This window comes from Paroedura picta, chromosome 3 (genome assembly GCF_049243985.1).
Source record: "Paroedura picta isolate Pp20150507F chromosome 3, Ppicta_v3.0, whole genome shotgun sequence".
Lineage (NCBI taxonomy): Eukaryota > Metazoa > Chordata > Lepidosauria > Squamata > Gekkonidae > Paroedura > Paroedura picta.
In genome coordinates, this window is record NC_135371.1 from 113235772 (window position 1) to 113307860 (window position 72089).

The following is a 72089-nucleotide window of genomic DNA, read 5'->3' on the forward strand; positions in this document are numbered from 1 at the left end:
GAGCTATGGAAAGCCCATGTTAATCAAACACAGGAAATTCCGCAGCTTCCTGGTTACGCCGGGCGGCAGCAGGGGCTGGGGTGGCCCGGTGCTGTGCATAATTGACAGTGCCAGGCCTTTCAGCCTGCGCAGCCCCGACCCATTGTGTCCCTGAAGGAACACTGCACGCCCCTGCAGGCTCTGCCCCACCAGAGCATGTGGAGGGGGTCTGGCCCCCCACTCCCCCCCTGGCCCATCCCACCTACCCTCCCGGCTGCTGCCGCTTACCTTGGCCACTGTCGCCTCCTGGCCCCGGCTCCACGGGTAATGGCGGGGCATCAAGGAGATTGATTCAGTATTGAACTCACCACTATTGGGAGTGTGGAGTTCAGGGTCATATCAATCTTGGGCATATTATTCAACACTCAAAATGATGAAATTCATGTAATCATTGTGGGTCCACAGAAATGCCACTGTTTCGATGGTACTATCAAGAAGGCCCTTTCTTGGGTTAGTGCCTGTTTAGCCACATAAAGTTTGGGCAAATTGACTTGTTTGCACTGAAAATAATAAGGATTGGCATTCTTTCAGTGTTGTGATTGATTATTGGTAGGAATGGCCATGTGATCCATAAGTGCAAAACTGTGTACTTATCCTTATTTTGTTCACATTTGCCCACTTTTCCAGCATGTTCAGATCTTGCTGAATTCTTATCATCTGGGGTGTTTGCTACTACTCTCAATTGGTGTCATATGCAAATTTAATATGGAGTCCCTCCACCCCCTCATCCATCTATCCTACAAAAGTCTAACATGCACATTTGGCTATGAACATCCTTGCCTCCCCATCTCAAAAGGAATTCTAAGAGGACATGGTCACTCCCTCCTAGGGTCCCCACCTCCTTCACCTCATCCACCTAGTCTTCCTATTAAGTTGAGTATGGCCAAGCCACTTCCACTATTTGTTGGCCAGGCAGGTCAGAATGTTGTATGACTCTGGACATTTAGCAGAGTTTGTTTCTCAGCATATATAATTGAAATTGAAGTCACCCATAATTGCAAGGTCCTGTTGCCTGGATATCCAATAAGGCTGCTCAAGGCAGGCAGAATCCATGTCCTCACTCTCGTCAGGCAGTCTGTAGCAGACACTAACAACTATACCCTCTGTTTCTCCCTCCCTTATCTTCACTCAGATACTTTTCACTGGAGTGCCACTCTCCTCTAGTATTTCTTGACAGGAAAGCCCTTTCCTCACACTCAGTGCCACCCCACCTCCTCTTTGACCTTTTTCTGGGTGCCATTTTTTATGAATGATTTCCAGTCACAAAGACGATCTAGGCTTGTAACTAGAAAATCCCTATATTATTCAGGAAAAAAATATGTTTTTAATTAGAGGAATATTGGACAGTAGGAACCTACTGCTTATCACGTGTGCAAAGCCAACTAAAAGGCCAGGAATTATACCCTTTCTTCTTCCTTTATTAACAGTAGAAAAGGCAAGGATAGACAAGCCACTAGTTATACATTTCAAATATAATGGTAGAAGAAGGTTGGTTGACCCCTTTGTCTGCATTATTCATATATTGTTGCCTGGGGTCATTTGTAAATGTGTCTGATGCTGAATCCAGGAGTTGCTATTCCTACTTGTGTAAAGACAGCATGGCTAACCATGTGGCAGTGGTGTAGGGACCCTAGTGAGGTTTTTACAATGGCCCAGGTAATCTGCTTGTGTACGCAATGGGTCCATTGCCTATATTTATGTAAAGCCATAAGTAATGAATATTTGAAGCCAGGAAAAGATCTGTGGCTAGGTTTAGTTCCTGTCCCAGAAAGAGAAACAAGTATTAACATTCATGCAGAGAGTTTCATTATACTTACTTTGTGTAAATTTGGATGGTAGCTTGTGGTGTCGTCTTTAGCAAGTACTCATTGTCTACATTTTATTGTTTTTAAAGATGTCTTCCCATTCATTTCAGACTTCCCAGCCCTTTGGAGCCTCAACATCTAAGAAGCATTACAGTTTAAATGGAATCTTGAACTTCTCCGCAGACAGCTAGTAGGCGACCAAGTGAGCAAGAAAGGAAGAGAAATTGCTGGCACTTCTTGGCCTTCACTTTTAGAGCTTAATAGAAAGCAAAAAAAAAAAAAAAAAACAAGTGGGGGTGCTGTATAGTGTTGCCTGTCTTCCTCTGACACAAAGTGACTGGTTCTGTGGCAGTACAATGAAAATTGTTCTACTTCAAGGAACTGATGAACAGAGGGGCAGAAGATGGCAAAGATGGATGTGACCCTTGGACCCTCCCAGCTGCCCTGACTACAGAGCCCTGGGAAACACTTTGGTTTTCAGACAACAAAATATGATCTTTTGAAAAACTCCGAAATACTTCTTAACCTACATAATGTCACCACAACAGAGCAGATGCAATGGCAGAGCCATATGTTAACTAAGCTGTACCATTCACAGTTGTATAAATAGCTGGAAAAAATAGGAGTCTAAATGGAGAGAGAAATGTGAAGCATCTTATTTATGACTGACTGATATGCTCATGTCTGTTGCATATAAGCAAATACAAGGTACCCTATATACTCGCGTGTAAGCCTAGTTTTTCAGCACCTTTTTTCACACTGAAAAAGCTCTCCTCGACTTATACACAGGTATATATGTTGACAGGTTGACTGAGGGACTCTGGTTTTTTTTCCCTTTTGCCTTCACTTCTTCCTCTTCTAAATCACTTCTTCCAAATTATTCTTTTGGTTTCTGTGGGTGAAAAGCGGGGTACAAAAACCAGCAGCTATTCATCCTCTTTGACTTTTCTGTATTTGTTTTTTTTTGGGGGGGGAGACTGGATGGGAGAGCCTGTGATGATGGAGCATTTCCCACCCTCCGCTTATATGCAATTAAATATGTTTGCCCAGATTTTGTGGTAAAATTAGGTGCCTCGGCTTATATGCAGGTTGGCTTATATGTGAGTATATACGGTATTTTCCTTGACTCTTTATCATTCCTAAAGGTACAGGATATCACATAGGCAACAGCTCTTCAGTAAAGGAGTCACAATTGAAGAAGAGCTGTTGCCTATGTGATATCCTGTACCTGTAATACTGGTGATATTATATGATGTTATATTAAGACTATAATTGCAACCACTGAAGAAGCACTAGAAAGCAGGATTGAATACCTGGGTTGCAAAATTATTCAGGATTGCATTTAATAAATTTCAAGAAGACACAACTTTTTGCCTTTTGGTTTCGTTTGCTTTGGTTGTATTTCTGCAAAAACCAACAGTGTTTCTTCATATGGTCTGTATCATTCCTGTTGTAATCATCAAGAAACAAGGCCATTTTGGAAGAAAAATTATTGCCACAGACTATTAACTAGCACCACTCAGAAATTCATGAAGGTGCAGTGGTTGCCAGGCTAAGCTTGGCAACCACTGCACCTTCATGAATTTCTGAGGGGTGCAGGATCGATAGGGGATAGTAAGCACCATTTAAAAACAAACAAACACAGTTTCTATCAATTTCTAGGGCTACAACCCCTTGCTTCCATGTTTTCCCTGGAAGTGACATAATCATGCTCACAATGCCACTGAGGGTTGTTTTTTTTTCTCCTGAAAACTAAATGGAATGCTAATATTGCATTATGTGCTCTTTACAAACATTTTTTTAGAAATCCCAGAAGCACAGGAAGCTTTGTAGCGTGAACTGTCCATAATAGCCTCTTCAGACACATCTTCTGTGTTGCCTTCTTCCCTAGACATAAATGCATTTCACCTAAGAACAAACCTAAGAACATAATTAGATATGTTCTTTAACAGTAATTTCAAAGTTTTTGGTTTAACTTGCCAGACAGCAAGGTCAGTTGGATCAATTTCTACCTCAGGACATAAAAAAACAAAAGACAAGAATACCCTGTTATATAACTCTCTGATGATTGCATGCTGTATTCTTTTTGCAGTTACTGGTGATGCTTTACTGAGAAAATGACAGAGCTCCTATCTAGGCTGCTAGATTTCTCATGGAAAAGGACAATACAAGTTCCTACTCTTAATGCCCCATTTCTTTTGTAAGCAATGCCAAAGCTTAGAATACAAACTAACTCTGCTGCCAGTTAGAGTCTTTCTAATAACTATATACAATCAAGCCAAGACATCCCTAGTTCAGATGATAGAGTATGTGATAAGGCTATAGCTCTCTAGCCTTCTACCATATATACATATAGAATTGAAACACCATATAACAGGCACTTTATGCAAATTGCAATTGGGGTAAACCTCTCCTTCTCCAACTGAAAGCATGGGAGGAAGGAAGAGCTTCAGTTCAAAACTGTAGCCATGCAAATATTCCCCCCTGCCCCCCATTCTTACTTCTGGCCACAGCTGCCACCTGTTTATCCAGCAGTAGGTCTAAACCCAACAACACCCCCAAACTATGGATTTGGTGAATGCAACCCCATCCAGAATGCCCAGTGCTTTAAATCCCAGGTCAGATCTTTCACTCACCAGCAGCACTTCCATCTTGGCTAGAAGTGTAAGAAAGGATGTCAGTCCCTGAGGATTCTTTGGAATTATAGCTCATTTCCAGGTGACATAGGTCAGCTCTCTTAGAGAAAATCATCTCCAGGCAACATATCAGGCCCAAATCCCATCCACTTCCAGCTCTATCCTCATAGTCCCCTGATATTCCCAACCCACAGCTGATAACCCTAGGGCCTAAGTGCAAGTTAGACCTATGCCTAAACCTTTGGATGACTTCACTCAGCAGTTTCAGGCAGATTTAAAGTGGCATAAGGGATCAGATGGAGCATTGTGGGACCCCACAGATAAAATGTCAAGAGAATCAAAACATCAGGTACAAGCAGCACACCTGGCATATATAATTAATTTAGTTACTCATAATTCTGCATAATTTCAAGTATGGTAATGTGTATAAAATAGTGGATTAAATAATGCAATACCTATTTCCATTCTTCACTTACAAACTGCTGAATTCATTATTAGGGACCCTTTGACATTACTGCATCTTAACTGCATTCACCTTCTTTGTGGTCACTGATTTATATGTATATTAAATAAAATCTGTGGAACACAGAGGGGAGGTAACGGTTAAACTTAACATGATTCTTTCAGCAGTATAATACTAAATGAAAGTGGGGGAGGGGGATCTTGGGCATCATCATTTCATTCTGTAGAAGTCTAAGCATGAACTAATTTGGTGTAGCTGAAACCCAATTTATTTTGCTCTTCATTGAAATCTTGCACCAGATTGTGCTGTGTGGATCTTTGTGTGCATGGAGGTCACTGCAGGCTATGTCAATCACTATGTTACTGCATAAGGCAAGCACAGTATGCATTTATATATAACAGTAATATGTAAGAAGAATAGGAAAGAACATTTATGGGCATATATCTCTTGGCATCATTTAACTCCAAAATAAAAGAAGTTATGTAATCTGATTTTTTAAATTCAATTTTATATGCTTAATGATTCTGTAGTGGTTAAGAGCAGTGGGTGCTAATCTGGGGAAGCATGTTTGGTTCCCCACTCCTCCGCATGCAGCCAACTGGGTGACCTTGGTTCAGTCCCACTTCTCTTTGGATTGTTTTTACAGAGCTCTCTCAGTCCCAACTTTTCTCATAGGGTGTCTATTGTGGGAAGAGGAAGGGAAAGGTGTTTGTAATCCACTTTGGGTAGTGAAAAGTGAGATATAAAAACCCAGCTCTTCTTTTTCTCTTTTTCATTAGGTTGCCCTAATCATAGCTGACATAGCTGTAGTTGCCAGCTTATACAGATTTACAAATTCTGGGAAATTGAAAATAGGAGCAATGAATGTTTTAAATTCTGATACATACACATATGCACACACATACACACACACATAAAGGTAAAGGTATCCCCTGTGCAAGCACCAAGTCATGTCTGACCCTTGGGGTGACAACCTCTAGCGTTTTCATGGCAGACTCAATATGGGGTGGTTTGCCAGTGCCTTCCCCAGTCATTACCGTTTACCCCCCAGCAAGCTGGGTACTCATTTTACTGACCTCGGAAGGATGGAAGGCTGAGTCAAACTTGAGCCGGCTGCTAGAATTGAACACCCAGCCTCATGGGCAGAGCTTTCAGACTTCATGTCTGCTGCCTTACCACTCTGCGCCACACACATATATATGTGCAAAAAAGGCTATAAATCACACTCACACAAGAGAGCATATTGAATTATAGATTTGACACACTTCACACTAAAATAAATACATTAGCTATTTATTAAAATAAATATACCCATATGGAAAATAGACCTGTTGTGGCGCAGAGTGGTAAGGCAGCAGACATGCAGTCTGAAGCTGTGCCCATGAGGCTGGGAGTTTGATCCTTCCCTATACTTCTGTTTTTGGAGAAGTGTTAAGGTTCATTTTGATGGTTAAACTTTGTATTTGTATTTTGCTGGTTTGCTATTGTCACATCTGGCAGGACAGCATAGGGGGAGTCAGGTTTTGGGGGGGAGATCAGGCCTGCATCCAGGACTCCCAGGATTGAGGCAGTGTAGAGTGAGTGGGGCTTGACCCTTGAGGGCAGGTCAGGGACTTCCTTTACCAGGTGGCCCAAGGTGGACTAATGGAGGTGTGCGCCCCCAGAGGTACCTTGGGTGAGTCACTTCCCAGAAAAAGGGGATCCTAGTGGCAAAGGAGCCTGTACTCCCGGCTAGGAGATAGGATGGAACTCCTTCACAGGCCATTAGGATCTAAGTAGTCGGGAGTGGTCGGCTGACCACTCCAATACACTCCTTGGTGTAATAAAAAACAGTGACTGGGTTATGCCAAACCACACAAAAGGTGTATGAGTCATCTTTGGGACCATAATACATGACAGCCTGTCAACAGGAACTGCAGTTGCTAGCAGTAGGCTTCAGAAGGGCAGACATCACCAGCCAAGCAACAGACTATGTTAACTAAGGCAAGTGAAAGTGAAGTTTGGAAGTGGGGATTCAAAAGGGAACAATGCCTGAGAGTCCACCCTCAAAAGTGGCCATTTCTGCGTGGGGAGCTGATCTTTATAGTCTGGAGATGAACTGTAATTTCAGGAGATCTCGAGGCCCCACCTGGAATTTGGCTACCCCTGGGTTGGAAATATTCCATGAAAGTGGGGCCTCAAAAATGTAGTGCCCTTGGACTATTTCAGGTCAAGAAAACATTGTAGAAAAGAGGTAAGGTTGCCAGACAGATGTAAGTTCATGTTCTGGAATTCTACAGACGCAGGGAGTTGCAGGGGCATCTCCTTCCCTGAAAGTCCCATGGCCTCTCCCCTTTTCTGGGTTCCTTTCTCCTTCTGGCCCACCTATCAACCAACCTTTATCTGCCCCTTCCCACTTTCAGCTTTCCCTCCTTCCATTCTTTGGGCAGCCTTTACCAAGAAATGGCCAATTTACATGATGGAAAACAGAAAAGAAGGTATCATATTTCATGTTTAAACAGTGAAAAATATCCTTCATGAAAAGCATTGCCTTGAAATGTGTCAAATATTTCTGAGCAAGATAGATCAATTTTGAATAATTTCCATTCTCGTTTATTTCCCCAATGACATAAGTTTTGATCAGACAAATATTTGTTGAGGCAAATCTTCTTCACCTTCCCATTTCCCAGAAGCCCTGATTTAAGATGATGTTTGTGGTGTCAGTGGCAACAATAATGAGAAGGTACTGTATAAATTCACTCTTTTTGTACTCTAATAATGGAATAAATTGGTGGGAAATTTGGACTGGTGGGACAAAGTGTGATTTTGCCCAATTTCTCCTCCTTACCACACCAGTGCAGTTTCCCATTCCACTATACATTTATTCTTTTAATAACAGGACATTTATATGCTGTCTCTTCAGCATCCTACCTGAGATGGATAACAAAACATTACAGCATTTTTAAAAAGCCATTAAAAACAAGCCACCGGATACCATATAAAAGTTAACCATAAAACAAAACAGGTCATCAAAAAGCTGGCAAGATAGAACCCCCAATTAAAAAGTGTGAGTTATAAAATATATTTTATACTAAGTACAAGAAAGTAAAAGTAGGTGCCAGGCAAATCTCAAGGGAAACAGTAGATGTGGTGCCATGACAGGAAATGCTCTGTCTCTAGTCACCACCTGCATCTCCTCTGAAGGGTGAGAAACAGAAATCAGGGCTTGAGAGGCATATCTTAACTGAGGGGCTGGATATTACTGGAGACAACTGCCCTTCAATTATCCTGGCAATTCCTGTATGTTGTTGTTTGGTTGGTTTTAATCCTGAAAATTCTAGCCTCTCACCAAGGCAACAGGAGTGGGGAGGGAGAGAGGGAAGGAAAGTGAACAAGCCAGCCCCAGACTTACCAAGCTGTTGTATTCTCCAATGGAGGCTTTTCCAAGCTGCCAAGTGTCAGAAGCAGCAGAGCACACCCCACAACCAAAAATGGCAGACAAGTTGGTGGGCTTCTGGGCTCCCACAATGCTTAACCATCATTGGGAGCTATTTAGTTTTATGTCAGCAATCAGAAAATGTTATATTGGGTGTGGCTAAAGATGTCGTCCTGAGAGGGTGGCAGGGCATCTGCTCTGCTATCTCTGAAGCCTGACAGGGGTCAATTGTGCAAGCAATTGGCAGAAAAGAGGAGGGGTACGCAAACCCCTCCTCACCTTTCTACCCAGGAAGTTCTTGGGGCCGTCTCCAATCCTTTAGGGAGTATATCTCCCTGGATTATAGGCTGTCAGCGTTCCAGGTCCAGAGGACGACTGACATTTTCTACCTCGGACTTTCTTTTCTTTCTTTAATCTTAAAGTATCTGCTTCAACCCTACATGATGATTTACCACAAATGAACGCTTTGAACTGAGGGGAGGACATCGGCTGAGTTCCAAAACATCATTTACTGCAAGTAAATCGCTTTTTTTTTCTCCGTCTCTCTTCCTGCATCAAAGCCCTTTGTTTCCCCCCTCCTCTTACTCTGCTCTGCCCGAAGCCACCTCGTTAAGAGGCAGGCTAATTCTCCTAACTAAGCAGAAGAAGGACTCAAATCAACTCGAATTAATTGGCAAAAGCTCTTATTGTAATTGTTTTGGTTTTCGAAGATAAGATAAGCTGTGAATGGGAAAATCTCACGAGAACTCTGTGCCAGCACGAGAATCTCTGCCTTCAATACGTCACATGCCTGTACCGGAACATTAGAGGATAAAACAGAGGACCTCTACTGGCCACTTGTAAAATTGTTTGGGGCCGGTTTTTTTTAAAGTCAAAATCATGTCTATGTTAAAAAGATTGGCTCATCTAATAGAGATACAAACCCAAGATTACAAAGTATTTTTAGATGGATTGATCAAAAATATCTCCAAGGAGATCCAAGATGGCAAGGAAGAAGTCTTCAATAGGAATGATGGATCAATAACAGTGACTGATGACAGCTTTAAACAAGGTGGAAAACCAACAGCAGAAGAGAAATCTGAAATTCATATCTTCAAGGAGATCCAAGATGCCAAGGAAGACGTCTTTAACAGGAATAATGGATCAATAACAGTGGCTGATGACAGCTCTAAACAAGGTGGAAAACCAACAGTAGAAGAGAAATCTGAAATTCTGGAGATGGAAAATGGGATGCCGGAGTTCTGCAGCCCAGATAAGGACACCCTTTTTAAAAAGACATACAGCCATCTCAAAGCAACAGTGTACAAAAATCAATCAAAAGAAATATGGATCTGCAGTGAAAGTAACCGATTTAAAGGATCTCTCTGGGGGGAAAATTGTATTGATACTGGAGTCCAGGAGGTGCAACGGCCTCAAGATTTATCAATGCATATTCTGCGGGAAAGAGTACAACTGCACTTTCTACGCCAAAGGCCAATGGGACAGAATATAATTTTACGGGAACGACAAGATGTAGCAAGCCTCGAGATGAGACCCCCTTAAGAAGACCGAAAGCTCATATTGTTTTATGTTTAATGTTATACTGTATTCTATATTTCCATTTTTATGAAAAAGGGGAAGCAGTGTCTCTTTCTCTCTTGTTTTTTTTTTGTCTCTTTTCTTTTGTAGGCATATAGGTAATATAATCATTAGTGCTGAAAATGTAAAATGGGGTTTTCCCCCCCCCCCTTATTTTTTCTTTCTTCTATTAGGGTATTGTCCTAGGACTAAAGCCTACACTGACTTGTAGAAAATGTTTAATGTTAAGCTTTCAACTTAAATCTGAAAATATATCTGTCAGGATGGTTCTTAGAATGGGTCAAGCATAAATTGTTTTGTAGATGTATCAGAACCAAGGATAAGGAGAAGCTATAGAAGACTGAAAGCTTATATTGTTCTATGTTTAATGTTAAGCATTTAATCTAAACCTGGAAATCTTATTATTCTCTGTATTAACAACATATACTGTATCCTACATTGCTATTTTTATGAAAAAGGGGAAGCAGTGCCTTTTTTCTCTCTTGTTTCTTTTTCTTAGTAGGCATATAGGTAATATAATCGTTAGCGTTGGAAATATAAAATGGGGCTTTCCCCCCTTATTATTATTTTTTTTTATTGGTGTATTGTTATAGGGCCAAAGCTCATATTGATCTGTAGAAAATGCAAAGCTCTCAACTTATACCTGTCAGGATGGCTCTTAGAATGGGTCAAGTATAAATGGTTTGTAGATGTATCTGTATTAAGGATAAGGAGAAATTATGAAATTCTTTTGTAATTTTTTTTCTTTGTACATCTTTAAGGCAAAGCCCTACTTTCCTCTCCCTTCATCAGGGTATTGATACAGGGCCAAAACTCATACTGTGCTATAAGAAATGTTTAATGTTAAGCATCTAACTCAAACCTAGAAATATCTGCTAGGATAGCTCTTAGATTGTATCAAGCAGTTAATGTGAGGTCTACGATCTCACAAGTAAGTTGATTAATAATAACTTTTCTTTTGTATATCTAAACAGGCCTTTTTTTTAATGTAGTGGAAATGTGGATGGCTCTTAGACTCATGGCTCTTAGAGTTTTGGGCAAAAGTTTATATCACTGTGGAGTCAATGTGGGGTCGTATATTCTCAAATGATGATTATATTTCTATCTTTATGAAAATAAAAAATCATTATAAAAAAAAATGTTATATTGATGTAACAGCATAGTAATATATGTAGCAAGTTCCCCTTTTAAAAGCAAGTCTCTAGCCCCTTCCATTGTTGAAATATAAAGAAAAAAGCATTTATCTGCAATGAAAAGGACTAGAGATGTATTTATTGAAAGCTGGAAATCTGATACAGAGAACCTGGTTCACATATTTCTATAATTTTGTATAGATAAAATGCTTTTCAAGTGTCTATGTTTAAAAAACTGACCCCTCCCCATGGTGGGAGAGGAAACGTCTGCTGCAACAGCCAAGCTCTGCTGTCTCTTGTTCTAGTGCAGTGGTCCCCAACCTTCTTATCACCGGGGACCACTCAACGCCGGGGACCACTCAACGCCTTTTACTGAGGCCCGGTGGGGGGGTAGTTTACTCCTCTGCTCTCAACCACTGCCCTAACACTCTCTGATCACTATGGTAATGTTTAAACATCCCTTCAAAATAAGATACAAACACGCCACAACAATGAACATAAGGAACATTTTATTTTCATGGAAATTTTAATTCATGACAATGACAAATCAATGGGAACCTTGAGCTTGTTTCTCTGCAATGAGATAGTCCCATCTGGGAGTGATGGGAGACAATGACACCCAAAGTGTGTTGTAAAGGGCCGGGGGGATGAAGTAAAAGGCCGGGGGGGGGGGGGAGAAGGCATCCTTCAGGGCCCACCTCCAATTAGTCGAAGGACCACGTGGTCCGTGGCCCACAGGTTGGGGATCGCTATTCTAGTGCACCTCAGACTGCTGCTGGGATAGGCTTCCATTGTCAAATTACAGCTTCTTTCCAAGTGCCAATAAAACAAGGCCAGAGGAGTTTTTGGAAACTCTCTTTGCTTGGTTGCTTTCTTGATGTAAACCTCTTCTCTCTCTATCAACACACACAAGTAACTGCTATGCAGGGGGATAGACGGGCATGAATACAGGGCTAAGTATACCTCTGCAGGGAGATTTTGCGGTGTTGTCAGCTGAGTCCTCTTCCAAGGAAGATGAGCATGATGCGCATTATGAAGGGTGGTATTGGTTAGAGGGGGCATTCTTGCCTGTTCTCCCAGCCTGGTTGCATAAATGAAGGGCAGAAGTGAGATGTTTGGTGGAGTTTGGAGAAGTGATCTGAGTGGTGAGGGGGCCACCCAGAAAATACAGTGACTCAGATGCTTCTCCAAGCACCTAATAAATTATGGGAGTGGGCCCTAGAGGGTTACTATGTTGACATTTTTGCCTTTGTAAAAGTTGCAGCGAAGGGGGTGATACAGGCAAGAAAAGGGAGACACCACATTGTGAGTGCTCATTCTCCACTTGGCTCTTCAGTCTTATGGAGTATATGGTGCACATATCAGCAGCATGTCCAGAGAGAAGGTGCATTTGAGCTGATATCTGGCACACGTGCTGGAGGCTTGGGAAATTGGGGCAGAGGAAGCAGCCTTGGAATATGATAAAAACTTCCAAAACTGGATTCGTACAACTCCATGACCTGCTGGGACTTGAAACACCATGATATGTGGCTCATTAAAGTTGGCCCCAGCATAGGCCAACAGAGGGAGAAGGTGCATAAAGCAGTACCTGGCTGGAGGTATGCTGGGACCTCAATAGGACAGTGTGCACCCGGAATCCATGCCAATATTCACATGTGTGTGAGGGGCACCCGGGGTTGTTCCAAGGAAGAGGGGGCACAGCTGCCCTTTCATGGGGCCCGATCCTCCTCAATCAAGGGTGGAAGGTCGCAAGCCGCAGAACTTCTAACAACACCAAGTCAGCCTGAATCTGGCTCCTACACCAATCTGAGTGGAATCCTTACGGCCCTGCCTGCAGTACTATTCTGACAGAGCAGCAGCTGACTGTTAAGGGATTTCATGAAGGTTTTTGCATTCCCTTTGCAGGCCCACAAGTGGTAGCTGCGAGCAGGAACCTGAAGTCCACTAGAGATATGCTGGCAGTCATAAGCAAAAAGGTGGCAAAGGAATGTGCAGTGGGGAGAATAGTGGGCCCATTCCCTTCTCCTCCAATGCCCAATTTGAGAGTTTCTCCACTAGAGATGGTGCCCAAGACAGCCCAGGGCCAATACAGGCTCATATACCACTTTTCCTACCCTAAGGAAGCATCTGTCAATGACTACATCACTCCAGAGCTTTGCCCAGTCAAATATGCCTCCTTTGACGTGGTGACCATCATATGGTCCTGCAGTATGGGTGCCCTTATGGCCAATTGCAATGTTCAATCTTCATTCCTCCCCATTCCTCCCCATTCCTCCCAAGGACTTCTGCCTCCTGGGATTCAAGTACTGGGACCACTGGTTTATGAACAAAGCCATGCCAATGGGGTGTGGTATTGTGTGTGTGGCCTTCGAGAACATTTTCAGAATGGGCAGCGAGGGATAGGAAGGATTCTAGGAGGCCACATATTTACTGGAGGACTTCCTGTTTGCAAGACCGGGGAACTCCATGCCTTGCACACAACAACCAAAGACCTTTCAGCCACTAGCAGAGGACTTTAGGGTCCCTTTGGCTGAGAAAAAGCCAAGGGTTCAACCATTTAGCTCACATTCTTGGGGATAATGCTGGATTCGGTTCAGGGCACATCATGACTGCCACAAGAAAAGTTGGCACTGGATACCATGGGGAGGAAGAAGAAATGCATGTTGAAGGAAATGCAAGTGCTCTTAGGCTACCTGAACTTTGTGTGCAAAGTGGTGGCTTCCATGAGCACCTTCTGTGCTTGAATGGCAAGGTCCATGACAAAGATCCATGCCCCACTTCACTGGATTAGGATCTCGGCAATCATCAAAGCAGACCTGGTCATGTGGAGGGAGTTTCTGACAAATTTTAATGGGGTCACCATCTGGGTCTTCCCTGACCCTGGGGGACACTTTGCAGGTTCACTCCGATGTGGCTGGTAGCTTGGGTTTTGGGGTCTTCTACAATAATTATTGGTGTGCTGTAAGTGGCTAGTAGGGTGAGGGGCTGGCATATTAAGGGACTTGACATTCCTGGAACTCTTTTCTATTTTGGTTGCTCTGGTCATTTGAAAAGAGATATTTGCTAACAGGAGGGTGGTGTTCTGGTGCAACAACCAGGCAGTTACTTGCGTAGTCAATAAATAAACCTCTAGGTCAGAGAAGGTTTTAAGACTGGTGCACAGGATGGTGTTCTATATTTGGGTGAAAACATTACTTTCACTAAGAGATATATACAGGGCATAAAGAACTAAGTAGAAGATGCCTTATCTTGTTTTCAGAATGAGCAGTTTCGATAATTGAGTGAAACCAGAACCAGTAGAGTTGCTGCACAAGCTATGGAGACTTGGAGAGGAGTGATTCATCAAGGGGTCCTGGGTTTCATGGCAGCTTCCACACAAAGGGCTTATGAAAGAGCTGCTAAGGCATCCCCCATGTCCAGACTTTGTCCTCAATGAATATTGTTTTTTTTAAAGCCTAATTACATTTTGTGAAACATTTTGCATATTCTTTTTCTGTGGCTCAAGAAAGGCTTCAGTGTTATTTGTAGAGAAAAACACCAGACTGTTTAAGGTTTGAAAATAACTTACAGATAGTTTATGGGTTAGTCAATAGGTCCATCCCTTCTTTATTGCAAGCTGTTAAAAAGCATGCCATAACATGTTTATAACTTACCTGCAGTTTCTCATTATTGCTCTACCTTTGTCGATATGAGCATTGATTGTAATTGCAGTTTTGGCCAGTTCTCATTGATTGGAGCATAAAGAAACAAGTATTGTACAATTATGCCAAAAGGAAGGTACGACTCAATAGTAAAATCAGATGTGCTGATTCAGTCACAAGCCTATTCTTCCAACAGGCTTAATAATGAATTACTCCACTCTTCTGCTAGAGTATGGAAAATAGACAATGGATAGGAGCCACCATGATAGTCAACAAGTCCAAAGTGCTAATTGTGTGTATGTGTTAGCAGAGGAAATAAGGTAGTAAAGTTGCACGCCCTGATTTAAGAACAGGAAAAGGTTTACTAAAGAATTACTATACTTGATAGTGCAGAGGAGAGGCAGGAGCTGACTACATGCCTAACAAAGAGAGAGAGAGATAGACTGGAACTGTGTCTTCCGAGAAGAAGCAGGAAATTGACGCTAGGATCCTTTATACATGGCAGCAGCCACACCGGGCTGCTACCAGGCATTGCGCCAAGGCAGGATGCCCCGGTGATTCCCATGTACTCATGGGGGAGGAATGCCCCAGAGTATGCGGGCTGCCCTGTGCGGGGAAGGGGGGAATTGTGCCCCCTCTGCACAATGCCGAGGAGCAGCATGCCACTCTCCCACCACAGTGGGGGTGAGGGGACTCCCCGGTCGGCTCCGCGGCTCTGCTGTAAGTTGAGGGAAGGGCCGGGCCAATAGGCCCTGCTCTTCCACTTATGCACGCGTCTGGTGTTTGTGAGTATGTGTTTTATGAGGGTGGCATCAAAACATTTTTGTACCATATTTACAGATTTTCTGCAGAGAGTTATGCCGAGGAGTTCTGAGCCCCACTAATGCCCTTTCTGGTGAAACAATATTATAAAGCAATGCTAACCATTGGCAAAGAACAAGAATAATTTCTTCCCAGGAAAGCAGATGCTGAATTAATCCAGCATCTCTTTGTTTAGATTTAGCTATGTTGGTCTGAAGTAGTAGAACAAAGTTTGGCTTCAATGGCACGTGTATGACCACCTAAGTTTTATTCAAGGTGTAAGCTTTCATGTTCACAGCACAGAGTTGAACCCAACATACAAATGATGACCTGATAAACTTAGCTGTTATTTCTGTAAAAACCTTGTATCTGGTGAACATCTTCATTAATCCATGACCCACTTTCTATGTACATATGAGCTATTTTAATTCCCGTTTCATTGTCTCACAAAATGTGGTATGCACACAAAAGCCACTTAAAGGTGCCACTGTACTCAAACTTTGTTCTGTTTGTTTTTGCAGCTGCATTAACTTACTTTTCCAATACCGATGTTGGATCTTGTATAACCCAGAGTGTCTTAACTGAGTCAGCAATGGAGCATCTGAATCCCATCAAAAAGTAGGATGCACAATGACCTTCAAAACAACCTTCCCAACCAGCATGACTTCTCTCTTGCCTGGGTTGTTTCAGTTGATGCATTTTCAGCCATTTGACCACAGCAGTCTGACATCACCAGGGGCTTTGGATAGAGAGATGTAAGGCCAGTTGTCATCCACATACTAATCAGAGAGAAACAGACCTATCCAATGGCAGAAAATTATTTTTAGGAAAATTATTTTCTTTCTTTTATGAATATATTTATTGTATTGCCACTGGATAGGTCTGTTTCTCTCTGTTTGGTTTAATTATTAGACCTCCCTTCTTATCCACATACTAATGACAACCAGTTCCAAAGCTATGAATGATGTCTCCTGAAGGCTTTACTTAGAGGTTAGATAGCACCCTGTGGAACTTTCCAAGATCACTCCTAAACTGATAGCTGATTTTCAATAGGAAACAATTTGAGTATGATCCTTGAGGAACTATTTAAAATAGTCCAAGACACATTCCCCAATACCTACTTCTGCCTCAAGATAATAACACAATCTCCTGTATCTAAGGCTATAGATTAATCCAGGAGGAGCAATAAAGAAACATACCCTTTCCTGCATTCAGGTAGTTAAATTTTACATATGATTAATTGCCTATAGGGAGAAATTTTAGTGAAATACATATTTTTAGATCAAAGTACACTGCCATGCAAAGAATATTTTTGGTGAGATCTACACTTAATGTAGCCAAATGTTGATTGATTCTGCTTCATTCAAGGGATAGAGATTATACCTTTTGTCCCCCTCCTCTGCACCATATCTGCTTCTAATTTATTTTATTGTTCCATCTTCTCTGAGGAGATTCAAAAACTTGAGTTAAATAACATATTGCCAGCAGATCATAGAACCATAGAATCATAGAGTTGGAAGGGACCTCCTGGGTCATCTAATCCAACACCCTGCACTATGCAGGACACTCACAATCCTATCGCTCATTCACTGTAACCTGCCACCCCCCTGAACCTTCACAGAATCAGCCTCTTCCTCAGATGGCTATCCAGCCTCTGTTTAAAAATTTCCAAACATGAAGAACCCACCACCTCCTGAGGAAGCCTGTTTCTACTGAGAAACCGCTCTGTCAGGAACTTCTTCTGGATGTTTAGAAAGAATTTCTTTTGAATTAATTTCATCCCATTGGTTCTGGTCCATCCCTCTGGAGCAAGAGAGAATAACTCTGCTCCATCCTCTACATGGTAGCCTTTCAAATACTTGAAGAGAGTTATCAGATCTCCTCTCAGTCATCTCCTTTCCAAGCTAAACAGACCAAGCTCCCTCAACATCTCTCATATCTCTCGGTCACCAAACCACTCACCATCTTTGTTGCCCTTCTCTAGACTGTTGGAATAGGCAATGTCTGGTGTACAAAGAGAAGAAGAGAAGAAGAGCCTGAAGGGGGCAGCAAGAAGACCATTAGACAGGTCAATGAGGTCAGGCCCTTTCTCTCTTGTTAAGTGTCTTTCCTTGTCTATCTATACTTGAGAGTGCAGAGGAGAGATAGAGATAGCCTGACTACATGGCTGACGAGCAGAGAGAAAATGAGAGAGAAGCTTCCAAGAAGAAGCAGGAAATTGTCCCTAAGAGCAGCAATCTGGAGACAGACAAGGAAAGACACTTAACAAGAGAGAAAGGTCCTGGCCTCACTGATCTATCTAATGGTCTTCTTGCTTGCCCCTTCAGGCTCTTCTTATCCTTGTACAACAGACATTGCGTATTCCAACATGGACATGCTCCAGTTTGTCTACATCCCTCTTCATCTGTGGTGCCACAAACTGAACACAGTATTCCAAGTGAGGTCGAACCAGGGCAAAGTGGTACCATCACCTTCTGTGATCTGGACTCAATACTCCATTTGATACAGCCCCAAATCCCATTTGCCTTTTTAGCCATTGAGTCACACTGCTGACTCATGTTCAATGTATGGTCTACTAAGACTCCTAGATCCTTTTCACACACACTACTGCCAAGACAAGTCTCCCCCATCCTATATTGATGTAGATGTTTTTCCTACCTAAATGCAGAACTTTACATTTGTCCCTATTGAATTTTATTTTATTTTATACGCTAAATGTTGTTCCCATCTTCAAGAAAGAGAAAAAGGAAGATCTTGGTAACTGCTAGCTCATCAGCTTGACATCTGTAGTTGTCAAAATTAACAAATTAACATATTAAAACTTGAAACTAATAAAACCTTTAAAATAGATCATACCGACTGATTCACCAACAAACATTACTGCCTTTGATATTCAGTTTCAGGGGATATATTCATATAGAGGAAGCCTGTTTGTGTCAAGTCATTGTGATGGCCAAGCAGATGCCTGGCAGAAGAGCCTCATCTTTCAGGCTCTTTGAAACTCAGCCAGTTCTTGGAGGGCCTGCAGCTCTTCTGGGAGCTCATTCTACCAGGTCAGGGACAGGACTGAAAAGGCCCTACATACTTCTTTAGGGCCAGGGATCACCAACTTGTTCAGATTGGACCATCATAATGTCTTTCAGGGATATAGTTCACTAAGCGGTCCGTCAGAAACACTGGGCCCAAATGGTGTATGGTCTTGAAGGTTAGCATCAGTACCTTAAAGTGGATCCGGAATTCAAGTGGGAGCCAGTGCAACTGCTTCAGAACAGGCTGTATGTGAGCACTCCAAGATGTTTGAGTGAGGATTCAGGCAGCTTCATTCTGAACCAGTTGCCATTCCCAAATCAGCATTGTCATATATCAAACATCACATAATAGTTTCCTTATCAACTCTTCACAAAGTATTTTTGCAATGAAGATTGTCCATGGTTTCAGATAAGCTCATTAGGCATTTCTTCCATATAAAGTATTAAGGATTTAAGAATATGTAAATAATGGTCAGCCAGTGTGGTGTACTGGTCAGACTAGGATTTGGGAAATCCAGATTCAAACCCCTGTGACATGAAAACCTGCTGATTGACCCATGGGTCAATCATTCTATGACACCCTAACGTACCTTGTAGGATTATGAGAATATCAGGAGAGGGGAAATATGAATAGCGATGAGCAAGATTCTGCAAAAGTTAAATTCTCTGAAATGTTTAAAGTGAACACTTTGAAATATTGAAGTAATTATTTAGAGGATATAAATAATATGACAACTGACTACATTTGGTTGGATCACACCGCAAAGTGTTCAATAATAGATGGGAGAGTCTTTTGCCATCATTCAATCTAGATGTGCTCCCACACTCTTGATATTTAACACAAAATCCCTTGTTATTCTTTTCTCATACAAAGCGCCTTTAGTCGCTCTTTTGACACACACAAAAAGGCTTACCATAGCACTGGTAAACAATTATATTCAATCTGATCAATTACTAATCCTCATAATATTGCAATTATTTGACTGTTTTTTGGCTGACTTGAATGAGAATCAAGCAGCTACATTCCCAACATACTGTTTAGCTATAAAATCAATTAGCTTGATTGTTTCATAAGATTTCCTACAGCATTAGCAAGTGCTATATTGTTCCTTCTGGCGAATAGACCATATTTATTTATTTATTTTATTTATCATACTTATATACCGCCCTCCCCGGAGGCTCAGGGCGGTTTACATCATAACAGAGAACAATACATAAAACAGTCTGTAACATGTATAACTGATAACTAATAATTGTAACCAAAATAACAGCACAATATAATGCCCCAAAGCAGCTAAGAAGGCTACTGCACAAAAAGTAAAATCTTCTTCCTCTAAGCATTTGTGATAATTCTTTATTAGTGTTAAAATTAACATTATTCTTAATTATATCTTTCCAAATCTCAGACAAGTTCATCGGGAAATATATAAGTATGATTTCCTGTACAATTTTTGTATTCCAAATCATATCCATACTGTAAGACAGATATTCAAAACAAAAAAAGAGTGCCAAATGATCAAAATTGGCTTCCATTTTCTTGTCTAACATATGAAGGCAACTATGAGCTCCCTAGGACACATACACTTGATGGCAAATTCCAGTTTATTTCTCCATAATTTGTGAAATAACCTCAAAATAAGGTTGCTCTATATTGTCCTGTTGATCAGTTAACTGAGAATCTGTTTGAATAAGCAAGATCTTTAGGGTGCATTATTCAAGAGCATATGAGGCATATTCTACAGGGAGCACTGGAAGAGATGTGCATTTAGCATAGAATAGAAACTTTTGTCATAGACCCCATTTTTAGACCCCATTTTCACTACCTAAAGGAGTCTCAAAATGGCTAAAAATTACCTTTCCTTCCTTTTCTTCTCATCAAACACCCTGTGATGTAGGTGATGTAGGTGAGGCTAAGAGAGCTCTGACAGAACAGCTCTAATAGGAGTATGACTAGCCCAAGGACACCCAGCATTTGGAGAAGCAGGGTATCAAACCTGGCTTGCCAGATTAGAGGTCGCCACTCTTAACTACTACTCCAAGCTTGCTCTCAAAAAATCTTTGCTCCCCACAACAGTCACCCTGTGAGGTAGGTGGGCTTGAGAGAGCAGCCTGAGGTCACCCAGTGGGGCTTCATGGGTGGGAGTGGGGAATTGAACTCCACATTACAGGCCATTCTTACCCACTACACCAAGTTGGCTCACCCCACCTTATGGAATAGTCTGCCTGAGGAGGTTACGAAGGCTCCATCACGCCGTACTTTCCACAAACTGTGCAAAATTGAATTATTCAAGAATGCTTTTCTATGCAGGCAATAGGGTAACACTGTATAAAATGGTTCATAAGTACTTGGACAAATGAGAGAGTATGTATAGTTTGCCATCAACTGTGTATAGTGTGTGTATACTATGTATAGTTTGCTGTAAACTGGATCCTGCTATGTAATCTTGCATCATTTAATGTGTCATATTAACACTTTGCTTTGCTTCAGTTATGTTTTGTTTTTAAGATTTCTGGCTGGCCCCACATATTGATTGTATGATTGTAAGCTATGACTTCTTCAGTTCCAATTCCTATTGACTCACTGTATAATTTACCTGGAGTGAGAAAGGTCGGAAGAAGAAGAAGAAGAAGAAGAAGAAGAAGAAGAAGAAGAAGAAGAAGAAGAAGAAGAAGAAGAAGAAGAACAACAACAACAACAACAACAACAACATCAACAACAACAACAACAACAACAACAACAACAACAACAACAACGTGGTAGTGGTGGTGGTGATGATGATAATGGTGGTGATGATCATGATAATGATGAAGAGTTGGTTCTTATATGCTGCTTTTCTCTACCAGGAGGAGTCTCAAAGTGGCTTACAGTCACCTTCCCTTTCCTCTCCCCACAACAGACACCCTGTGAGGTGGGTGAGGCTGAGAGAGTCCTGATATCAATGCTCGGTCAGAACAGCTTTATCAATGCTGTGGCGAGTCCAAGGTCACCCAGCTGGCTGCATCTGGGAGAGCAGGGAATCAAACCTGGATCCAGCTTAGTTTTAATTGATAATGGTTTAACTTTTATTATGTTATGATGTTTTATTATGCTGTTACCCATCCTAAACAACAGGGCTGGCTTAAAATAAAAGTTGTTGATGGGAGACCTGGCAACCCCACAACTCTACCGTAAATGACTATGCATTCAAGGTTTTGAATTACATTTTAAAAATTCAAAAAAGGAGAAAGTTAGTTACAATGTAATAACTGTTTATGCTTTGGAATGGTGGATCTTCCTTATGGAAGATCAACGATTCAATCGGCTTTGTTATATATTATAAAATTCCTGTAGAACTATGCAGTTATGGGTGAGGAGAGGGGCTAATGGGGGAGATGATTATTATTCATACCTCAGTTCATTCTTAATCACAGCCTAGAATTTCACAAGGAGTGGAAAATTGACAGTAGCTTCTGCAGCAGGGCCCAGAACAATTATGACTTGATTTATAAGGAGCCACTTAGCTACACATTTAAATATAGTCATCTAACAGATTTGGGGGAGGTTTCAGATAATCAAAATGCCACAGATTTAGCACGTTTAATTTTTGCCCCATCCCTGTGAGCTTGAACTCTGATTGTAATTACAGTTTCAGACTCTCCTCAATGACATTATTAAATCAGAATGCACCACTGTACCAGAAGTTACAGCCTGATGATATGAGAGGAAAGCAATGCTAGTCTTTGGAAGCAATGAATAGATCATAAAATGAGCCAAATAGTATGCAGAACATCAAGGAAGTCTCTGTTTCTTGGATTTAATGAGTTGCGTATATTTCACACATAGAAGCTCAGTGCCTGAAGAACTCTCTGCGTAGCTCCTTGGAGTTTGGTTCCCAGCTAAAAAGTGGGGCCTTCATTCATATAACCATAAAAGAAATATAAAGAAGATGACCAAACATCATGCTTGAGACTGGGCCTTCTCTTCACCTTACCCAGGCTGCAACTATGGCTACCAACCTCCAGGTGGCACCTGGGAATCTCCTGTTATACATCATCTCCAGAAGAATAAGATCAGTTCCCCTGGCATTATATCCTGCTGTGATCTCACCCCCAAATCCCACTCATTCACAGCTCTGTCTCCAAAGTTTCTCCAGGTATTTCCCAACCCAGAGCTGGCAACCATAGTTGCAGCAGGTTGCCATGACCCTGGCCCAGCCTTTGGGCTGCCAGTCTCTATGTCAAAAGCACCAGTGAAGGGTCAGAGCAAAATTTCTTGTTTAGCAGCATATCACAAGTAGTTTTGCCTGATAACAGGATGAGTGAGAGAAACACCAAACAGGATAGTTCCAAGAATATATTATCAGCTATGATCAAATTAGCTTCAAAGCCCATTCTTAAGAATGGGCCTTGAAAGGGTAAACTCCCCTGGCCCTTGGCCAGGCAGCTTAAGGTGGCCTTGGGTGGCAGCTCACAGCCAGATCAAGTGGGGCGGGCAGGGGCTGGGCAGCTCATTATCAGGGGACAGAGCTCCTTAGCAGCCAGCTAGCCAGCTCCTTAGCAATCCTTAATGAGCAGTCAGCAGGCTGGGAGGCCCTCGTCAGTAGGCCCAGCCTAGCAGGCCAAGAGGCCCTCGTTAGGAGGCCCTCTACGACAACCCTTTGTCCAGGGCCTCTCCCCTTACCTGCTGCTGGCTCCAGGCACTGAGGCATCTGAGAGCAAAGAGGCTAGAGTCCAGGGCTGGAGGGTGGGAGATGCAGGGGCAGGGCCAATCAGGGCAAAGCTGGCTGCACCCTGATTGGCCCTATTCCAACTTGGACAGCCAGACACATCCCACCCCCTAGGCTGTTTCATAAATATATAGAGGAACAAAATGGATAAGGATATTAGATGAAATCACAAGTTAGACAGGAAAGATGCTGTAAAGATATGAGGATATAGACACAGGTGAAGTCACAGAAACGGACGCTTGTGCAGAAGCACAATTAAGGCTGCCTTGGACCAGCATGTTAGGAGTAAGTTCTTGTTTTTCACCAAAGAATAATAGAATCAGAGTTGAAAGGTATCTTCAGGATCATCTCCAAACCTCGGCACAATGCAGGAACTCACAACTACCTGCCCAACCATTCATAAAATCAGCATTTCTGTCAAAGAAGGCGAACTCACCACCTGAGAGCCAGCTTGGTGTTGAGAGTAAGCTTTATGTAATGGTTAAGAGTGTGGATTTGATTCTGGGTTTGATTACATGTTCCCCCACATGCAACCAGCTGGGTGACCTTTGGCTCACCACAGCACTGATAAAGCTGTTCTGACCGAGCAGTAATATCAGGGCTCTCTCAGCCTCACCCCCCTCACAGGGTATCTGTTGTGGAGAGAGGAAAGGGAACATGATTGTAAGCCACTCTGAGACTCCTTCTGGTAGAGAAAAGCAACATATAAGAACCAACTCTTCTTCTTCACCTCATGAGGAAGCCTGTTCCACTGAGGAACTGCTGTGTCAGGAATGTCTTCCGGATATTAAGCCAAAAATTCTTTTGAATTAATTTAACCCATTTGTTATGGTCCAATCCTCTGGGGCAACAGAAAACAACTCTGCTCCATCTTCTATATGACAGCTCTTCAAGTATTTGAAGATTGTTGTTATATCACCTCTTAGTCGTCTTCTCTCCAGGGCAGAGTCTACACTTACTTTGTTTATTCCATTGTCTATCCTGTTGAATTCAGATTGATTAGAACTCGGGTCTTCCTCTCCCCCCCCCCCCATTGAAACAGGAAAGTGTTCTGCAAATGGTTAGGGTAGTTCAGAAGAGGGGGGGAGCCAAGCCTCTTTCTTTCTTTTCTTGAAGGGGGGGGAGGAGCCAAGCAGGAAGCCTCTTTCTTTTCTTGGATGGGGGGGGGGGAGAGGATCAAAAAAGGCAGAGAAGGGAGAAAAAATCCAGGACTGACCGAAGTTGAGAGAAATTAGGGGCTTCTCCTTTAAGGCAAGCTTGTCACATGACCAGGTGTGGCCTATCAGAGGTTCTCTACCACGGAGCTTGCTTTCCCAATCCGGATTTGAAAAATATTGAGGGTTAAAAGCACTCTAAGATATCACACAATAAAGGTAGGGTCACTCTGGATCAATCCTTGCTGCAGAAGGAAAATATAAGTCACTCAAAATCCAAACGGAAATCACATTTTGTGTAGAGGGCAGGGACTGAATCGACCTGGGATTGGAATAAAAGCTCAGTGCAGTTTACACCCAGGCTAAACAGCCCTGCTTGCATATATATATATATAAACCTTTATTGGCATGACAATAAGAGGCAAGTACAGCCAAGCAGGGTAAAATTATAATAGAGTAAAATAAGCTAATATTATAGACTAAAATACAGTAAAAACAACTGATTAAAACATCTTAATTCTAGCTTGATAAACAGCCATTAAAAATTCAGCTACACGCAATGTGGTCTCTGCAGAAAGATCGTTAAGCAGAAACTGGAGTGTAACTTCATCATTTACTAGACCTCTGGGACAAAGTAGAGGATCCAGAAGTTTTCTGCGAAGACTCACATGAAGTTCACAATCTAAAATAATATGTGAGGTTGAATCAGGACAGTTCGCAGAACACGGACACAATCTTTCCCTCCTTGGGACATGCTGGTATCTTCCTGCAAGGATGCTTGAGGGAAGACAACTCATTCTTGCCAGCATGAAAACTCTACGAAGGGCTGGACTAGTAAGATTATAAAAATAATTAACAATTTCCCCTCGATTTAATCGAATCCCCAGAGCAGCAGGAGAACATACACAGGTTTGTGCTGGAAACATTATGGACTGTTCGGCCGACACTAATCTTTGTTTCAAAAATTTAAAAATTTCAGACTCATTAAACATAAGAAAAAAGTCTGTTGAAAATCCTAGTTCTACAATTTTTAGTTTCAATACTGAGAAACCATGAGCTGCATTGTGGGTCCATCTTTAAGTAAAAGAGTAAGCTATGCGACTCCACTCTGAAAAGTATTTTAAGCCAAAATTTAAAAATTATCAGCCAAGCCTTGGTTTCTAAAAAATGTTGACCAAGCTCAGCACACAGCACACTATAGGGCACACACATGGGAGCACCAAGAATTTGGCGAAAGAAGGTTCCCTGAATCCCTTCTATCTTCCTATTGAAAGCCTTTGCCCAAATTAGAATACCATAAAACAACTGGGATAAAGTTTTACCATTAAAGATTCTTATGGCCGCTGGGACAAATTGGTTGCCTTCCAAAAAATAAAAACGTTTAATTTGAGCTGAGGAACACTTAGCTAAATTCACAGACCGGTCCCGGTGGATAGACCATTTAAGGTTATAATTGAATGTAATGCCTAAGTAACTAAATTTTTTTACTTGGTCAATTGTCTTGCAACCCAACATCCATTTCCTTGGAGTCCAACTCTTAGAAAAAACTAGAATTTTAGATTTCGAGAAATTGATCAGTAAAGAGTTGCGCTGACAATATAAGTAAAAACACTTAAGAAATCTTATAAGACCAACTCTTGAGTAGGAGAGGATGGCTGTGTCATCCACATACAATAACAGGGGTATTGCACGGGAGCCAGCCTTTGGAGGGTGCCCATTGATCTGATCAAAATTCTGGACCAAGTCAGACAAATACAAATTAAAAAGATGTGGGGCAAGAACACAGCCTTGTTTCACTCCTTTCATAACAGGCACTTTGGCAGTTAAGTGGCCCTGAGTAGAATATTTAACTTGACATGCAGTGCCAGTATGGATCAATCCAGTGCAGTGCAGTGCCCTGCTTGCAGATTGCCACCTCTTTAACAAGGCCCCTTATTTTGGGGAGTTGGCCATGCAGAACAGACTCCTCTCCAATTGGGCTTTGTCCTCTGCCAACCCCCAAGCTGTGATGAATTAACTTAATTAACTGACACCAAATCAAAAACAAACTGCTGTGCCCCTAACAAAAATGCCAACCAGTCCTCAGCCATTGCCAAGGGCCAGAAGGGTACATAGCATCTCCTGCCATTACCCACTTATAAGGAGCCAGCATGCTCCACCCCTCCTCCTGAGCATCCAGACACATGCTGCCTTTCAGCACATGTGCCCTACCCAGCTCCCGTGTCTTTTTCTCCAGCTCCCCGGCTTCCTCAATAATGGCCCTGGCTGATTTCAGGCTGCTCTTTGTTTGCCTTGATGCTTTTAGCATTCCATTCCTCAAAATCTTTTTGCATGCCTAATTATTGAGTTACAGCTCTTTTTCCAGAGCTAGCAATCTCTCCTAATCAATTCATTGGGCCACATCATATATACTATCAGGTATATGGAGAACAGGTCCTGGAAGTCAGGGAAAGCTGTTGGGCATGTGTGTAAAGTAACATGTTCAGAAACGTCTCAGCATTTGTTCTTTTTTCACTCTTCTGAAAGCTTTGAGATACAGACAGAAAATTGAGTATTGCTGCTATTTCAAAGATTTACAAGGATTATACAGTTAAGTAGTTAATATTTAGAGCCAAGGCCATCTGCCTTCTGGTGCTCTGGGGAAAAAAAATTGTGTTGCTGTTAAGATGGCTGCTGGATATAGTTGCCAGCCCCCTGCCAGGAGTCGGGAATCCTCCATCCTCAGGCTTTGTCTACTGTTACTAATCAGTTGGCCTGCAGGGGAACTTACTGGCGAGACTAGCAGGCCTAGGGCACTGTTACAAGTGATGTAGTGATGTCACTTCCAGCACGTATCAGAAGTGATGTTATCATATTGCCGGCATCCTGGTAACACTCAGGTATTTGAGCAAATGTTCTATTGTAGCAACTGGAAATGACATTGACTGGACTGCTAAATTTATTAGCATTGTGATAATTGTTCCCAACTGGTCTAATAACATCTATGTCTCATAGTAGGGCTTGAGCCCCACTCAACCAAGGCCACCCAGAACCATCTACCTTTCTGGTTGGCTCTGTGACCTACTGACCCAATGCACAGTAATAAAAAAAAAGGTAAAGGTATCTCCTGTGCAAGCACCGAGTCATGTCTGACCCTTGGGGTGATGCCCTCTAGCGTTTTCATGGCAGACTCAATACGGGGTGGTTTGCCAGTGCCTCCCCCAGTCGTTACCGAGCAAGCTGGGTACTCATTTTACTGACCTCGGAAGGATGGAAGGCTGAGTCAACTTTGAGCCAGCTGCTGGGATTGAACTCCCAGCCTCATGGGCAAAGCTTTCAGACAACATTTCTGCTGTCTTACCACTCTGCGCCACAAGAGGCTCTTTATGACATATAGGAACCTCATTACTGCAGCGTGATTCAAACACATGCTTATCCCATCAATGTGAGAAGAGTTGAAGTCATGCAGTGTTACAAAGTTATTTTCTTTAGTCACATATCTTATTTCTTGCTCTATCTCCCTATAGGTTTGATCAGCTGAGCTTTTGGGTAGCTAGTTAGGCTTTGGTGGTTGGGGGATGTAATCAATAAAGCAGATGTAGACATCCTTCTGATATTCCTGTGACTTTTCCCAAATCCATAGCAGGTTTGCTGTGTGATCACAATTGCCACACCCGCTTCGAAATACATCTTGAACATCTGGTAATTCTCTTTCAATGGTTGTTGTTATGTGTTGTTGTGTGATTTTGAGCAGGATCTTACTAACATAAGAAATTAGAGCTATTGTATGATAATTGGAACATTTTTTGAGTCACCCTTTTTTCATAGTGGAATGAACAACAGAGCATTTCCACTCCTCTGGCCACTTATTAGTTTCCCAGATTTTCTGGCACAAAGCTGTAATGGTTTTGATTGGTGCACATTTCAGCAGTTCCAGAGGTATGATGTTGATACCTGGGGTCTTGTTTTTTTACAATTGACTCAAGGCTTATTCAACTTTCTCCTCTTCCAGAATGACTTGTTCAAGTTCTATTTCTATTTCTATTTCTTTTTTTTAATTTGAAGAGAGTGAACTTCCGTACTGCATCTGTACAGTCCTCCTGTGTATTCCCGCCACCTGTTCTTGATGCTCTGTTGGTCAGTCAGTTCCTTCCCTTATTTATCTTTGATAATGCTTTTGCAAGAAGCCAATGGCATTCAGAACCTCTTTACTTCTGCAAAGGCATCTCATTTGTCCCTTTTTGTGATCTAACTGCTTGCATTTCTGGTTCTAGTAAGCTTCACTGTCTATTCTTGCTGCCCTTTGAAAATCCACATTTAATTTTCTTGCTTCTTCCCTTTCACCTGCAGCTTTTGCTGCTTTTCTACACTCACTATTCCTATATCATTTGAGAGCCAATTTGATCTTTTTTCTGGCTTCTTGTACTGTATGTATTTAACTGCTGTTTCAACAACAGCTGATTGAATTTTCTGCTACAGTTCATCAGACATCTTCTCTGTTGCATCCAAATATGAGTGGAATTTTGTTTTGATTTTAGCCAGAAACAGTTCATTATCTGAACTGCAATCAGCACCTGGATATGTTTTGACAGCGATGATTGAATTGGACCATTGTCGGCTGCATAAGATATAATCGATTTGGTTCTTGTGTAGTCCATTTGGTGATGTCCAAGTGTATAGGTGACATTTTTGCTGTTTGAACCAAGTGTTCATGATGTAAAACCGATTTTCAAGACAGAATTGTGCCCATCCCCTGCATTATTCCTTTCTCCCAAACTCCCAGTAATGTCTCTCTCTCTGCTTGTGTGCCAGCTTTTTCATTAAAGTCACCCATGATGTAAATAATTACATCTTTCTTGGGTACTTGTTTTAAAGTGTCTTGGATAGTGGTATAAAGGTCCATTTCTGCTTCTGTTGCATCAATTGTCAGAGTGTATACTTGGACTATGAGCCTCTTGTGGTGCAGAATGGTAAGGCAGCTGACATGCTGTCTGAAGCTTGGACCATGAGGTTGGGAATTTGATCCCAGCAGCCGGCTCAAGGTTGACTAAGCCTTCCATCCTTCCAAGGTTGGCAAAATGAGTGCCCAGCTTGTTGGGAGATAAAACCCTAATGACTGGGGAAGGGAATGGCAAAGCACCCTGTATTGAGTCTACCAAGAAAACACTAGCAGGCATCACCCCAAAGGTCAGACATGACTCGGTGCTTGCACAGGGGATACCTTTACCTTTACCTTATACTTGGACTGCTGTGATATTTAGTGGCTTGGCACAAATTTGATCATTAAAAAAATTTCCACTCCTCGAGAAATTTTTTTTTGCTTGCAATGAAATCCACACTGTTCCTTCTTATGGAGTTGTGTCCTGAACAGCAGGTGGTAAAATCCTCCAATTGAAAGAAACCATAATCTGTCCAATAATTCACTGATGGCAAGGAAGTCAATGTTCAACCTGACCATCTTTCTTTTGACAATTTTTAATTTTCCTTGAGTTAGTCCTCTAACATTCCAAGTTGGTATTCTGTGCATCTTCCTAAAGCACAGACCATTGGTTTCACCATTGGTAGCAACAGTACCTTGGGTTCCTGCTGGATTTGCCCCAGGCATGTCATAAAATCCAGGGCTACTTACTGCAGGTCCTTCATCCTCACCAGTCATTTGCTGGGTTCCTCCTGATCTGAGGGGATCATCATTGGGCATCATATTGTTTGAGAGCTGACCATAGGATTTTCTTGCCAATTTTTTTACAAGGTAGGTTGCCAGTCATTCCTTAACCCTCCCCACTTACCTGGCCTTGGGTATGCATGGCTGGGTTACAGCCTTCTATATGAAAAAAAAAAAAACAGTAAGCTTAAAAGGGTGCAAATCTCCTTAGGATTGCACTGTGAAAGGCCTTGTTTTGTGAAATGAGTAATCATTTTATGAAGCAGTCCACATAACTTCCAAGCCATAGAAATCCCCATCCTCCCTTCCTTAAATGTGCCTTTGTTATTTACTCTGTTCCAGTCTTATTCTGCTCTGATGGTAGCTTTAGGTGAGGAAGCTCACTCATACAAATCACAATTTAATTTCTCTCTGAGAGCATTTCAGAACCAACCATTTGGAATCTACCTTTCCCTAAAGCAGATTTTCACCTTTGGTGTGGAACATGTCCAGTTCATTCAGTTGGGTTGCTATGGAAGGGAGTTCAGCAAGGGAATAAATTAGCTGAAAAACAGGCAAAGTTTCAAACCATTGCACATCTCTCAAATATCAATAAATATTGTTTTGGAATTCCAGGAAAATAATTTTTCAAATAATGCCCATGGAGGCCATTGACCCATGTATTATTTAAGCCATCCTGCAGTCTCTTTCAAAAACCCCAAATTTAAGGATTTAAAGGAGATTTTTAAAAACTGCTGCCTTCCTAAACAGAGCATTTTTTTAAAGAGAAGGAAATATAGCAACTCTGTCGCTATTGCTTCAGGGGTTATTGGATGATATAAATCTGATAGACTAGCCAGAGATGTAACTTCAAAAAGCAGGGCCTTTTCCTAAGAGGTACAACAAAGCTTAGAGTCACTTTTGACACCTGAGTAATGTGCAAGACCGCAGGCAGGAGGCTCACATGAAATCACTGGATGTAAGCTGCCAAGCTTAGGGTTTCAAACCAGGGTACACTAAATGAACTTGCATCAAAATACCAGGGATTTAGCTTGTATGCTTTCTGCCATCTTGTTTGCTGGTCAGGGGTTCATTAAGCCTTATTGTGCATATGTGTGCGTGTTTACTTCTAAACTGGGCAACTTTGTTCTCTTTTTAGATTTACTATACAGGAGACTGTAAATAGGATTGGTGTATTTCAAAGGGGGGAATTAATGGTAAAATAAATACTATATGGTTAATGATGTGACAGAAATTTGCCAGATTCGATTCCTCCAGTGAATCTTGCTGTGGACAATTGTTCCGAAAAATCTTCATGTCGTATGCTCAACTGACTTTACTTTGGGACTACTGGACAAGGCAGTTATTTCTAAAAGCCTGAGAAAAGTCCCAGTTTTGTAGAAAAATATTTTTAAAATACAATGGATGGTTAAAAACCCAAACTCCAAAACAAAAGAAGCAGTGTCTGTGGCTTTAAGAAACAAGTGCTCTCTGAGGTCATTACTAAGCAACTTGAACAGTTGGGCCATTGAAACCTGGGTTTCTGTCAGGAAAAGGAAGGGGATTGGCTGGGGTACTTTCCAGCATCCCTAGCCCTGATCATTAAGCTAAGAACCACAAGCCAAGAGCCCTTTGACACTTGCCTAAGGAACCTTAACAGTTCATACATCCACACACACTACCTCCTAACAGCAACAGCAAAGGGTGCAGCCTGCAATCAGCCCCAGGCAACAGGCCTTGCTTAATGAGAAACTGACCGGACAAAAATTCAGTGAAGTGTAGAAGAAGCATTTCAAATGAGTCAATGTGGCAAGAAGACTGAAGAAGCTCGGGTAGTGACATGTACCACCTGGGGAATGTTTGTCTTCTTACCTCGAGGGAACAGTTTTTAAAAATGCAGCAAATGTAATTTAGTGGCTGTGCTAGAGGAGAAGGTCCGGTGATTAGAGAAAAGATTGAATACATTACAGAAGGAGGGAAATCTATCAAAACAAAATCAGGAGCACCTAACACAGGAGGGTAATAAATGGAAGGATGTTACACATAGGAGTAGAAGAATGAGGAGAAGGTCTGATCCACTGATGCTCAGCAATGGTTCCAGGATCTGCCTGAAGAGGTTGATTCAGGAACACAGAAGCATGTGCAATCTGAGAGTTCTAGGTCTGCATGTGCAGGTGAGAGTTCTAGGTCTTCTCATCATGTAGGAACAAATAATACTGCCCAGCAGAGTATGGAACATATTAAGAAAGACTTTGTGGATCTGGGGGGAAAGGTAAAGGACCTGGGAGCACAGGTTGTGGTGTCCTCAGTCCTTCCTATAAGTGGCTGTGGCTAAAGAAGGGAGAGAAAAATCATGCAAGAGGGCTTTAAATTAGATCCAAAGGGGGAGCGAGACATAAATACAGAACTTTGTGTGATGGCAAGAACTCAAGTTGAGAAGACTGCAAATCTATGGGAATGGCACATAAACAGGGAACTACTAACTTGCAAGTAAGTTCAAAAACCAAAACCATGGGGCACACAGAAGATGGATTATGATGTCTCTCCACTAATGCACAGAATATGGGAAACAAGCAGGAGGAACTAGTAGTCCTAATAGAGGAAGGGGGCTACGACCTAATAGGAATCACACAAACTTGGTGGGATATTACAATTGGAATACTAGAATCGAGAGATACAATCTATTCAAAAGGAACAGACAAGAAAAGAATGGGGGAGGTGTAGCAAAATATGTTAAGAATCTTTATACTTGTGAAGAAATACAGGTACCTGAGCATGAAAGTTCAATTGAGTATATTTGGGTATATATAAAAGGAGTAGGAAATGAGAGTGTATTATCGTGGGGGTCTGCTACAGACCAGCAAGCCAGTCAGAGGACTTTAATGAGATACTGCCAGACCAAATTACACACTTTTCAAAGAGGCAGGAAACAGTGGTCATGGGTGACTTCAATTACCCAGATATCTATTTGAAGACCAACTCTGCTAAAAATACAAACTCCATTAATTTCTTAACTTGTCTTGCTGACAGCTTCATTTCCCAGAAAGTAGAGTGTAGTGGTTAGGAGCAAGTACTTCTAATCTGGCAAGCTAGGTTTGATTCCCTGTTCCTTCTCCACATGAAGCCTGTTGAGTGACCTTGGGCTCGCCACAGCACTGATAAAGCTGTTCTGACCAAGCAGCAATATCAGGGCTCTCTCAGAATCACCTACCTCACAGGGTATCTGTTGTGGGGTGGGGAAAGGGAAGGCGATTGTAAGCTGCTTTGAGAAAAGCCGCAAATAAAAAACAACTCTTCTTCTAAACAGGATCTATGAGAACTGAAGAGTTAAGCACAGGACATTTGTAAGCAAACATATGCATAGTCTTTAAAAATGTATTTTAGAGGGAAAAAATCAAAGGCAGCATGTTTCTTTAGGCAATTACTTCTCATAGTTCTAAATGTATCAACCAATCAGGACAGAAACATTCAAATAACCAGAGCAGGTAATTGACATATTCACTGTACTGTATCTGAAGAAGAGTATAAATGACTGTGCAAATCTGTGCTCTCAAAATGGCTACTAATGGCCATCAGCTAATCAATGAACTGCAATTTGCATGCTGTTATTTAGAAGGTCTTGTCTCATAGAATGATTACACAAATCAGAGGCCTTCCATCAAATCAAAGTGTAAGGAAAGATGTACTGTAAAAGTAACAGTGTATCAGCCCCATCAGTAAAAATAACTTTGTTCAACTTCAAGACATTTGTAAATATGAATGTGAAACAGCTTCTTTCCACATCTTTTTGATTTTTTAGAGTCAGCAGTTCAAAGCTCATTAAGGTCTACAAACCTGAGAGTGCATCCTGTCTGAACTTATGATATATATGGACGTTGTATGTTAGCTGCAGTCTTGCAAATATATTTACTATTGTGACAGCCTATAGAAAAAGATACTGAAACTTAAGCCCCAGGATATTGGACAGTGTCTGGCCCAGAGCTTTGCCACTACCACCCCCCTAGCAGCTGGAAAAGATAAGCCACCATCCAGGTCTTTCTTTAAAAAATGATATCCGAGTCACATAGAGATATAGGAACTATAGCAAGATTGTTCCCTCTGGCAAGCATTCAGTCAGTATTTTGGTTTCCTTGGCAAAAAGCTACCTACAATGTGGTTACTGATGCCTTGATGAACATTTTCACTTGTACTAAGAATGGCAGAAAGTCCTTGCAGTGCCCATAAAATTTCTTTGATGCTTTTAGTGGGCAAGATGGGCTGGAAGTGGTGACCTGTGCCCCAACCCCTTGTTGTAGGGCAAGAACTGCATTTGTAAGTTGCTGAACCTGGATCTCTAGCACCTGATTGCTGGCAGATAGACCAGTCACTTGTTGCTCCAGAGCTTGATTGCGAACAGCCAGGTTGGCCACTGACTGCTTCATCTCGGCCAGTTGGGGTGGTAGTGTAAAATGTGCTGCCCTACCTAGGCACACCCAGGAATAAATCCAGGTGTTGACACTTGGCTGTGAAGCTGAGACAGAATCACTTTCCAAAGGCCAAGTCCCAGTCCAGTCCAGTCCATATCTTAGTACCAAACAAGCAAGTCTGAGTCTGAAGAGTGAGCTGAGGGGAGAGTCATAGAGCAAGCCGGGGTCAAGAACCATAGGAGCTGAGTTAGAAGCCAAGTCAGAGTCTGAGTATCAGAAGCTGTAGTCCAGGAGTTGAAAGCTGAGATCTGGAAACTGATGAGCAAATGGGCAGATATTCACTGAGGCAAGGGCAAGAAAGGAACTGGAGGTCAGGGTTGAATGCTCGGTAGGTTGAATGCTCAGTTGATGCACAAGGAAATGCCGTCCCAGCCCTTTCTTAAGTGCAACTGCCAGCCAGAAACTAAATAGCTGCACCTGAGGCCTCAAGCGTCATCTGTTGAAGTGATAAAATCTCTAAAACCTCATAAGTCACCCGGTCCAGATGGGATCCCTCCAGACTTGATTATCCATTATGCTGACTGGTGGACTGTGCCTCTAGCACATCTGTTTACAAAAATCAACCAAACAGGACTAATCCCAGATTCATGGCTAAATTCTATCATAACCCCAATATATAAAAAAGGAAAAAATGACCTTTCTAGTAACTACCGCCCCATCAGTTTATTGTCCACTGTAGGTAAGCTCTTTGCAAAATATCTGGCCACTGAACTTATAAACTGGACATCCAACAATTACAACATAGGGATACACTACCTTAGATCATTGTACTGTTTTAGCTTTTTTAAGCCAGAAATACACCAAACCTAAGAGGGGCAAATTATTTGTTGCCTTTATTGATTTAAAAGCAGCCTTTGACTCAGTTTCCAGAGAGAAACTCTGGATAAAATTAAACAATATAGATATAGACGTCTACTATTTCTATTAAAACAGCTCCATCATAACAAGCACTGCCAAGTCAAATATCACGCCGAGGGAAATTTAACACCAAAAATCCAAATAAAAATAGGAGTGAAACAAGGCTGCATCCTTGCCCCTCAGCTATTTAACCTTTTCTTAAGTGACTTACCCTTCTATTTTGACAAAGTTAATGGTCATCCCCCCATTCTTGGCAAAAGACCCACTCCTCTTCTTTTATACACAGATGACACAGTTATCATATCTAGAACTCAAGTTGGCCTTATACGCTATCTCCGGTCATTCAGAGATTATTGTAGTGACAATCAACTAGAAATAAACTTTGAAAAAACGAAGACTTTTTCAAATACAATTGTATTTGAAAATACAAAAACTTTGTATTTGCAAAGACCCGATATAAGTTTCCCTGGATAATAAATGGTAAACATATAGAACAGGTCAATCACTACAAGTATTAGGCATAAAATTTCTTATAATAACAGTTGGGGCAACCATAGAGAAAAAACAATCAAATCTGCAAAAGGCCAGTTGTCCCTTTTAGCCAAGTTTTATCATCAAAAAGGCAACAAAAACCTTCAAGCAGCCATTAAAATCTACAATGTCAAAATAATTCCTCAGATTCTTTATGGAATCCCAATATGGTTGGATGCATTTAACAATAAATTAGAGAACATTCAATCTTTCTTTTTGAGAAATTTGCTAGGAGTTCCAAACTGTGTGGCAAATCATAGACTTGTCGCAGAACTTGGTCAACAAGTCTAGAAGCTCAGGCTTGGTTTCAGTCCTTTAAATACTGGTTAAAAATTCATTTCCATGCCCAAACGGGTAGTTTGTTAATTAACCTTTTGAGTGACCCTTATTCTTTCAGCTGGCTGGGCAAAATTTCAAATAAACTTCAAATTATGGGTCTGGACATCTCAACCCTTAGCATGCAAGATGAAAGGATGATATTAAAACTAATATCACAGAGTCTAGAAGATCAGGATACCCAGATTCTGGGCTCCTCTAACAACAGTGTCTGTTCTTCCCACTTCTGGGATATTCCCTTAACTTACAAATCCATGCCCCTGTATCTCCAAATTTTGGAGACACACCAGTTAAGAAGAGCATTTTTAGTAGCTCACTTAAACATCTTTCCCTCAAATGTCACCTGAGATAGATTTTTGAAGATCCCTCCTCAGTTGAGATACTGTTTACATGGATGTCATGTCTCTGACACATTGTACCATATACTTTTGGTGTGTCCTATGTTTGATGTATATCGTCGCCTGTTAGCTAATTATCTGAAGAAATTGAAATTCAGTTGTGTTCATGATAAACACTGGATTAAAATTATACTAAATGTGAGGGACTCAGCAATTATTATAAAAGTAGCAAAGTTTTTACTGGCAATTTTAAATGATAATCTTTTACGATTGTCAAGAGCAGACGAAACTCACAAACAAACTTCTATAGAAAGAAAGCTTTAATTGGAAGTCAATCTGAACACTTTAACATTCAAAGTCAAGACTGTTCGACATCAGAAGAGCAAGCAGTTATCAAGACAATTCTCCCACCGAAACCCAAGCGTTCCCAAGGGGAGGGGATAACCCTCTCATCCCAGGTGCCATCCCAGGCTTCCTGCCAAGGTGCCAAAGTTAGCACGGCCTTGGTCAGGCCAGCGCCCCAGGCTAGGAGATAAGATGTTTACAGGAACACAGGCAACAATGTATCACAGCAGGGAGACTATGCAGTGTGAAAAGGAAGAGATCAAAAGGAGGGGGGAATCAAAGGAAAACTATAGGCATAAGCATTCTGGTTACATGGGAAAGTTAGCAAGGACAAAATACACCAAGGTGGAGTCCCTTAGGTTCACTGAACTCAATCATGGCAGAGAGCAGGGACTAATCCTGACATTCCTCCAGTCCAAAAACATCCTTCCCCTCACCCACCATCTTTGGGACTAGGGCAGTTCGGAAATTCCCGATGGAACTCCCACAACAACTTAGGGGCCCAAAGATCCCCAGCTTGCACCCATTCCCGGTCCCCCATGGGGAATTCTTTCCAGTCCACTAGGTACTGCAACCTCCACTTATGCCATCGAGAGTCCAGGATTTTGTTGACCTCGTAGTGCGTATCTTTGTCCACAAAATCAGGAATAGGGGCAGCAGTCGGCGGGTGCCAATCAAAGGAAAACTACAGGTATAAGCATTCTGATTACATGGGAAAGTTAGCAAGGACAAAATACACCAAGATAGAGTCTCTTAGGTTCACTGAACTCAATCATGTCAGAGAGTTGGGACTGATCCTGACATTGATAGATTTTACGTCTGGAACTGTTTGAAATTTTCGTTTTATGCTTTGCAATTTTATGCCAATAAAGGTACTCTGAATCTGAATCTGTTGAAGTGCTCTCATCTGGGCCCCATTGGCTTTGACAGTGTGCCATGAGTGCTTTGGTGGTGCTCTGTTAAATCAATCTACCATCGCTGCCTTAGGCATTCCGGTGAGCTTTCAGGGCTGGAGTAGGTTCTAGAGCCTGTTAGAATCATAGAATCATAGAGTTGGAAGGGGCCATACAGGCCATCTAGTCCAACCCCCTGCTCAACGCAGGATTAGCCCTAAGCATCCTAAAGCATCCAAGAAAAGTGTGTATCCAACCTTTGCTTGAAGACTTCCAGTGAGGGGGAGCTCACCACCTCCTTAGGCAGCCTATTCCACTGCTGAACTACTCTGACTGTGAAAAAATTCTTCCTGATATCTAGCCTATATCGTTGTACTTGAAGTTTAAACCCATTACTGCGTGTCCTCTCCTCTGCAGCCAGCAGAACCAGCATCCTGCCCTCCTCCAAGTGACAACCTTTCAAATACTTAAAGAGGGCTATCATGTCCCCTCTCAACCTCCTTTTCTCCAGGCTGAACATTCCCAAGTCCCTCAACAAATCTTCATAGGGCTTGGTCCCTTGGCCCCAGATCATCTTCGTCGCTCTCCTCTGTACCCTTTCAATTTTATCGACATCCTTCTTGAAGTGAGGCCTCCAGAACTTCACACAGTACTCCAGGTGTGGTCTGACCAGTGCCGTATACAATGGGACTATGACATCTTGTGATTTTGATGTGATGCCCCTGTTAATACAGCCCAAAATGGCATTTGCCTTTTTTACCGCTGCATCACACTGTCTGCTCATGTTTAGTTTACAGTCCACAAGTACCCCAAGGTCTTGTTCACACACAGTGTTACCTAGAAGCGTATCCCCCATCCAGTAGGCATGCTTTTCATTTTTCTGACCCAGATGCAGAACTTTACACTTATCTTTATTAAATTGCATCTTGTTCTCATTTGCCCATTTTTCCATTGTGTTCAGATCTCGTTGAACTCTGTCTCTATCTTCCGGAGTATTTGCCAGTCCTCCCAATTTGGTGTCATCTGCAAACTGTTGAGGGCAAGTGTGGCATAAATGGCAGTATTGTTTGACTTAAATGGCAGTATTGTTTGACTTGATTGAGGCCCGGGTCTTACTAATTGTGTCCCAGCACCTTGCTGCTCAGTCCCTCCTTTTCCACCGCATACTCTGTCAGTGGAAGCAGGGAAACTAATGGTGCAAAGACCAGAGGCAGGGCCAGAGGGGTGCCTGAGCATAGACTGGAGTCAGGGGTGGCTGCTGGGCAGGGACCATTGTTGCCACTCTGGGACCTTTCTGCCGGGCCTTTCTGCCAGACAAATAAGGCTTGCCAGGAGCTTAGTCGGAACCAAGTTGCTTGTCATCTGGAGCATTGGACTGTCTCCAATCCTCAAAACAACTGTTGCTGGAAGGGTCTCCAGGCGGCGCCAGGAGGGTGCTTGGCTCGGGCGGTGCACCTGGGTTGGCTGTGGCATCTGGAGTGCCCTCTGGGAGCTCAGCTAGAGATGCAGCAGATGCAGGCATGACAGTATGAGTTGCTTCACTGTTTTAAATAGGCTTGAGGGGGATAAGTAAGCAAGGACCGCTTCTGTACTAGTGAAATTTGCATTTTTAAAGGTCAACTTTTTAGTGTATTTCTATACTAAAATTTGTTTCTTCAGACACAGCCCTGAATTGCCCCCTCATTTGCCCCACAGCAAAGGTATTCCCCAGAAAACCAGATTTCATCTTTTCAAGCGGGGACTAACGAAGTCTAATTTGGGGCTGCTGGATGTGAAAGCAACTGCCCAATTTTACCTTGTTAAAGAGTCTGTCCTGATAAACATTGATTTTACACAATTTTCTCAGGTTTATGACCACACTTCTGGCAGTTCCTTCTTTCCTTCCTCTATTTCACTGTTCTTTAAAAAAAAAACACTTCCCCAAAGCGCTTTCACTTTCCCCAGATGTAGCATTGTCTCCCAGTTTTTTTGGTCAACAGTTTATCATACGGAATGTATTCAGGAGGAACACTTGGAAGTAGAGTTGATAATGATACTCAGATAAGTTGGTTGCAATTTTATTTAGCATTTTTACAGCAGAACTCATACAGTAAAATCCCCCCCCCACTACCACCACCACTGGTGACAGATGAAATGGGGATGGTGGGAAAAATAGACATTCCTGAGGATCCATTTGAAATCATCTAGATCTGAGGAGCTCATGGGTATTTGGCTCCATACCTCCTGGGAGGGGATAGTCTCTCCTAGAATCTGCAAGGGAGAAGGTTGCAAGCTGCCTTCTGCAGAAAGGTCCCTGGTTGCCCTAGACAGAGGGGCAGGGCCTGGCCTGGCCTGGCCTGGCCTGGCCACAAGTGAAATTATGGGAGGCCAGAGGAGCAGCCAGCAAGGAGCCTCAGTCTCCTGAAGTGCAGGAGGCAGATGGTGAGACAGGGTTGTGAGTAGTAAAGGGGACCTCTCCTCCTATTCAGTAAGGGAGTGTAGGAAAAGAGGGATGCATTTTTCACTCTTTTATTTTATGCCCTGTGTGGTGAAAAGTGCTGTTAATTTATTTCATGTGGTGTGTTGGTGGGATTATTAATTTACAAATCTTAAAGTGTAAGTAGTTCAATAAACTTTAGTTTTTGGTATAAAAAAGTGACTGGTGCTTTGGACCACTTAGTGTCCCCTGTTCAGGTAGTGCTGGCACATTGGGAGGGTTCAGGGGAGGAAATGAAGGCAAAACTGGATGGTTGCCAACTTTCCAGGCAGGACTCAAAGATTCAGCATTTTAACTCCAAAACACTAGGAACCTAGCTGAGGGTATCTCACTATCCTCTAGGAAGAGTGATTCAAGTCACTGAGTAGTGGCAGTGGTGCAGAAGGAGAGATAAGTCCCACCCAAGGAAGAGGGTAGAAGGCTGGAACAGGACCCACAGGCTTGGCATCAGTTGAGCAGACAGCCCATTCCATCTCAGAACCTAACAACAACTAACAAGGGCCCTGCTCTAGCTCTGGTGCTACAGGCTCCGCAAATCCTTAAACTAGGCCTGGGGAAAGAGTTATGTGGATGATGTCTTCAGAGACCTACTAGAACAGTTCTATGCTGACAGCTCTTCTGTGGTCATGGAGACTGAAGGTCTCCATAATGGAGAATGTTAGGGTGAGAAGGAGGGACATGATCACTTAAGTGGAAATCCTTCTTTACATGATAGATCAATATAATTTCTTGCCATGGTTACCAGTCTGATGTATGGTGAAAGTGGACTTTTGGTTGTGAGTGATGTGATTATTAGGAATATATGGGATCTGTGGCAGGCATATTAGCTACATGGTGACTTGATTGTTTGGTGCAAAGATTGCAGACATCATGTATTATCTAAATAGGTTGTTAGTACATGGGACATTTGGGAAATGCAGTTCTGTAGTCCTAGAAGAAAATTTAGGTTACTAGGTAGAAATGTTAAAGACCAGGACCTCATAGATAGTGTTTTTGAAACTGTTACCATTTCCACATGCAGAGCCAACTAGACGGGCACAGATTAAGGGTCCCCCCCTACAGTCCGCCAAACAGGTGGTCCCCCTGAGAGGCTTCTCTTGGCAGTAGGGCCAGCTCTCTGGCAACTGATTCAGCTGAATTGATTTAAGTTTTCCTGAATCAGCCAAACTTGAATCAATATGCTAAATGAGTGATTTCATTGATTCAGGTTGTACCAAATCAGAAAAGCTCAAATCTGAAATGTACTGATTCTCTTCCCCTTCCCTCCATGCACATTCCCTAATGAGAATAGGATGACACAGAAGAGTCATTGATAGAGACCAAACAGCTGAGGGAGAGGTGGGTTGTTAGAAAGGATAATTTTTATAGTATCTATATGCCACTGCTGGAAGCCTCTAAGCCAGTGTTTCTCAATCTGGGGGATGGGACCCCTTTGGGGCTCAAACCGCCCTTTCACAGGGGTTGTGGCAGGGCAAGCAACTTGGCTGGTGAGGGGGGGCACTGCCACTGTTGCCACTCCTCCTGAAGGCACCTGCCAATTAATATATAATTTATATACAATCATGAACAATGGATCTTCATGCCATTGGTCAGTTTCAGTTTAATTTCTGTGAAAGAACATGCATAATTTTATGGTTGAGAACCACGGCCCTAAGCCAAGAAGGGGGGAGGGGGGTTGGTTTGTTTGGTGCCAGATGGCAATTTACAATGTGTGTGTTTCAGGAAATAGGAGTCATCACTGGGTATAAAGCACTATAAACAGAGTAGGGAGGGAAGTGGTGCAGGTGTGCCTTTATATATCAAAGAGGGCAGAGTGTCAGAGAAACTAGAAAACACCCCTCCCATGGGCGCAATTTGTGGCCGAAATTATGGGCAGTGTCGAACAAGGGGCTGTATTGTGCTTGGGAACTTTAAAGACACTTGCAGTAGGGAGCTTTGTTTCACTGTTAAGCACTTCTGGGACTTTAGCCGGAGAAGCCTCGCTCATTCGTTGCTTTCCCTGGTCTAAGGGGGAAAAAATGGCAATCGCTTCTCCGGAAGTTTGGGGGCGAGAGTGGGGGAGGGACTTTCTTTCTTCCGCTACATTGAGAATGCACATGTCTTTTGCTGATGTGTTGCAGCTTGTGCTCAGAAGTGTAGTGGTTTTTTCAGGGGGAATCCACTTTTCCCAATTCCCCAAAAAGCGCTACAACAAAGCGATTTTTGCAGGAGTGTTGCAGGAGTGTTGCAGATTGTGTGCGACGTCATGCGGAATGTTGAATTAGTAGCGTTTACCAAAGGTAAGACTTCTGCTACATTTAAGCTGTGCGGAATGGCCCAAAGAATTATAACCACCCAGTGCCAGAATTGGGAATTCTAACTTCTGTTCTACATGAATAATCACTAAAACAGATTAATGATCCATTATCATGCACAAAGGTTTGCTACTTTACTGATTATAAGTACATTCTGTTAGCAAACAGGACAGGGATGAGACAGGGATGGTTACTAGGTCACCCTGGACACCAATAGGGGATGGGGAAGCAAACAGTTGCCATATCCAGGTTGGGAAACTCCTGGAGATTTGGGAATGTAGCGTGGGGAGGACAGGGACATCTGTGGGGTACAATGCCATACAGGCCACCCTCCAAAGCATCAGTTTTTTCCATGGGAAGTGATTTCTATAGTCTGAAGATGAGCTCTACTTTGGATGTTCCCCAGGTACCAGCCGGAGGCTGCTGTCCCTCAATGTGGAGAGTAGATACAGACAAATTAGGGGGAAGGAGAGGGAAATGAATGAGAATAGAGCCGGAAAGAGGCAGAAAAATTAAGGAAAAGAGAGGGGGGGAGTTATTTTATCTTGCTGCAGCAAACAAACTAACACTTTGCTTTAGTGTAGCAAAAACTGAAAAAATACAACCAATAGAGCCCTGTTAAATTATGCCTGTTTTAAAACAAGTTTCATTGCAAATAAACAAATGTTTATATGCAAACTGATACATTACTCCCATTGATTATTGCTCAAGAGCAATAAGCTACATTGAGCATTAATCATCTGTACAAATAAATCCCACAGTTCTACAGTCGGCAAATGTTCTGTCACTTTGAAAGTCTGAAAACAGATTTCATTTCAAAGCTTTATCTCACTCTTATATGCACACAGAACATTCATGGGATGTCTTAGTTGTCTTCATAATTCTTTCAAGCAAAATTTCCCAGGGTGCCTGCCTTTTTAGTAACTGAGCTGTAGTCAAACACCACGCTGCTCAAGCCTTATTCGCTTCATCATGCTAGGCCAGTCTTAAAACAGACAAAATGAATAGATTTGTTTTTCAGACTACTTAATGGCAAACTGTTTTTCAGCGAAAACAACAGTCGGAGAATATATCCTTCCAATGTCAGCTGGAGGCCCTGGAGGACAGGCTTTGTGCAGAGAAAAACTTAACTGCTTGTGATGACATGATTACTACCTTCTCTCCGAGCTGTGTACTTTACATTGACAAGTGAAAGAATGTGAATGACTTTACATCTTTCTCATTTGGAACAACTGTTACTGTGAATGGCTTGCAAGCATAAGTGTAATTACTAGTTAATTCAATTAGGGAACAAGTATAAACACATTTTTCTACTGGTCTTTTATTTCCACCAATATTTCCACCAAAGTTTCCTGCAGAAAGTGAGTGTTAATAAAATCCTTCATGATGCAGGGAGCGGGGGGCGGTCTGCAGGAAATGACATGGGTACTGAAGATACTTTTTGAGCTTAGACATATCCTATTATTGATGATAATGATTTTGTTGGTGATTCTGTAGCTTTTTTTGGCAATGAAATTACCCTTTACTCGTATACATAAATTATTATTATTATTATTATTATTATTATTATTATTATTATTATTATTATTATTATTATTATTATTATTATTATTATTATTTATATTCCGCCTCCCCCCGAAGGCTCGAGGCAGCTTGCAGTCCCAAGGGGAAGGGGTCTTATGAATGGTGACAAAGAATAACAGCACAACCCTCTATTTTGGTGGTAAGAATGGCCAAAGCTCATTTATTGTGTGAAAATTTGGCAAAAGGAACACTGGTGCAGCATGTGGGCAGATCCTTAAGTATCAACCAAACCACCTGCCTCTTGATGTTCTCCTCCCATCACAACTGCTGGAAATCCCCATGGAGTGGCAGCCAGGTATTAGGGACACATGTGGTCCCCTACCCTCCCTCCATCACCACCTAGAATTGTGAGCCATCCAATTGCCCCCACCTGGGTGGCTGTGGGTGACCAGTATACAGACATGGCTTCACCCCAAAAGGATTTGTCCCAAGGCCCCCAAACCACCACCTGTGACAATAAGAACACACTAGACCAGGGGTGGTCAAACTGCAGCCCTCCAGATGTCCATGGACTACAATTCCCATGAGCCCCTGTCAGCATTCACTGGCAGGGACTCGTGGGAATTGTAGTCCATGGACATCTAAGGGCCGCAGTTTGACTACCCCTGCAATAGACTATAACACACTATAGAACTGCTTCCATATTAAACCTATAGCTAAAAGGAGTGGGTGGGCAAGCAGGTGATGAACAAAAGAGGCCAAGTTGGCATGGGGGACCCTAAATAGCCTACCCCCCCTTCTGGCCTGATGATGCCATTCTTTGCCACCAACAAACACCTGACTGGCCACCTGACCCCCCCCCCCAGCCCTGACAGTATGTCTATTGAACCCAACACTTCCGTCACCCTCTTTCTTCCCCCCTCAACTGCAAATATTGCCCTCAGCAGTACTCAGGACATGCGTCTCTAAGAGTCAGAATTGTACCTTAAAGTGGAGTTCTGGCCGTTAAGATGTGATCCAGCAATGATACACTCCGTGTGTTCTTATATGATTTAATTTTCAAGTGTGAATTGTTTTAATTTTCTACTTTATGATTTCCAGTTTTCCCCATCTGACAGATGTTATAATATTCAAATTGCTATTTGCTCACAGAGATTAAGCCTGATGGTGACCCTAAGAGATCTGTCAGTCCCCTTTCTCCATCTAGCTACTCTCCCAAAGAGCTGGTATCTTTCTATATAAAAGAACTGTAATAGATTATCAGATTTTAATGAGTTTCCTGTTAGTCCTTGACAGTGGTCGCAAATAGTTCACTTGGAACCCATTTTAATCTCCTTAATCTCTGACTGGTTCCTATGGGTATTACTGCTTTCTATCTAATTGTTGTTAGATAAACATGCATTAATATTTCCCTGACTCTAGCACACTAAAATATAATATATTCAAATCACACAGCTTAGTGGTTATTGATGAAATGATGAAGAGTAATAAAATGCATTAATTAAACATAGCCTAGTGGATGCAGCAATTTTTAAAAAGCAATCTCACTGCCACTAGATATTAGTCACCAACTATTCACCCCTTAAAACAGTCTTGGTCCATTTATTATACATTAGTATTGCTGAAGAGGCCAAGAGGTGAACTAGCACATACATTTCCCACTATTTCTAAAAATGCAGAATAGTTAATGTGTTGTGTGTTTTTTCAGTGCAGTGACAACATCATCCATCATGTCATCTGTGCTGGGACCCTTGTAATGATTATCTTGGACTGCATTTGTAGCCGCAGGGCCAGGACTAAGCCAAGGGGAGGTAAGGACACCCTGCAGCTCCAAGGCTGTGGTGAGAACACATCTAGCCAGCTGGCCCCTGAAGCAGCCTCAGCTGGCCAATAAGGTGCCTGGACATGGCTGGGGAGTGGGGGGTAGAACTGGTGGACCTGGGGTTGTGAGGCTTTACTCTGCGGTTGGTCAAAATCTTACTTCTTTATTGGGTCAATACAATTGGTATAAGCAATACAGCATTTTTAAATGTCTATGTCTAGCTGGAGAATCACTCCTCTTAGCTAATAAATCATGTAATTAATGATTGTATTAATAATTATATTATGGGGTATTTTAGACTGATGTTTTATTGTTAACTGCCATGAGACAGCTTGCTGGGAGCAGCAGTATATAAATCTATCTAACATACATATACATATACATATACATATACATATACATATACATATACATATACATATACATATACATATACATATACATATACATATACATATACATATACATATACATATACATAAGAGCCTCTTGTGGCGCAGAGTGTTAAGGCAGCAGTCATGCTGTCTGAAGCTGTCTGCCCATGAGACTGGGAGTTCAATCCCAGCAGCCGGCTCAAGGTTGACTCAGCCTTCCATCCTTCCGAGGTCGGTAAAATGAGTACCCAGCTTGCTGGGGGGTAAACGGTAATGACTGGGGAAGGCACTGGCAAACCACCCCATATTGAGTCTGCCATGAAAATGCTAGAGGGTATCACCCCAAGGGTCAGACATTACTCGGTGCTTGCACAGGGGATACCTTTACCTTTACCTTTTATACATATACATACATATATACATACATACATACATGCATATACATATACATATGCATACACATACGCATACGCACGCACGCGCGCGCGCGCACACACACACACACACACATATATATATATAAGTTCTAGCCCAAGGTCACCTAGCTGGCTGTATGTGGAGGAGTGGGGTATCAAACCTGTTTCTCCAGATTCGAGTCCGTCACTCTTTAACCACTACACTATGCTGGTTCTCAAAAGGTTGTCCCTTTCTCAGTTGGGCAGGACAAAACCGTGGCAAATTCTAGGTTCTTGTCTGAAACCAGACAGATCCCACAGCAGATTTTGGAACATTCCTCTATATCCTTTACAGACATTATAGGAGGGTGGGCAATGAATATGTGTGGGTAAAAGAAGGCTCATTGCTTTGCAGGGAACATTTCCCACACTCAAGAAGGAACAGGCAAACATGTTCTTTTGCCACAAACTTAGCTACTGCTTTATTTTACATCCAGAGCATGGCACAGCATGGGGAATGGATCCTGCCGTCTTGCAGTCAGCTAACCACAAGGCAGCCCATTCCACCAGCAGGCCCTGCTCCTGGATCCCTGGGCCATCATAGCCTGGATCCATAGGCCCCCCATCCCATCGCCCTTCGATGATGGGGGGGGGGGGGAAACATCCAGCTCCACATCCTCACAGCTTCCCCCAAATTGGGCGGCTGGCACGCAGGCTTGGACTCCCCACAAAGGAATCTGCCCCAATGCTCCAAATCCGTAAGTTGTGACAATAAAAGATTCAAACAAATTAGCTTGTACAACCATATCTATGTCACAAACACCATAACAATAAGGGGGAGGGTCGAGAGGGAGCCTCGTCAGCAGGGGAGAGAAAGGAGGCCATGTTCGATGCTCCGGGCACCTTGGCTCAGCCCTCCTCCCTTGCCACCCCTCCTGGGCATGCCCAGACATTCCTGCCATCCTGGGGGATATTGGCACTGGAAGTCCTCAGCCAGGATTCTGACATGGAACTCCTTTGCCAGCCATGTCGCTTGGATCTAGAGCCCTTGGTAAAGTGTTCCCTCTCACCCTGCTGTCTTTGGGCCATGACCTCAATTAAATTAGAAAGGACAAAGACTGAAAAAGAAAAAGGAAATGAAAACCGGTGATTAATGATGGTAGCAATTTTGAATATTCCATTATCCGAATTCTAGATGAATAATAGTTGAATATCAAACCTTTTGTTTGTTTCTAGTAAAAGTAAGAGCGGGAAATCAACTTGGCTTCCATCTTCTGGACATGTTGCCAGTTTTTCACATTCAGCATCGATCCTGTTACAATAGCGTTCTAAGTGTTTGCATATCATCCTATGCCTTTTATCAGCCTCTATAGCATTTTTATACTCAAAGATTGTTTACTATATATTTCAGTGTGGTATTTCACACTCACCTTACCATGGTTCTAGTTATTATGTCCTAAGATACACAAGCTCTTGTTGATGCTTGGGTTTCTCATCTGCAGCTTCCTTAGCTCCAGCATGTTGGCTTTAGTTTAGCAAACAACTTTGCTGGAAATTGCTTTTTGTGCACTACATGTTTTCCTAAGTGATATTTCCCTAGAGCTGGCAGATTGCTTTATCGTAGCAGATGTGCATGTTTTTGGAAAATCACTACCATAAGGAATGGCATAATTACATTTACTGCTGTTTGCTAGTGAACTACATTTCAGATAGAGAAGATGCTACTGCATATGAGCCATACCAAGTTGCCAAGGGCTCTTTCTGAATATTATTATATAATTCTTGTGTAATTCTTCATTTGGGATTGGTATGTGCTACATACTGTTTGTTGCCCTGTGACCCATCATAGCTGCCACACAATGGTATACTTATTCGTGTTTTTATACATAATAAAATAAAATAATAAGATTATATGAAGAGACATAACTTTTAAGAAGGTATACAGAAATTTCATGCATAATAATTTTGTTCTTTTTGTTGTTGTTTGGATTCTTTAATATTATGCCCCCTATTCAAAAATTACTATATTGGTTTCAGGGAGAAATACATGTTGCTAAGACCATTATACTATTATTTTGGTGGAATCACCTGACTACTTTTGCCAGATTTGAAGGCATCTGTGAAATTTTACAGAAATTGCTAGGAGATGGGTGAGTTAAAGAAAATTGTGGCTTGAGCTAGCCACTCTGGATGTGCAAGTTGGAATCATGCAGTTTGTAATTTGGAATGGGAATTCATTTACAGGGATTAAATATAACACTCAAAAAGTTGATTTTCATAGACCTATTACACCTGGCAGCGGCCATGCCACTGCCAGAGCGTTGTGGCAGAGCAGTATGCACCACCATTTATTGTGTTCCCACAAGGGATGCATTTCAGCAGTGCAAGCTGGTGTACCACTTTCTGCATTCCTGTGGGGGGACACATTTTGCTGACAGACCAGTTCCATGCCAAAATGCCTCTCCCTGTGGAATGCAGCCACAGCAGAAAGGTTCCACTATGTGTGTAGGGGCAGTGGGGAGCGCTGTTATTTTACAGGAAGGTGGGATTGCGAACACAATTCCACATTCCTGCAAAATAGCAAAAAAGGCTGGTGGCAGCGTTTTGCATAAGTGGGGATTAGTCCTCCTGCCATGCTGCTGCTAGCCTGACCTTTCCTCTCTGTGCAAAATTGGTCATAGTCTTGCCAGAAGTCTGTGGAAGTTTGGATTGGCACTTCTGATAGATGCAGGAGAAAGGGCAATTTATCAGTGTCTTCTACTTATGGGTTACTGGATCCAACCAAATCTTTTAAAATCAGTCTAAAGCATTTTAAAATGATGATTGGAAGAATGCTATATTTTTAATGGTAACAAAAATGCAAAATATGTACTGCCTCATAATCAAGAATCTTCTTCAATAGTACCACTTTTATTATAAAGACTAAAAACAACATGAAGCATGAAACTTTGTTAGCCACGTTGACTTTTATAAGCCCAAATTCTTGCCAAAAGGAATAACAGTATCTTGCCACATTACATATGAAGTGTTCTTCTTTCAGTTTTATTAGCCTGCCTTTATATAAATGTCTCATTATTTCTTCTTTAAAAATCTCTGGGAATGTGTTAGATAGGATGTATAAACAGTTTGCCTATCACAGTCCAAACAAGGTATATGACAAAGAAATATTTGGATGGAATAGGATAGTGCCTAAATAATCTAATACTATCATGCTATTGTTTATTTCCATGATGATGCAGCAATGTACATATGCAAAGGATTTTGGTGGTAAAGCTAACATGCCATCATTCCCAGTGGCGTAACCAGGAAGCAAAGGAGAGAATAAGTAGGTAGGATATAGCATATACAATATGAAGGAAATAAGAGTCCTAATGAGGTCCTCTGCTTACACCTTTGAAAAGAACATTCCAAGAACAAGAGTGTACCAGCAACACATTTTCATAGGCTACAGAGGACAGCAGGACACAGGGCTTCCCAACAAGCCATGGTATATAAGAAATTGGTATGCTAGTGAAATGTACATTGTTGTGATGTTATTTCTATTTCTTCCATTGTACTCTGGCTATATACATGTTGCTATACATGTTGCTATTCCTATTCATGTTGCTGTCTGTATTAATGACCTCTCATATTAGAAACATATCCATCCTAAAAAATTAATAATGGTAGGCATAAATATGATAAGAATTCTCTGAAGAAATTCTAAAAATCATTTATCTTTAATAATTTACAAACCTAATAGAATGGAGATTGACCTCTAGCAAAACAAGCAGGAAACCTGTTCATATGACATATCATTCATTCAGTAGCAGGTTAACATTGTGTTAATCTTAATGTATTAAACCACATGATTAATTAGTGATTATATACAAGTGAAACGACTGAGATAATAAGAGGGATCGTCAAACAAACACTTTATTTACAGTCACTTAGACTACCACAACAAATATGAAGTAAAATGTTGAATGCATTTAAAACTCAGAATCAAAAAATCATAATTCAACAGTAATTTATATACAATTTGCAAACTTATGACTATTATAAAAATTGCATTAAAAAGTTGTTCCCTGTGAAATTTTTGTACATCTTAATGGCGGCAGCACAGGATGTAGCAGTACATAGGGTAGTTCTCAGCACTTTAAAGTTTTTTTTATCTTTTCTTTTGCTGTCAGACCTGAATACCACTCTAACATAATTTGTATTGTTTTATCATATACTATATTATAAATGGGGCAGTGGAGTAAAAATTGTTTTGACCTGATTTCTGGGGCAGGGGTATAGTCTCTGAGGGTGAAGCATTTTTTTTTATTGGTCCTCTAGTACTGCTGTCGGCAAGGCTGAGCATCTGGCAAGAGAGAAAGCTCTTCTTTGTTTACTGTTTCCAAGATGGTATAGATAGGTGGCTGGAGCTGTTACATATTTGTTTCTATCTGGATCTAGAAAACCAGGGGAATTACTTATGTCTTGCTGCCAGCCCATGTCTTTGATGTTTTACCTTAAGATATTTTTGCCCTGTTGTAGATTAGGCTTAAGTACTAGATCCTTTGACATCCCCAACGTTTCTGATTTTGATCTCACCATGATGATTGAAAATTATCTTTAAAGATGAGAGATGCCAAAGTTGTAAGCTGTTGTTTAACTTCAGCTATGTTTGAATAGAGAACATGTTGATTTTATCTTCGATTTTCCGCATTGTGCACTGTTTCCAAGTGCACTAATGCATTAGTTGCACCCCAGGTAAGCTGACGGATAGCCCTAAGGAATTTGGGTTGAACCCTCTCTATAGTAGCAATATATGGTGTTGGAGCTCAGACATGGCACAGCATGGGGAGTAACTTAGCTCTGAATAACTCAAGGACTACTGGGATGTATTGCCTGCCTTTTGAATAGAAGAATTTGAGTATGTTGTTCACTAACCTTTGGTCAAGCTTGGCTATATATTTGTAATGAGCACTTTTGCTTCTTGATGTTTGGATGATCACCCCAAGATACCTGAACTTGTTGACCTGCTCAATAGTATGGCTGTCCAGTTTCCATGTTCTTAATTTTGGATGCTTACTAAATGCCAAAACTTTCATTTTGTGGTAGTTTACCTTGAGATGCTTTCAGCAGTATGTTATAAGCGTCCTTAACATTCTTCTAAGACCTCACCAGCATATAGGAGTACAGGAATGGGGTAGTATAGCAGTATAGGGGGATAATACTATTCTGAAAGGTTTGGGTTGCATCATTTATACAGGAATTAAATAAGATAGGTGCTAGAATCCATCCTTGTTTAACCCCCATGCAGATACTGATAGGACTCATATCCTTGAGAATTACTCCTCCCCTTTAATGTAGTTCCCTGGTATAATGACTTTATGAGTGCCATTAGCCCGTGAGCAATAGAAGTGCTCTGGAATTTATCCCAGATACAGGTTCTGGATATTGAGTCAAACACTGTTTTAAAGTCAATGAAAGCTGCATACAAAGAGGCCTGTCTTGCTGAAGTATATTTTTCAGTGAGATGTTGCAGTGATGAATACCTGAGGCTCCCTCCATGAATCCTGTCAACTCTTCCCCAATCAGCCTGGGAAGCAATGAGAGTACCCTGCATGTGCCTTGTTCCTTAAGGCTGAGGCAGAGGTAGGGTAGATGCCAGCATCAGGAGTCCCTATTAAGCATATGCTCCCTATCAAGCATATTCCTATCTAAAGGCAGAATAAAGGGCAGCAAATGCTAATTGTGCTTACCGGATCTGGTTCTGTTAAGGAGAGGGGTTATATCTCTCCCCATTTCACTGGTTATTGACTGTTAGTATTGTATTGTTTATGTTTGTATATTTATATCCCATTAACAATAGTCATGCACCATAGAAGCCTATCCAAAGAAGATACTCTCTATAAGAGGGCTGGAAGGAACATATGATAGAAATCTAAAATGTTGATGCAAGAGTTGTCCCACTTTGTTGTTGTTAGGTGCAAAGTCGTGTCCGACCCATCGCCACCCCATGGACAATGATCCTCCAGGCCTTCCTGTCCTCCACCATTCCCTGGAGTCCATTTAAGTCTGCACCTACTGCTTCAGTGACTCCATCCAGCCACCTCATTCTCTGTCGTCCCCTTCTTCTTCTGCCCTCAACCACTCCCAGCATTAGGCTCTTCTCCAGGGAGTCCTTCTTTCTCATGAGGTGGCCAAAGTATTTGAGCTTCATCTTCAGGATCTGGCTTTCTAAGGAGCAGTCCGGGCTGATCTTCTCTAGGACTGACCGGTTTGTTCGCCTTGCAGTCCAAGGGACTCGCAAGAGTCTTCTCCAGCACCAGAGTTCAAAAGCCTCAATGCTCGGCCTTCCTTATGGTCCAACTTTTGCAGCCATACATTGCAACTGAGAATACCATAGCCTAGAATAAACGCACTTTTGTTGGCAGGGTGATGTCTCTGCTTTTTAGGATTCTGTCTAGATTTGCCATAGCTTTCCTCCCCAGGAGCAAGCGTCTTTTAATTTCTTTGCTGCAGTCCCCATCTGCAGTGATCTTGGAGCCCAGAAAAATAAAATCTGTCACTATCTCCATTTCTTCCCCATCTATTTGCCAGGAATTGAGAGGACTGGATGCCATGATCTTTGTTTTCTTGATGTTGAGTTTCAAGCCAACTTTTGCACTCTCCTCCTTCACCCGCATCAACAGGCTCTTTAGTTCCTCTTCACTTTCTGCGAGTGGTATCATCTGCATATCTGAGGTTGTTGATATTTCTCCCTGCAATCTTAATCCCAATTGGTGACTCATCTAACCCCACCTTTCTCATGATGTGCTCCGCATACAAATTAAATAGGCAAGTTGACAGTATACAACCTTGCCGAACTCCTTTCTCAATTTTGAACCAATCAGTGATTCCATGTTCAGTTCTCACTGTTGCTTCTTGACCTGCATATAAGTTTCTCAAGAGACAAATAAGATACTCTGTTATTCCCATCTCTTCAAAAACTTGCCACAATTTGTTGTGCTCCACAAAATCAAAGGCTTTAGCATAGTCAATGAAGCAGAAGTAGATGTTCTTCTGGAACTCCCTAGATTTCTCCATGATCCAGTGTATGTTGGCAGTTTGATCTCTAGTTCCTCTGCCTCTTCAAAATCCTGCCTGTACTTCTGGAAGTTCTTGGTCCACATATTGCTGGAGCCTAGTTTGTAGGATTTGAGCATCACTTTGCTAGCATGAGAAATGAATGCAATGGTGCAGTAGTTTGAACATTCTTTGGCATTGCCCTTCTTTGGGATTGGAATGAAAACTGACCTTTTCCAATCCTGTGGCCATTGTTGAGTTTTCCAAATTTTCTGGCATATTAAGTGTAGCACTTTTATTGCATCGTCTTTTAAGATTTTGAATAATTCAACTGGAATGCTGTCACCACCACTAGCTTTGTTGTTGATCAGACTTCCTAAGGCCCATTTGACTTCACATTCCAGGATGTCTGGCTCCAGGTCAGTAACTACCCCATTGTGGTTATCAGGTATGTTAAGCTCGCTCTTGTATAGTTCTTCTGTATAATTTTGCCACCTTTTTAAATCTCTTCTGCTTCTGTGAGATCCCTACCATTTTGGTCCCTTATCAGACCCATCTTTGCATGAAACGTCCTCTTCATATCTCCAATTTTCTTGAAAAGATCTCTGGTCCTCCCCATTCTATTGTTTGTTTGTTTTTTCTATTTGTTTGCACTGTTCATTTTAGAAGGCATTCTTATCTCTTCTAGCTTTTCTCTGGAATTCTGCATTCAATTGGGTGTATCTTTCTCTTTCTCCATTGCCTTTCACTTCCCTTCTCTCCTTAGCTATTTGTAAAGCTTCCTCAGACAGCCATTTTGATTTCTTGCATTTCTTTTTCTTTGGGATGGTTTTAGTTGCTACCTCTTGTACAATGTCGCGAACCTCTGTCCATAGTTGTTCCGGCACTCTGTCTATCAGATCTAATTCCTCAAATCTATTTGTCACCTCTACTGTATATTCGTTGGGGATATGATTTAGTTCATACTTCAGTGGCCTAGTGCTTTTCCCTACTTTCTTCAATTTAAGCCTAAATTTTGCAACAAGAAGCTGATGATCTGAACCACAATCAGCTCCTGGTCTTGTTTTTACTGACTGTATAGAACTTCTCTATCTTTTGCTGCAGAGCACATAGTCAATCTGATTTCTGTGTTGACTGTCTGGTGATGTCCATGTGTAGAGTCGTCTCTTGGGTTATTGGAAAAGAGTGTTTGCTATGACCATTGTATTCTCTGGACAAAATTCTACCAGCCTGTGCCCTGCTTCATTTTGTACTCCAATGCCAAACTTGCCTGTTATCCCAGTTATCTTTTGGCTTCGTACTTTAGCATTCCAACCCCCCATGATGATAAACACATCATTTTTGGTGTTGCTTCTAGAAGGTGTTGTAGGGCTTCATAGAACTGGTCAGCTTCATCCTTTTCAGCAGCAGTGGTTGGGGCATAGACCTGGATTACTGTGATGTTGAATGGGTTGCCTTGGATTCGAACTGAGATCATTCTGTCATTTTGGGGATTGTATCCCAAGACTGCTTTTCCTACTCTCTTATTGATTATGAAGGCTAATCCATTTCTTCTGTGAGATTCTTGTCCACAGTAGTATATCTGATGGTCATCTGAATTAAATTCACCTATTCCTGTCCATTTTAGTTCACTGATTCCTAAAATGTCGATGTTCAGTCTTTTGTCATCTCTTGTTTAACCACGTCCAGCTTGCCTTGATTCATGGATCTGACGTTCCCACTTACAGAAAAGTAATGTAGAAGTTTGAAGGCCTTTGTAGAATACTCAATGAAATCAGAACTGTCTAAGTCAAAGGCAACTGATATGGAGCATTCTTCATATGACATTCAAATTGTCTACCCTGCCATGTTTATTGTTCTCTGAAAATACTAAAACAAGATATGCAACTGACGTGCCCTAAGCAAACAGTCCTAACTTTGAAAATAGACAAAAATAATATTAAGAATCCTTCATGGATTCTTGAGGAAATTCTGGCTTGGCTGTTGTGAACCACAAAGAGAACCACAAAGTGTTTCAGAATACAGGGAAATATTTTTAAAGTATGTTTTCACCAAGCGAGTGCACTTAATCCATCAGTGGATTTCCAAACAAATCAGGCACCAGCTAGAAGAAAAATGAACAAACTTAGTAAAGGGCTCTTAGTAAAGTGCACTCCTTCCGTATTTATGTTTTAAAATCCCTCCCACATCAGAATCCCCAATAGGGGAAAATCCTTTTCCATGCCCCTTTGTGCCCAGTGTGAAAGGAGAAATTTTAATAGCTTGTAAAATCAAACCTTTCTCCCATATTTTTTCCCTGTAACTTATCAGGAACGACCCTTTGGTAACGGCTGAAATCTTTCAACTGAAATGGTGGGGAAAATGTGGATGTGGGTTGTACCATTCATTGCCTCCAGAGCTTCTTCCATCCTTCTGAAAATGGGGAGGCACATTCTTTGACAGTCAAAGTTATAATGTTCTATTGTTAAAAGTTAAACTGTCAACAGTTTTATTTGGTACAAGTTCCTACTGTTAAAAATATTACATGTTCAATTCATAATGTTTATTATATCATACCATATTATGAAAGTTTCACTGTAAACTGTCCTGAGCCACAAGGGAAGGTGGCATTTAAATATAATAAAATAAATCGCAGATGAGTATGTAGGAAAGTTCGTTTCTCATTGGATGCTAGGAGAAAAATGAATTCATTTACTAACATGGTTTCCTTAGTATTACTACATCCAGCTCAAGTTTCAGTCTGCAGTGTTGCCAGTTTTTGTTTCTTTTAAAGTAACTTTTTAGAGATCTTGCTAAATAAACAAGAAAATTTAGCTTGTTCTTTTCCAACACTATCACTACATTTTCTTTCCAAATGAAAGTCTTTAATACAAAGGGGCCCTCGTCTAGAAACTCATTAAAATATTAATGTGTAATATCAACCTAACAACATTAGATATATCTGGTGCCCTCATTCAATGAATTATACAAATGGGAGATTCACAAATAAGAACAAAAGCCATTTAAAAAAAAACAACCAAAGAAAACTCACAGGCTTGCTCATTCTGTATCATAGGGGTTTTTCAGACTTCAGCCACCTTTTTGCATTTTTGCATGTATTGTGTCACCTCTAATGATCATGCCATCTGTGAGATCCATTCAGATTTCACCTTCGGAATTTGTTTTGGGTTTGGGGTTTTTTGGTGTGCGTTTTATGGTACGTGAATTGAAGTACTGAAGCATTTCAGCAACCTCAGTCACTGCCTTCTTAACATGAGAGTAATCCCATTCACACTTGTATGAAGAGCAGTAGCTGAAGCACAAAGGATAATTTATTTGCACCTTTGGTATTGAAGAAGGTAGCATGCTCTCAGCTCAGGCTGGAGAGAGAGGGGCAGAGACCAGACCAGAGAGAGAAATATGCAATCCTAAGGCAGAGCAGAGAAACCTGCCTAAATGTAGGCATCTTCCATTGATAAAACATTTTGCTATTGAGATAAAAATTAAAACAAAAAACAAAAAACACCCACACTTGCCTCTCCTTTCTGGGTGCCTTCTTTTGGCCACGTAGTGAGTTTGCCAGAAGTCACCAATGTGAGGAATTTAGAAAATGAAGAAGAGTTGGTTTTTATACCCCATTTTTCACTGCCCAAAGGAGTCTCAATACAGCTTCCAATTTAGTTCAGATTACAGAGCAGAGGCTTTGTTGTGAATTTATTTCACTTTCCCCTCCCAAAAGTGTGGGAGAAACTGTCACCTGATGCAGTTTTATTAGAAACAGGAAAGAAAATTGGGAAGATGAGAGAAAGTGCTGAGATGTTTACCAAGTTGTGTGAACATTAAAAAAAATATTTGGGAAAAGATTATTAGTTCTAGTCTTGTTCCATTGGATACATTAGGCTGGATGGGGAAACTCTCTTTGGGGGCACCTAGAATTGGACTTCCTGGTCCAATTCTCTTGAAACTTGGGGGGAGGGGGGTCAGAGAAGAGGGTTCTCAAGCTACACTGATAGTTTGGAGCCTCTAACTCAACCCCCCCCCCCATCCCCAGGCCATGGAGAAGATGGAAACATGAAATTTTAACAAAGCAGGGAGGGGAGGGGGAGATCCCTCACTCACACAGGTCTAGCATGCAGACACCATCCTCAAGAGATGATGGGAATAAACAGGAATTACAGCTCATCTTCACATAGACCAGTTCCCATCATCTCCCCCTGGAGAAAAGGAGCTGCAGAGCCCAACAATGCTTGGTTGCCAGTCTCCAGGTGAGAAATTGAGACCCACTAAAATCACAGTACAGCAGCAGAGCTTACCTGATTTCCCCTGGAGAGGAGGTGATGCCTGTTACTGGTAAGGTTGAAGGGGAGGGGGAATCTCACAGCACACTAGGGCAGAGTCTGCACTTACTTTCTTTATTCCATTGTCAATCCTGTTGAATTCAGATTGATTTGAACTCGGGTCTTCCTCTCCCCCCCCCTTCCCATTGAAACAGAAAAGTGTTCTGCACATGGTTAGGGTAGTTCAGAAAGGGGGGGGGGAGCCAAGCCTATTTCTTTCTTTTCTTGAAGGGGTGGAAGAGGAGCCAGGCAGGAAGCCTCTTTCTTTTCTTGGAGGGGTGGGGGAGAAGATCGAAAAAGGCAGAGGAGGGAGGAAAAATCCAGGACTGACAGAAGTTGAGAGAAATTAGGAGCTTCTCCTTTAAGGCAAGTTTGTCACATGACCAGGTGTGGTCTATCAGAGGTTCTCTACCACGGAGCTTGGTTTCCTAATCCGTATATTGAGCATTAAAAGCACTCTAAGATATCACACAATAAAGGTAGGGTCACTCCGGATCAATCCTTCTTGCTGCAGAAGGAAAATTTAAATCGCCCCAAATCCAAATGGAAATCGCATTCTGTGTAGAGGGCAGGGACTGAATTGACCTGGGGTTGGAATAAAAGTTCTGTGCAGTTTAGACCTAGGTGTCAGATAGGAAGCCAGCCTCTAGGTAGAACCTAGAGGCCCACCAAAAACCACAGCAGAGAGAGAGAGAGGAGGGGATGCCTGTTTACTGGCAAGTTGGAGAGAGAAATCTCATAGCACACTAGGACTTTCAAGGGATGTCAACCTCCAGGTGGAAACTGGAGACCTACTGAAATGACACAATATCTTAGAACTACAACAGAAAAGAAACTGGATAGACACAGCATCGCCTTAGCAATGTTAGCCTTTGTCTGTTTAGAAAGAGTCAGCCATTGTCTGTCAGAAAAAGAGTTAATGTTTATTGTCACTATTTTGCCACACTAACTAAGGGGGAAAGAGCCTTAGCCTCAAACATCATTCAACGGAAAGGGAGAAATTATAAGTTGCAACTTCCCCCAGGCTGTTAGGCCCACCAAGTACCTGCAAAAGAAATAGCAGTTTCCGCACAGTCAGGCTCTGGGCTTTCTCCTGCTGCAGGACCAGACTGAGTAAGGCTTTTGCAATTAACAATATGTGAGCAACTTAACTTACTGCTCATGCTCAGTAACCTTTGGCTTCCTAGGCCTAAATCCTAAACTGTCTGATGGAAATTATTAAAACAAAAACAACATGGGTTACATTTCCTTCCCATGTCTGCAACTAATAATGGAAGAGAAGGTTTTCTATTTCCATCCCTTTGTTTCTGACGAAGGAGAACTGCTTTAGGCAGTAAGAGAGATCCATCTTGGACTTCAGCTATGTAACACTAAGGTGTAGAGCTTCGTCATGAACTATAGAAAGCTATGCACTTTCTTGTTTTATTTCCAAGTTCCCCTACCCTGGTAGCCTATTAAAATATACTTTTTGTACTATAACACTGCCTTGTCTGCTCTCATTTATATATTAACTCTGCTCATATATTTTTATACAAACTACCCAACATAAGGTTATGGTAGCCCAGTGGTTTTTTTGTGCAAGATTTTTTCTGAGATCTGGCAGTAAAGTAAATACAGAGTAAGAAAAATATTTGTTTGCAAAGTATCATTTTTTTAGAGATTGGTGTGAGTCTTTTTTTGCAAATAGGATGGATTATGTTTTTTGAGCTGAATCAAAGTGCTACAGAAAAAGCCCTTTGATAACTGTGCAACAATAAATTACCTATGCTCAATTTCCGCAAAAGGAATGCATGTAAAATGTTCCAAAATGTTTTATGTAAACCGCCCAGAACCGTAGGGAAGGGCGGTATAAAAGTATAAATAAATAGATAAATAAATAGATAAATAAATAAATAAATAAATAAATGTGTAGCATAATTTCCAAAAACTTTGGAACAAGGCCAGCAGCTGAGCCAAAATGGGAGACATGTCAACTTCTGCAGCAAACAGGGAAGTGAATGAGTCAATTCCTAAATTAACCCCTGCTGCAAATCTACCTCTTCCCAACAAGTAATTCTACTTACATTAGTTTGAAATTTAAAGTCTTAAATGCATTAGGAATACAAGATCTAGATTAAACCTTGAAGAAAGTTTTCCCAGATGAGACAGCCCAAGAATACAAACAGTTTAAAATGGATAATTATATAGCTTGCAACATAATTGCTGGGAATTAGACAAGGCTGTACTTAACGGTAAAAAAGCCAAGCATTGTGGAAAAAGCTAACAGAAAGATATCAAAGTAATTCTATAATGTCCCAGAGACATCTCTATGTAAAGTTTTTGACCACAAAATTTGGACAAGGACAAGACATATAAACATTGAAACCTGTTTTTGGAATACGCAGTCAGACTCCAGGAAAACGGACATGATCTTAAAGATGACTTAATAATGAATGTTATGAAGGCCTTGTTCATAATTTAATGTGCATTGAGAAATTAACTATTGAATATACTTTTGAATACCTGAAAAGTGATTTAAAATGTGATGACGAGGAAACTCAAGTGTCTAAGAACATATCTGTTTTGTTGCTAAATGAGAGATTGTTTGTTACTATTGTCAGAAACTGGGTCACAAATGAACTGTCTGCAGGAGTTATTTAAAACAGAAAAAGAAAGAACAATCAGACTCTAATGGCCAAGGCAGCTTTTCTGAACATATGGTGCTGAAAACTGAAAAGAACAATGAGAGAAAAGGGCATGTGTTAACTCTGTCTCTGAATCTGTTGTGTGGTCCTTAAAGGAGCACTTCTGTTTATAAAAGTGGATTAAGCTGATGTTTGGATTCTGGATCAGAAATTGTGTTGGCAAATGACAAAAGACTGTTTATTTCATTTGAGGAAAGCTCTGAATCTCCGTATTCTGTAGATGATCAGAAAATAAAGACTGAATGGAAATGAACTGTAGTTTTTCAGGCTAAAGGCATCAGTGGCACTTACGCAGTATCCAATGCTTTCTATGTAAAGGTAAAGGTAAAAGTATTACCTGTGCAAGCACCGGGTCATATCTGACCCTTGGGGTGATGCCCTCCAGCGTTTTCATGGCAGACTAAAAACCCTCAGCAAAATTAAATGTGATTTCTGCATCAAGACTTGCAAAAATGGGATTTTAATTCAAATAAAAGGAGATTAATGGCTGATTTATTATTCTACTGTAAATGAGACATTTAAAGCTACAGAAAGAAGAGATCTTCATTTTTTTTCAATGCTGAGAAGAAAAGTTGTTATCAGCCAATGTCGTTTAATGTAAACAAGGATGTTTGCAAACATACGAACTGTGTTGATGGATTACATAGAAGAATGGGCCATAGAAACTTTGAATCTGATAAAAAAATCTTTGTGGGATGTTGTTTATAAGATTATAGAGCAGGGGTAGTCAACCTGTGGTCCTCCAGATGTTCATGGACTACAATTCTCATGGGAATTGTAGTCCATGAACATCTGGAGGACCACAGGTTGACTACCCCTGTTATAGAGTATGAAATGTTCAGGAATGGCTATGAAATTTGTCTCAAAGCAAATACCCTCCCTGTGCAGCAATACCATAAACTCTCAGAACAAAGAATGTAAGCTTCTAGAGAGTCCATGCTGACCTGATTTGTCCCATCAAAGCATCTGCTGGAAATGGGAGATATATTCTCACAGTGATTGATAATGGAACAAAATATGCATGTGTGTAATCAAATCAAAAGATCAAACTTTGGGAAAAGGAAATAAAACAATCAAACTTTGGAAAAAGGAAATCAAAAGATCAAACTTTGGATAAATTTAAGATTTATGTGAAATATATTTGAAACATAATTTCCAAAACCCCTAAATATTTAATAACATAAAATAGGTCTAAATTTTTCAATACTGCATTTAAGAATTACCTTGAACAAGAAGGGATTTCACAAAGGAAAACAATCCTATACAACCCAGAGTTAAATGGAACAGCAGAGAGATTTAACAGAACCTTGATGGAAAGTGTTAGATGCAAACTTATAGGTTGTATTAGAAGGAAGATATAGAGAAATACCCTATATCGAAAGGAAATGTACATGTGGCTCTGGACATATAGAAACCATGGAACATGTTTTCCTTCAATCTTGATTTTATAATGACATTTGAATTAGTTTAATTCTTCCACTGTTACGCAGATTCCCAGGATGTTCAGGAGAATTTTACATTTCTCTGCTGCTTACAGATATAGATAATGATACAACCTATGGAGTTGTCAAGTTCTGCGCAGCAGCGATCAAAATTCGTAATAGAATGGTCTGTTTCAAGTGAACTGGACAACTGTGTTTATGTACCTTATCATTATTCTATTTTGTATTGTTATGTTTTAAGATGTTTAATTCCTGGTTTTAATTGATGTTTTTGTAACATCTTGTGCTGGTCTGTGACCGTTCTAAAACTAACTGAACTGAACCATAGGTTCAAATTTGCCTAATAATTGCTAGGCTAAAGCAGTCAATATTGCAGCTTACTTGTACAATGTAATACATTCAAAGGTGATTGGCAAAACACCATATTTATTTATTCAATTTATAGTCCACCCTCCTCCTTGGACTCAAGCCAGAACACAGAATAACATACCATAAATCCCCATAAAATACCCTTTAAAACCTTGAAACTATAAAAAAAATCACGAATACATGATGGTAGGAAGCAAAATCCTCCAGACTTTGCACAACTGTCCATGAAGTGGTTCATCAGATGGAATGACACATGGAATGGCAGAAAACCTAGCCTAGGACATTTGAAAACTTTTGGAGCTAAAAGTTATGCATATGTGCCAAAGCAAAAGCATGGAAAATTGGATCCCAGAACTGAGCTGGCAGTCATTGTAGGTTACAATCCATACAACAAAGGATTTAGAGTCATGAATCCTAACTATATTAAATTTTGACGTTAATATAAAACATGTTTTGTTTGTGGATGAAAACTGTACTTAATAGTTTTATCCACAAGATTTCTCCACAGGAGGTGAGGACTGCAGGAACAACAAGGCAAGAATCTTCACACAATGGGCCACAGTGCTACCTGTCAAAGCCAATGCTCAAGAACAAAGGGCAAGCTCAAGAGAATGGGTAGTACCATCCAGAGGAGCAAATGCCAGACTATATTGCCATAGTCAGACGGAAATAACAACACCATCTACTGGTGAAAATACTGCACTGTATGAACAACCCAAGAAGCAGATGTGACAGCACCACCTGCTGTGAGGAGGTCAAAAATACAGAATTAAGGAATACCTGCTAAACATTATACCTGTCAAGTCAAAGCACTAGATTAATGTGAACCTTTAACCTGGGAAGATATAATGAGTCTCCAAATGAGTGAAAAGGACAAATGGCTGGATACAAAGGAAGAAGTGCTTGATTCTTTTCACAACCATTAAACATCAATCAAAACACTGGCCAGCATAGCTGCATCAAGAAAGATGGCAGAAGAGCAAGCGAACATGACACCAACAAGCAAGCAGCTAGACCTTGGAATGAGAAATTCAACAGCCTACTCAAGGCACAAGGATTCAAACGAGGAGCAGCAGAACCTTGACTGTACTCCAGAATTAAAGATGGACAATATCAATATATACTAGTTTTTGTTGATGATTTACTTTTATGTTGCAGAAACAAAGAGGAAATAAAAATGATTGTTGAAAACCTGACCACAAGGCATACAGTGAAGCCATTGGAAAGTTGTTATACTTGAGTAATATTACCAGACCTGACATTACAGCTGCAGTAGGGATTGAAGATATCACCATGTAAAGAACAACAGATAGTGGAATATGTGGATGCAAACTGGCATGAAGTCAAGTTTGAAAAGAAATCTATACAAGTGATATTTATTCCTTGGAGGAAACCTGATCAGCTGGACCAGTAAGAGACAGTATCTGACAGCTGGATCAACTACAAAAGCAGAAGAGATGGCAGCCTGCAACACTTGCAATGAACTTGAATGGATAATAGGTCTGTTGAAGGACTTTGACATAGATCAGTGGTTCTCAACCTTCCTAATGCCATGACCCTTTAATACAGTTCCTCATGTTGTGGTGACCCCCACCCATACAATTATGCAAGTGTTCTTTCACAGAAATTAAAACGAAACCGACCAATGGCGTGAAGATCCATTGTTCATCATTGTATATAAATTGGCTTTTTTCCCGGGGTTTCTCAGTTCAGTTCTGCCTCTTGTCCCAGAATGCCAATCTTGCTCTTTTCTGCTGCTCCGGACAAACCAACGCTCTATCTTGATCTACCCCGCAAGGCTGTTGTGTGGATGGTGCCCCCTCCCGGCCAGGCTGCTTGCCCTGTGAAAGGGTCATTCGACCCCCAAAGGGGTCCCAACCCCCAGGTTGAGAACCACTGGCACAGATGAACTTAAGCCAGTCACAATGTAAGAAGATAATGAAGCCTGTGTCACAATGATCAAAGGCAAGAATATAAAGAATGGGAAGATTGCAAATAAAGATTGCAATTGCTGGAGAGAAGTTCAAGGAAGGACTCATTGAGGTTGTATATTGTCCTACTAATAATATGATTGCTGATGTGCTGACCAAACTATTACACAGAAAAAGATTTGAGAATCTTAGAGATGAGCTAGGATTGCTCGAAGTCAGCAGCTAACTCTTGAGAAGGGGTTTGTTAGGCTTTGTCTGTTTAGCAAGAGTCAGCCGCTGTCTGTCAGATGAAGGGTTAATGTTTATTGATACTATTTGTTAGTGGGAACAGGCAACAGTGGGTCATGTGGCTTGTTTATTGGTATGCAAAGTGTATACCAGCCATTGCATTCATGTTTGCTTCCCATATAATGGAAGAGAAGTCTGGGAAAGGATCTCCAACTCTGCGTTAGTGATCCATTTCTCAGCTTGAAAAATCTCAAGTCAGGGACCAATGCTTCAGGGCTCTCCTCTGCCCCTCTAAGCACTCAAACATGGCACAGGTGGAGTTCCAGTGTGTGCTGACATCACCAATCAGTGAGTGCTCTGGCATGCCCATCAGGACCTGTCTCTCAAGCAGATGACAGATTCCCTCTTGCTGCGTTTGAAGTGACCCGCAATGTTCTGGCACTTCACAATGAGGCCAGAACGTGTGGATGTTGGCACAAGAGCATCCTTAACCACCAGATGGATAAGATGGGCTACACAGGGGATGTGCTCCGGACCCAAGTCCTTGGTCACCTTCTTCAGTAGAGAAGAAGATGGCGGCGGAGTGAGAGCAACTAATTAACGCTCCTCCGATAAGTCTCTACAAAGCCTCTAAATAACCTTTTTGCAGCCGTTTGAAAGCAGCAAAATATCTTTTTGACCTTGGCAGCTGCCACACTGTGAATTTTGCTAATTGCAGTTATCTGCAGCTGCTGGTTATATCACCGAACTGCTACGGCCTTATCGTTCTGCGGTCTGCGATACAGAAGACTTTCTCTGCTTGTTAAAACAACAGGATGCTGTTTTATTTGAGCCTACTTCGGCCATTTGTGGAGGAGTCATTGCTTCTTCTTTCTGTTCCTGCTGCCAGTGTTTGCTACCTTGGGCTGCAAGTTTATGCTTAAAACTGCAGACTACAGACCAAACAGGCCTCATCCACTGACAGAGCAGCATGCAAGACGAAAGGACGATACTAAAGGCTGCGCGGAGAGTCGCGCTCGGGACGCACGCCGAGGGACCCCGAGGGAGCACCTGGTAGGCGCCGCATTCCCGGCTGCGGCGGGAGAGTGAGGACATCGGTGCTTCCTCTTTAAGATCGGGGCTCTGAATGAAGAACTGGCCTTGGACACCACCCAGTGGCGATCGGACGAACTACAAGGACTTGCTTCGAAAATCGCTCTTTAGCTCCATCTGGTGGCCAAGTGGAGAATATCGACCAATTCTTCCTTTTTCTTTTCTTTCTTTCTGTGGCTTAGCCCTCCTTGGTATCAGGATGGGCTAGTAGATAGGGATAGGGATTATACCCAGAGAGGAGTAGACAGTAGGGAAAAACTCAGCGGTGCTGGGGAGAGAACTGTAAGGGTTGGGAGAACCCCTTACAGGCGGGATCTCACCCTTGCAGCATAGCCTGTACCCACTAGCTGCGAGTTAGAGTAGGGTGGGGGGAGGGAGGGTTGGGTGGTGATAGTTAAATAGGGTAGGGTGGGTTAGTGCAGCCAGGTGGGGGAGTAGATAGGATATTAGTGGTTATTCTCTCTGGGGAGCAGGACTATGGAGAGGGAGGCCCAAACAGGGGGGGGGGGCTTGTGCTGGGGCCGGGATTCAAACGATCATGGGCCAGGGGCGTTATGGTCGAGGGAGGAGGTTGGACAAGAGAAGGGGTGGGAGCACTAGTGCCCCGTATAGGGCCCGGCCGTGGAGACACGGCCGGCGTCCTGGGTGTGCTCGATCCCCTTCTAACCTCCGGCCCATCCCCAGGAATGTGAGGGTGGAGGCTAGGGTACAGGGTCCAACATTGGTCTTGTGCAATGCAAGGTCGATTAAGAACAAAGCCTCGACTCTGCAACATTTCATCGCAGAGTCGAAGGCGGACCTTGCTTGCGTGACCAAGACCTGGGTGAGGGAAGGCGAGACAGCGGCCTTGAAAGAACTGGCCCCACCAGGTTACTTGGTCCTTCACCAATCTCGGACCCACAAGAGGGGAGGGGGGTGGCTATTGTGGTCCGGGAGGTCCTCACCCACAGGGCTCTCCTGGCGCCGGAAATCGAGGGGGTGGAGTGTGTCGGTATTGGTTGGGACTCGGTCGAGAGTGTGGCTATCTGGTTGGTATACCGTCCACACAACGCGCCACCAGATGTCCTGCCCCGCCTGCTGGAGGCGGCGGCCGCCTGGGCGCTGCAGTACCCCAGGCTTCTGATCCTGGGCGACTTCAACGTTCACGCGGACGTGCCCTCTCCAGTCCATGGTGGAGACCTGGTGTCATCCATGGCAAGACTAGGACTCTCGCAATTTGTTGCTGGGCCCACCCATCACGCCGGCCACACACTCGACTTGATTTTCGGCGCTGGGATAGAAGTGGAGCTGGATACAGCATTAGCTGTGCTGTGGTCAGACCACTACGCCCTGCGGGCCCGGCTCAAGATGCCACCCCCTCCCCAGTTGGGCGGCGGGCGTATTTTAGCCCGCCCGCAGAGACTCATGGATCCAATTGGATTCCGGAATGCTCTGCGGGATCCGATGCCTCCTGGCGACTCACTAGCGGCCTTGGTGGTGGACTGCCAGTCACGCCTATCGGCTGCTATAGATGAGATCGCCCCTAAACGTCCTCTCTGCCCTCGACTCAAATGGGCTCCCTGGTATACCAGGGAGCTCCGGGAGAGGAAAAGGGAAGTGAGATGACTGGAGCGAGTGTGGCGGTAGACTCGCGATGAAGTTACGAGAACATCTCATCGCACGCTTATGAGGGCGTATGAGATGGCGGTGAAAGTGGCAAAACGGGAGTATTTTGCAACGGAAATCGCGTCCGCAAGCTCTCGCCCGGCCCAACTATTTAGGACAGTTAGATCTCTTACCGCCCTTGAGGGGCGCCAAAATAGTAGTAAATTGGAACTAGGCTGCGAGGCTTTAGCGAGTCATTTTGCGGACAAAGTCTTGTTACTCCGCCGCGCTCTTCCCGCCACAGTTAATACAGTAAATGAACTGGAGACCCTTTGGCCGCCTTTGGAGGTGATGCTCGATGGCTTCAAACGGCTCTCTTTACCCGAAGTGGACAAGTTGCTAGGTTTGGTTAGGGCGACCACTTGCCCCCTTGATCTCTGTCCATCCTGGCTCCTCAAGGGAGGTGGCCAGAGGATAGGAGGCCAGCTCAGGGATATCATCAATCTCTCCCTGGATTCCGGGGAGTTCCCTGGGCAGCTGAAGGGGGCAGTGGTTCACCCTCTCCTGAAAAGATCCACGCTGGACCCGCGGGACCCAGACAGCTACCGCCCGGTGTCGCATTTGGCATTCCTGGGCAAGGTAGTTGAAAGGGCCGTGGCAGACCAGCTCCTGGCATTCTTGGAAGAAACTTCGGCACTCGATCCATATCAGTCTGGCTTCCAACCTGGCCACGGGGTGGAGACGGTGTTGGTCGCCCTGTTGGATGACCTCCGTCGCCAGCTGGATAGAGGTGGGTCAGCAGTGCTGGTTCTTCTGGACCTGTCGGCCGCTTTTGACACCATGGACCACGAACTACTGGTCCACCGCCTCGCCGAAACGGGGATACGGGGCACAGCTTTACGCTGGATACGCTCCTTTCTCCAGGACCGGACCCAGAGGGTAGCAGTGGGAGATGAGCTCTCGTGCCCCTACAGACTTCCTTGTGGAGTCCCACAGGACGCGGTCCTCTCTCCCACATTGTTCAACGTCTTTATGCGCCCTCTGGCCCAGCTGGTGCGGAGTTTTGGGCTGGGTTGCCACCAGTATGCTGATGACACCCAGCTCTATCTCCTCATGGACGGCTGCCCGGACTCTCCCCCGGAACCATTTGCCAGATGTTTGGAAGCGGTGACAGAATGGTTCAAGCAGAGTCGCCTGAAACTCAACCCCTCCAAGACGGAGGTCCTGTGGTTGGGACGTAGGGGGCGGGAACAGGAAGCGCGTTTACCCACCCTGGGAGGGACGCACCTTACCATCGCGTCCCAGGCCAGGAATTTGGGTGTGATCATTGACGCCTCCCTGACCTTGGAGGCGCAGGTCAAAAGAGTAGCGGGCCAGGCATTTTTCCAGCTTCGCCAGGCCCGACTACTAGCGCCCTACCTGTCCCCCGAACACCTAGCCACAGTGATCCATGCAACGGTCACCTCCAGAATAGATTTCTGTAACTCGCTCTACGCGGGCCTTCCCTTGTCCTTGGTCCGGAAACTCCAGCTAGTGCAAAACGCAGCTGCCAGGGTCCTCACTGGTACACCTTGGAGGGCCCACATTCAGCCAGTGCTGAGGCAGCTGCACTGGTTGCCAATTGCTGCCCGGATTCGGTTCAAGGTTTTGGTTTTAACCTTCAAGGCTTTACGCGAGTTGGGACCCACATACCTGAGGGACCGCCTATCGCCCTATGCCCCCCGCAGAGCCTTACGTTCTGCGGGAGAAAATCTGCTGGTCGTTCCCGGCCCCAGGGAAGCACGCCTGGCCTCAACCAGGGCCAGGGCCCTTTTGGTCCTGGCCCCTACCTGGTGGAATGAGCTCCCGGGAGAGCTGCGGGCCCTGCGAGATCTTCCATCATTCCGCAGGGCCTGCAAGACGGAGCTCTTCTGCCAGGTTTACGGTTGAGGACGAGGCTAACATCTATGCCCCCCCCAGGGACCCGGGACCTGGGATTGAGATTGGGGATTAGTACCATCAGTACCCCCTCTCCACCTGATTGTAGTAGGAGGGGGAGGTTGATTAGCCTATCTTGCCAGGTTAGCTTGCTAACCGATAATGTTATATTGTAATTGTTGCTGAGGGTTTTTAATGGATTTTATTGGGGGTTTTAAAATGTAACCCGCCACGAGCCGTAAGGGAGTGGCGGGCAATAAATCGAAAGATGATGATGATGATGATGATGATGATAATAATAATAATAATAATAATAATAATAATAATAATAATAATAATAATAATAATAATAATAATAATAATAATAATAATAATAATAATAATAATAATAATGTTCAGGGCACTATCTGTCACCAAAAATCCCTTGGCAACCCCTCTGCCTACCCACCCCCTTAACTGCCTCGTGATGGTATCCTTCATGTTGTCTGCCATGTGCTGCTCACTGAAGATCTTGATGTGCAGCAAGGCATTGCCATAGGCCCTGACCTTGCCTAATACTGGTTGCCCCACTCAGGAACTCTCAGATGTCCCACCAATGTACAGTCGGCAAAATGTATGCATTGTGTGCTTGACACATAGCCTATATGTCTGGCATGAAATGCATGGTCCCAGAAGACTTCATATTCCACCACTTTATCAACATGAGACAAAATGTTGGGGAAGACCTATATTCTCCCCTGCTTTTTTTTTTTTTTAAGCCGTTTCTATCTTCTCTTTGGAAATTTACAGCAATGCATACTTCCCGCTCAGCAGTTTTTTTTTCCTGCAGGAAAAAGGCAGGGGATGAAAAGGTTACAGTCTTTTTAATCCTGTGATATTAAGTTCTTTTAAAAAAATCACTCCAGAAGCTGAATTGGGAGGGGAGAAGGGGAAGAAACTACCTTGAAAATAATTATAGAAGGAAGTATAACATATTGTTTCAATCTTAATTCCTCCCACTTTATTAAACAGAATACTTCATTTAAGATTTTTAAAGGTATGTAGCCCATGTCTATCTCATGCATTTTTATCCCACCTGTCCTGCATGGCTCTCTCCCTCATTTTATCCTCAAAGTGACTCTGTGAAGTACAGAGAGAGACTTGTTCAGGGTCATCCAGTGAGGATCATGACAGAGCAAGGATTTGAAATAAGCTCTCCCATATACCATTCTAATACTCTAATCACTAGACAACATGAATCTATAATATGACACCTGTCAGCAACCAAGTCAAATCCACTTTTAAAACAGAAACACCTTAAAGACATTTATTCCAGCATGGGCTTTTGTGAAACAGTATTCACTCCTTCATATGTTATGAAGAGAAGTTCATATTCCACATTTTTATGAGGAAAATGATCAAAGAGGGCAGAGGAAAGGAAGGAGTTGGGGACAGAGAGACACTTGGTGTGAATGAATTTTTCAAATAGAGAGGTGGTCTCTCAGGTTGTGACATACAATTCTCTGTGTAATGCTAGAATTAATTTTATTTATTTATTTATTTTATTGAATTTCTCAACTGCCAATCTCAGTAGTTCAAATCTGGGAAATATACAAAATTTAATATAAAAAAAGAAAAAATAAATAATTTAAAAGTTAAATAAGTGTGATGACTGTTCAGTAGAGAGGACTTAGCCTCTCAGCTATTCGGTTTGTGCCATCTCTCTCATCAAACGAAGGTCTGGATCTTCCCTGGTTTGAACAGATGCTACTGTGTGGGAGGCTAGGGCCCATAGAGTGTTCATGTAAACAATTCATGAGCCCCAACCAAAAGCCTGGGAGAAGAACTCTGTCTTACCGACCCTGCAGAGCTGTGCAAGCTCAGGCAGAGCCTGGATGTGCCCTGGAGGCTCATTCCACCAGGTAGGGGCCAGGATGGAAAATGTCCTGGCCCTGGTTGAGGCCAGATGTATCTCACTGGGGCCAAGAACCACCAGTTGGTTGCTGTTAGCCAAGTGTAATGCTCCTCAGGGGGTTAGATACACAGTTGGTCTCTTAAGTTGTCACATACAATGGTTGATGAGAGAGTTCAAGCGAGACGTTCCACTCTTCCTTATGGGATAGAGATAAACAAAAGTGGAATTTTGGTAGGTTAATGGATTACCATCTGCCAACATTCCCAGACAATCTGATCAAGTTTCTGGAGGCCATGGCAGACTGGCTCAACTGGAGTTGGCTGAAGTCGCATCCAGTCAAGACGTAGGTTCTCTGGCTGGGTAGGCTCATGGAGGGACAGGTAATACAAGCTTCCAATTTTCAATGGTCTGTCTGATTTTGGATCCCTTCTTATAACCGGAAGGCCAAATATATGAAAACCGCCTACCTGGCATGTTTCCATTTGTGTCAGGCAAGGCAGCTTGCAGTGATCCATGTGACTGTCACCTCCAGACTAGACTTCTGCAACTCACTCTATGCAGGGCTGCCCTGAGACTCCAATTGGTCTAAAATGCAGCAGCTTGAGTCCTGACAGGGACTCAGTGGAGAGCACACATAACACCAGTGTTCTCCCAGCTGTATTGGCTACAGTCTGGGGACTGAATCAGGTTCAAGATGCTGGTATTAACCTTTAAAGTCCTAAATGGTCTGGGACCTGCATATCTGCAGGACCATCTTTTCCCTTATATGCCACCAAGAGCATTACAATATTTGATCAACATCTGCTGAGAATCCTTGGCCCAGAAGTGGTACGATTGACCTCAATCCAGCCTGGTGAAATGTACTCCCAAGGGAGATCAGGGCCCTGCAGGACCTTGGTCAGTTCCACAGGGTCTGCAAAAC